The sequence below is a fragment of the Leucoraja erinacea genome, unplaced genomic scaffold (genome assembly GCF_028641065.1).
Source record: "Leucoraja erinacea ecotype New England unplaced genomic scaffold, Leri_hhj_1 Leri_304S, whole genome shotgun sequence".
Classification (NCBI taxonomy): Eukaryota; Metazoa; Chordata; class Chondrichthyes; order Rajiformes; family Rajidae; genus Leucoraja; species Leucoraja erinaceus.
The window spans coordinates 79,274-151,362 of NW_026576205.1; the positions used below are offsets into that span (position 1 = coordinate 79,274).

Below are 72,089 nucleotides of genomic sequence, written 5' to 3' on the forward strand. Positions count from 1 at the left end.
AACCCATCATTTATGATAACCAAAATAGCTCAATAATCAGCTAACCAGATATACATAAATGTGTCCGTTACATTTCCCAACCACCAGTAACACAAGATGATGATGTTCCTTCCCAGAATCTTCTCAAATGTCCTGAGTTTCCATGGGCATAACTTCACAAGTTCTGTCTGTGGAGTCGTCACGTAACGAGTTTTCATGGGCGTGAATTTCCTCTATCTGTGTTGCTGCCCAGTCTTCCATCACCTTCCACAGTCGAACCTAAAACCTAACAATTCTGAAAAACTTGGGACAAAGTAAGTTACCATCATGCACTCATGCTTTCCCATGCATTCTCTATAGTCCTGCAATACTATCCCTGTTTGAACCTATTATATTTCCATTTTACTAGATCCTTATTCCTATTCTGTTCCCTAATATACTCTTTATTATTCTAGGATCAACACTAATTAGCCTTCTTCATGCTCACATGATGTTCAGATTGAGATTGAGATTCAATCTTTATTGTCATTGTGCAGTGTACAGTACAGAGACAACAAAATGCAGTTAGCATCTCACCCAGAAGAGCAAACATAGAACAATGGAACGGTAATATATATATATATATATGTACATACAGTAGCAGTAGTGCAATTTTTCTGGGGGAAGGAGTGTCCGGGGAGGGGGTGACTGGCAATCACCAAGGTGCAGAGTTAAGTTGTGTAACAGCCGCAGGGAAGGAGCTGTTCCTGAACCTGCTGGTCCGGCAATGGAGAGACCTGTAGCGCCTCCCAGATGGTAGGAGGGCTGGGGTGAGAGCAGTCCTTGATGAAGCAATGCGCCCTTTGCAGACATCGCTTGCTCTGGACAGACTCACCACCCTCTGCAGCGCTTTCTGGTCGGAGACAGAGCAGTTGCCATACCATACTGTGATTCAGTTGATAAGAATGTTCTCGATGGTGCAGTGGTAGAAGTTCACCAGAATCTGAGGAGACAGATGGACCTTCTTCAGTCTCCTCAGGAAGAAGAGACGCTGGCGAGCCTTCTTGACCAGTGTTGAGGTATTGTGGGTCCAAGAGAGGTCATCAGAGATGTTGTCCCCAGAAACCTGAAGCTGGAAACACGTTTCACCTCCGTCCCGTTAATATGGATGGGGGTGTGCATGCCACCCCTAGACCTTCTGTAATCCACAATGAGCTCCTTGGTCTTCTTGGAGTTAAGGGCCAGGTTGTTGTCAGCGGACCATGCTGCTAGGAGCTGGACCTCCTCCCTATAGGCTGACTCATCATTGTCGCTGATGAGGCCAATCACCGTTGTATCATCTGCATACTTGATGATGGTGGAGAATAGGGAAGATTCAAACAAGAGGACATGACTTCAGAATTAAGGGACAGAAGTTTAGGGGTAATATGAGGGGGAACTTCTTAACGCAGAGAGTGGTGGCGGTGTGGAATGAGCTCCCAGTGGAAGTGGTGGAGGCAGGTTCATTGGTATCATTTAAAAATAAATTGGATAGGCATATGGATGAGAAGGGAATGGAGGGTTATGGTATGAGTGCAGGCAGGTGGGACTAAGGGGAAAAACATTTGTTCGGTATGGACTTGTAGGGCCGAGATGGCCTGTTTCCGTGCTGTAATTGTTATATGGTTATATGGTTATATGGTTATACCATGTACAGGCGTGGTTGTCTGACCGAACAGATTGGATAATGGCGTTAAATGCTGAGCTATAGTCGATGAACAGCATTCCCCCCTAGGTGTCTCTGTTGTCGAGGTGGGAGAGGGCGGAGTTATAACATGTATATCTGTTGACGGGTAATCATATAAATTTCAGCTGGGTTCAGTGCAGATTTCCCTACAAAGCAAACCATAATAAATGTTCCAATTTAACCAAATTCAGTCTCAGCCTTCAATTCACTATTTCAAATTTCAGTGTCCGTCTCACCCTTTTCTTTCCACAGCATGGTAGCCGATAATACAATTCCATTCAATTCCTGTGGAATTCCCAGCTGTTCAAATTCAAACATTCAATTTCCTTTGCTGTTAATTTTATCCTAAATCCTATCAAGACTGCAAATCCAGGGACAATTTCTTTCCACCTTGATAATAGAAGCCACTTTACAATCAAGGGTTAAACAATTCAAATCCATCGGTTAAATATGCATCGGCTCTGCTATTCTCAATACCCATTCAAGTTTCTCCCAACAATTTACTAAGTCTCTCCTCCAGTACCTCTTCTTATTTATGTATGTGCCCTCACTATGTTAATTCGTTACTATGTTGATTCTCTACAATTTTGGTTCTTTTACTATATTGACTCTTCACTATGTTGGCTTCGTTCTCTGTCTATGGGTTTTCGCTTGTACTAGTTCTTAACTACTGAATAATTTCTTAGTCCGGTCTCTTAAAGGGAAGTCCTGCTGCTCACAGTTCCTCATCCAATCCCAACTCCAATTTCAATTTCAATTCCCATTCTAATTTTCAATTTTAAATCCAATTTTAATCCCAATTTTGATTCCACCTCATATTCCCTAAATAATTCCTTATTACCAGATCTTCCCAAGTTCCATCCTTCTTGATATCCTTTGAACAATCCTTCCCATCTTTGTCTGCCTTTCTGGGGATGACATAATAACAATGTCAGTTAATAATCAAACTCCAATTATTCCTAAGCCAGATTCCACAAGTCGGTTCCAAATCTCAATTTTTTCAAGTCCCTCCAAATCATCACCATACCATTTTGAGACGGAATCAAAATTTATTTAAAAAAGTCTAATAACCATAAATTAGATGCAAATTAGGTATTTTAGGAATGTTTTTATTTGAAGTCAGCCCTTAAAGTGGGGCTTGTCCCGGAAGTCGTTATAGGTTGTAGGTGTTGTTTCTTTCAAAGATGAATAAGTTGTCCTTGACTATCCTTCATTTTCTTTCTCCAATAGCCAGGTGATATTAAAGTTGGGCTCTAGGGTAGGTCTTCTTCTTCTTTTCTGATGGTAGTTTCAGTTCCCAGGGAGTAGGGATACTGAGGAGCAGCTTGCTCTGTCTGCTGGCCTTCCCGAATCTCTTAAAGGGGCAGGACAGTACCAGTTCCTCCTGCTGGTCACCGGTTTCTGGGGAGCTACATTACCTTTTGTTGTCTTCTTCCTGTTCTGTGCATTCTTTTACCTCACTCCCCAGATAGTGTCACGTTGATATCCTGCAGAGACAAACACAATAACACAATAATATAATAACTTATTTCCCCACTCCCGTTCCTCCTGCACAGTAAGTTTGTTTCTTTCTCTCCCTAGTGCCATTTCCATTCCTTAGTTGCCATTCCTTCTCATGCTAGATACTATGTTTCCCTGTCATAGAAACATAGAAAATAGATGCAGGAGGAGGCCATTTGGCCCTACGAGCCAGCACCACCATTCATTGTGATCATGGCTGATCGTCTTCAATCAATAACCCGTGCCTGCCTTCTCCCCATATGCCTTGATTCCTCTAGAGCTCTATCTAACTCTCTCTTAAATCCATCCAGTGACTTGGCCTCCACTGCCCTCTGTGGCAGGGAATTCCACAATTTAACAACTCTCTGGGTGAAAAAGTTTTTTCTCACCTCAGTCATAAATGCCTACCCCTTTATTCTTAGACTGTGGCCCCTGGTTCTGGACTCGCCCAACATTGGGAACATTTTTCCTGCATCTAGCCTGTCCAGTCCTTTTATAATTTTATATGTTTCTATAAGATCCCCCTCATCCTTCTAAACTCCAATGAATACAAGCCTAGTCTTTTCAATCTGTCCTCATATGACAGTCCCGCCATCCCAGGGTTCAATCTCGTGAACCTACGCTGCACTGCCTCAATCACAAGGATGTCCTTCGTCAAATTAGGAGACCAAAACTGTACACAATACTCCAGATGTGGTTTTACCTGAGTCCTATACAACTGCAGAAGAACCTCTACTCCTATACTGAAATCCTCTTGATATGAAGGCCAATGTTATGAGAGGTTCTTCTGCAGTTGTATCGAGTCTGGTAAGACCACATCTGGAGTATTACGCACAGTTTTTGTCTCTTAATTTGAGGAAGGTCATCCTTGAGATTGAGGCAAAATAGTGAGAACATGTTTCCTTCAGTCTTGGATGCAAATACAACACACAGCAAAAATAGCAAATTGTATGCATTCACAATACATATTGGTATTGTATCCACTGTAAATTTACTCACTGATCTGGGGATCTTTAAGAAAAGCAAAGGGTTACTAAGACCTGATGAAATTACTGTTATTGCTCTGTATTCTGGTCATTTATTATCACCCATAATCAGCACCAACTTAAGAACTCTGTTTAAATCAATCCATCTGTCTATTTAAATCTAATGGGGCCAGTTTAATTAATTTGTCTAATGCATAGAAGTAATTTAAAATCTGTAAAAGCAAAGATTCCGAATGATAGCATTTTTATTAAATTTTTAATCTCATTTTCCAAATCATAAACAGCTTCAATGAAATAATGATATTTTCAACGAGTAAAGAGGGCAGGAATGGAATTCGTCTCATTTAACCCTATCAGCACAATCTACTCCATTGTTGACATATTAGATACATTCAGTGTTCCTTGTGGTGATATACTAACCATTTTATGCTTTAAAACTTATGACTGAGTCATACTTTCACACAGTATTCTGAAAATGAATCCAAAACAACAGCAGAAAACTAAAATTTATCTCTATCAATTCTAATATATGTACTTGCATTGAGTGATTTATGTGAGTCGGGTCAACAATATGTTGATAATAATCAAATGGAAACTTGTTGGTACCTGACATCTGTAAATGCCCTTCAAGAACCATGTCTGATTTTGAGTATTTTGCTTGTCACGGCAGCTTGAACTATGCTTAACCTAAGTGGAACTTACTGGGGACTTGATAGACACTCACAGATGGCAGCTGCATCATATCAGGCAAGTAAGAAGGTCACAGCTACTCCTGCTGATACTAAAAGTGTCCTGTGACTGTACACTTTGAATGCTCCGTTTTACAATGCAACAAATTCAAATAAAAGAGGTCAGATCTTGTATGTCCTTACTCCTGACTTATAGGATATGAACTGTTCCAACTGAGGGGCATATTATTCCTGAATTTTGGTGAAGAAAAAAAACATTCACTGCAAAAAAGTTTAAAACTGCGTGAAAAATTCCGCACCAGATAAGAGAAGCTCCCATTGAAGTTTGTTTAAAAACTTCTCCACGTGATTTGATCATCAAAGAGTAAAGATTTCCATGGATGATGCATCTGTCTAATCTATCTTCAGTGTATCAAACATGTATATTTTATAACATTCAATGTGGACAATATTTTTTGTTAACTGGAGCATTCTGAAAAGTATGGTAGCAGATGATTTATAATCACTTAGAGCTAATAAATTCAATATATTTACTACTCACCTCCAGGGATTGGAAGTTGTTGTGTATTTGGTGCTTGGAACGGACTTTAAATAATACTACTTTATTTCAGGTTGCCACCTAGAGTCTCCCCTGCACATGCGTACCATTGCGCAAGACATCCAATATGTTAATTATATTTCATACATATCACTCCTCACCCTTTAACTTGGAGGCAGGTAACTCAATTTCACCTTCACGGTATATGCTCTTTACCTAAAATATAATTGATTGATACACTGTTGCAACATTGTATTATTAAATCATCTTACAATACCTGCTCATAACTGTAATAATCATATCTAAACTTAGCACTTATATTTTTTTAATCCCACCCATCTTCCTGAAACCAAATACATTACCCCTTGCTTTATGTGTTATCATTTTTCGTTCCATTCTGTGTAACTTGCAAACTATTTCTAATCGCTCTAACCATATAACCATATAACAATTACAGCACGGAAACAGGCCATCTCGACCCTTCTAGTCTGTGCCGAACACGTATTCTCCCCTAGTCCCATATACCTGCGCTCAGACCATAACCCTCCATTCCTTTCCCGTCCATATAACTATCCAATTTATTTTTAAATGATAAAAACAAACCTGCCTCCACCACCTTCACTGGAAGCTCATTCAACACAGCCACCACTCTCTGAGTAAAGAAGTTCCCCCTCATGTTACCCCTAAACTTCTGTCCCTTAATTCTCATGTCATGTCCCCTTGTTTGAATCTCCCCTACTCTCAGTGGGAAAAGCTTTTCCACGTCAACTCTGTCGATCCCTCTCATCATTTTAAAGACCTCTATCAAGCTCTGCCTGTATCTCTGCCTCTTCCTTATAAAATGTCCTAATCTTAATTTGAAGATTTCTTCCTGTTCCTGACATTCTGCTAAAGTTAACATTTCAAATTCTGCTTCATATATTCGCTTTGTTTTCCTCTGTTTCTGTTCATTATTTGTAGGTGACATCTGACACATGACTGCAGGTTTTCATTTTGCTAGCAGCTTCCTCTGTCGCTCAATTTCCTGGCGCTGCGTAATTATATTCTCTTGTTGTTTAATAAGATTCTGAAATGCATATCCATCTGTCCATTGCTCAGTGAAGGAGGCTCCATGCCGGACTGTAGTGAAGTGTCCTAGTCGCAATCGGTCCTGCATACTTTTGTCTCGACCGGCAAGCCTCTCTTGTTTTGACTTTTCTATTAGCAGCTTTTTACTAATTGTCACACATATAATTAACCGTTCTTTATATTGTTTAAGCATTTTCTGTTGTTCATCTATTTGTCTTCTTACGTCACATCTCTGGTTCTTCATCAAGAAGTAGGATCTTTGCAATAAAACTATGGCTTTGAGTTGTGCTCCGAATAGTTTTCTTGCTTCATAAGCAAGGTAGTGAGACTGCACTACAATTGCTGTATATTTCAGTATGAGGAAGTCTTTCCTATACTCAATTATGCTTAACCCACTGCCTAACCACCATACCCTTGCAGGCAGCCTGTATGGTAATGGTTGCATACCTCATTGACTGATATAGCACAAACTGGGAGTGCCCTATTTTGCATGCTTTGTACCATCTCTGGATTGAAATCTGCTTGTCGCATAATCTCGATCGGTACCCACAAATTGAAGCTTGCAAAGTGACTATAGCCGCCTTTTGAATCAAGAAATGTTTTCTTGGAATGCACATCATTAGGAATGAATTAATATGGCATGCTGCCTTGAATTTTCCAACCAATTCTCTGGCTTTGACCCCGCGGTAGACGGCCTGAATACAAACCACTGCTGTTCTCAAACTATTATAATGGCTCATGTGGGCATCTCTTATCAGGCAAGCCCGGTATCATTGCTGTACAAGAGTGGCGGATCAGCGTAGTTTCTTGAAATACAGTTGTTTATGCATTTGATAATGAGTCTGTATGATCTTGGCAGATTTGTGCATGCATCGCAAATGCTTTCGAACAACCATTCCTCGGTAGGCAGCCTGAAGCAGCAAAACACTGCTGTGTACCTTCACGTAAGTTTTGCGATCAGTTTCCATTTGAAGTTGTGCCCTATAATGGGTTTGTACTATTATAGCGGTTAATCACATTGCCCTGTATGGACGGTGTACACTGTGCATTCTAAATGCTGCTTGTATTACCGTTGCTGCCTTCTGTTTGTCCCGGAACTCCCTCCATATCCTCATACCCCTGAAGGCAGCTTGAATAGATAGGGTTGCCCTCTGGATAGCAATGTCCATTTGCATTTGACTTTGGTCCAGTACATGTGCCCTGTACTGTTATTGGTCAGCTCTAACAGCATCACACTAGCTTTTGGTGTGACCTGTTCCTCAGCACCTGAAGCACCTACTATCTCTGAATTTACACCTCGCCGGCTCATGGCTGCCGCCACATCTCCAGCGCTTCTTGGAGTTGAATCTTGTTTCTGGATGACATTTAGCGACTCCATGCCTTCTTTAGTTCAGGCTCCTTGTCTCTGAATGCCCTTGGAGGTTTTGGCAAGAAATTAGCAATTAATGCCTCCTTAAACTCCTCGTACGTTTTATCCTTGGGCTTTGCTGGCTGCAGCAACGCACGTAAGGTGTGATAACCCTGGCTTCTACAGCCGACAATGAACCAATCTCTTCTTCTCCTCCGCAGTGATATCATTGAAAGTGAACCAAGCCTCTAAGACTTTGGTCCATTCCTCAAAATTATACCCCAAATCTAACTGGGGCACATTTCCTACAATTGAAGTAGCCATGCTACACTGTTGCTATTCAGGTGCACTAAGTTCTGTTCTCTCACTGCGTTCTTCACACAGAGAGTGGTGAATCTCTGGAACTCTCTGCCACAGAGGGTAGTTGAGACCAGTTCATTGGCTATATTTAAGAGGGATTTAGATGTGGCCCTTGTGGCTAAGGGGATCAGGGGGTATGGAGAGAAGGCAGGTACGGGATACTGAGTTGGATGATCAGCCATGATCATATTGAATGGCGGTGCAGGCTCGAAGGGCCGAATGGCCTACTCCTGCACCTAATTTCTATGTTTCTATGTTCTCTGCACTGCCCTCTTACACACTAAGAAGGGATCCAAGTGATGTCAAGTCAAGTCAATTTTATTTCTATAGCACATTTAAAAAACAACTCTCGTTGACCAAAGTGCTTTACATTGGTGGAGGTACTAAAGTTATACAACAGTGGTTCAGTGGCGCAGTCACCCCTGAGCTTATGCCAAGACCGCGGGATATTCAGTAACCCCAAGTCGGCCGATCTGAGGGACCTGGAGGTGGTGTGGTGAGTAAGCAGATTTTTGATGTAGGTGGGGGCAAGCCCGTTAAGGGCTTTGTAAACATAAAGCAGGATCTTGAAATTTATTCGGAACCGTACAGGGAGCCAGTGGAGAGAGGCCAGAATTGGGGGGACGTGGTCCCTTTTTCGGGTGCCCGTCAGGAGTCTCGCTGCGGCATTTTGATCCAGTTGCAGGCAGGACAGGGATGATTGGCTGATGCCAGTGTAGAGGGAGTTGCAGTAATCTAGGCGGGAGGAGATAAATGTGTGGATGATCTTTTCGAGGTCATCAAACTGGAGGAATTGGTTTTTTTTTGGCTTTATCCAGCCCATGGACTATTACTTGTTTGGCCTATTACTTGTTCTAACCATCTGCCCATCAAAAGCCCTCTGCCTACTGTATGTTGACCTGTTACCTGCCACATTTTGTCCTGCTTCCCCCTTTTTCCAGCTTTCCTCCCTCCCCTATAATCAGTCTGAAGAATTGATTATGAAGGCGCATGGTATGCTTACTTCCATTAGTCGATGCATTTATTATGATGCAGCTTTAAAGGACCCTGCATTTGTAGTATAAGCAAGTTTGGTATTCCGAAAAATGCAAGGAATCATGGGATTTGTCAAAACATTCACCATAAAGAAAAAGGGAGCAAAGAGCTGTCTGAAGAAACTGTATAAATTCCTATCTTTGTTCATTACTAGACTAAATGGGACCCGTTGGGAGGTCTGGTCCCCCAACGCAATATCCCACCACTCATGCATACCCCCAACTGCGTAGTCGCGGCAGACACGTTCCTGTTGTGATGACCCGGATCCCCCCTCCTTCCTCACCCCCCCCCCCACCCCCCAACACCGCCCCTTGCTCCCCCCCCCCCCCCCGCCCTCCCACGTACTCCACTCATCCCCCTCAAACTGCTCCCCCCCACCCATCCACTCTTTGCGGCTCTACGGCGGCGCAGCCGTTCCCTCCCATTGGGTTCCCATTGTGACGTAGATCACACAGGTATTACTGCGCAAGCTGATGAGCACGGCAAGTGGGAAAGGGATTTATTACAGCTTAAAATGCAAATAACTCTTAAAATATAACAACAATTTATATATTATAAATGAGATTTATTCAGTCCGCTCTTTCTTGTTGCATCTCTTGTTGCGTTCTGCAGCCAGGGAGAGGTACGGGTTCAGGCGGGGACTGTCGGTGGTTGTTGGGGAGGGGGAGAGCGCTGCCTTGGCCTGTAGGATGCCTTTTCTTGGGCTTGTACACGTATATATGCAGCTGGGAATGGCTTCAGGCGGGGGCTGGCGGGATGCGTTCTTTAGCCAGGGGAGGGGGAACGACCTCAGACAGGGGCCGGCGGGGAGCATCCTGCAGCTGGGGGAAAGGGAAGGCTCTAGGCGGGGCTTGTGAAGGAAGATTTGTATATGAGACACAGATGGAGACAAGTACAATATATGGCAGATCTTTTCAGGACAATGTGGACACAAGAATATTTGCCTCTAATGCAAGAACGACAACAATGGTTGAAAATAAGAAGAAATGTTATTCCAGGTGATATCGTTTTGGTCGTTGATTCTACTGCACCACGAGGTTCTTGGTTGATGGGAAGGATATTGGAGGTCATACCAGACATTAAAGGTTTGGTGCGCACAGTACGACTTCAGACTAGGAACAATGTCTTGGTAACACCGATAACCAAGAAGGCGAAGGTGAAGATGGAAGAAGTCTGAATGCTAACATATAATGAATATTACTTTTGTTTTTTAATATATAGAAACATAGAAACATAGAAAATAGCTGCAGGAGTAGGCAATTCGCCCTTCGAGCCTGCATCACCATTCAATATTCAACTAATCTCTTATGTAGGACCTTGGCAGGATATTTCAAGTGTCATTAGAAACGGGAATAGTGCCGGGGGATTGGCGTACTGCGCATGTTGTTCCACAGTTTAAAAAGGGTTCTAAGAGTAAACCTAGCAATTATAGACCTGTTAGTTTGACGTCAGTGGTGGGCAAATTAATGGAAAGGATACTTAGAGATATTATATATAAGCATCTGGATAAACAGGGTCTGATTAGGAACAGTCAACATGGATTTGTGCCTGGAAGGTCATGTTTGACTAATCTTCTTTAATTTTTTGAAGATGTTGCTCGGGAAATTGATGAGGGTAAAACAGTGGATGTTGTGTATATGGACTTCAGTAAGGCCTTTGATAAGGTTCCTCATGGAAGGTTGGTTAAGAAGGTTCAATGGTTGGGTATTAATGGTGGAGTAGCAAGATGGATTCAACAGTGGCTGAATGGGAGATGCCAGAGAGTAATGGTGGATGGTTGTTTGTCAGGTTGGAGGCCAGTGACGAGTGGGGTGCCACAGGGATCTGTGTTGGGTCCACTGTTGTTTGTCATGTACATCAATGATCTGGATGATGGTGTGGTAAATTGGATTAGTAAGTATGCAGATGATACTAAGATAGGTGGGGTTGTGGGTAATGAAGTAGAGTTTCAAAGTCTACAGAGAGATTTATGCCAGTTGGAAGAGTGGGCTGAAAGATGGCAGATGGAGTTTAACGCTGATAAGTGTGAGGTGCTACATCTTGGCAGGACAAATCAAAATAGGACGTACATGGTAAATGGTAGGGAATTGAAGAATGTAGGTGAACAGAGGGATCTGGGAATAACTGTGCATAGTTCCCTGAAAGTAGAATCTCATGTAGATAGGGTGGTAAAGAAAGCTTTTGGTGTGCTGGCCTTTATAAATCAGAGCATTGAGTATAGAAGTTGGGATGTAATGTTAAAATTGTACAGGGCATTGGTGAGGCCAATTCTGGAGTATGGTGTACAATTTTGGTCGCCTAATTATAGGAAGGATGTCAACAAAATAGAGACAGTACAGAGGAGATTTACTAGAATGTTGCCTGGGTTTCAACAACTAAGTTACAGAGAAAGGTTGAACAAGTTAGGGCTTTATTCTTTGGAGCGCAGAAGGTTAAGGGGGGACTTGATAGAGGTTTTTTTAAATGATGAGAGGGATAGACAGAGTTGACGTGGAAAAGCTTTTCCCACTGAGAGTAGGGAAGATTCAAACAAGGGGACATGACTTGAGAATTAAGGGACTGAAGTTTAGGGGTAACATGAGGGGGAACTTCTTTACTCAGAGAGTGGTGGCTGTCTGGAATGAGCTTCCAGTGAAGGTGGTGGAGGCAGGTTCGTTTTTATCATTTAAAAATAAATTGGATAGGTATATGGACGGGACGGAATGGAAGGTTATGGTCTGAGCGCAGGTATATGGGACTAGGGGAGATTATGTGTTCGGCACAGACTAGAAGGGTCGAGATGGCCTGTTTCCGTGCTATAATTGTTATATGGTTATATATGGTTATATGGTTATATGGTTATTGTCGAAAGCATTCTGAAAGTCCAGATACACCACATCCACTGGTTCTCCCCTATCCAAGCTATTAGTTACATCCTCGAAAAATTCTATAAGATTCGTCAGACATGATTTACCTTTCATTAATCCATGCTGACTTTGTCTAATGATTTCACCACTTTCCAAATGTGCTGCTATTCCATCTTTAATAACTGATTCTAGCAGTTTCCCCACTACCGATGTTAGACTAACTGGTATGTAATTCCCCGTTTTATCTCTCCCTCCCTTTTTAAAAAGTGGGGTTACATTAGCTATTCTCCAATCCTCAGGAACTACTCCAGAATCTAAAGAGTTTTGAAAAATTATCACTAATGCATCCACTATTTCTGGGGCTACTTCCTTAGGTACTCTGGGATGCAGCCTATCTGGCCCAGGGGATTTATCGTCCTTTAATCCATTCAATTTTCCCCTACACCACTTCCCGGCTAACCTGGATTTCACTCAGCTCTTCCATCTCATTTGACCCCCGGTCCCCTGCTATTACCGGCAGATTATTTATGTCTTCCTTAGTGAAGACAGAACCAAAGTAGGTATTCAATTGGTCTGCCATGTCCTTGTTCCCCATGATCAATTCACCCGTTTCTGATTGCAAGGGACCTACATTTATTTTAACTAATCTTTTTTTTTTCACATATCTACAAAAACATTTGCAGTCAGTTTTTATGTTCCCTGCCAGTTTACTATGTTCCCTTTCCTAATTAAGCCCTTTGTCCTCCTATGCTGTACTCTGAATTTCTCCCAGTCCTCTGGTTGGCTGCTTTTTCTGGCTAATTTGTATGCTTCATCTTTTGTTTTGATACTATCCCTGATTTCCCTTGTTATCCACGGATGCACTACCTTCCCTGATTTATTCTTTTGCCAAACTAACATGAACAATTTTTGTAGTTCATCCATGCAGTCTTTAAATGCCTTCCATTGCATATCCACTGTCAACACTTTAAGAATCAATTGCCAGTCTATCTTGGCCAATTCACATCTCATACCCTCAAAGTTACCTTTCTTTAATTCAGGACCCTTGTTTCTGAATTAATTATATCACTCTCCATTCTAATGAAGAACTCAACCATATTATGGTCACTCTTGCCCAAGGGGCCACGCACAACAAGACTGCAAACTAACCCTTCCTCATTACTCAATACCCAGTCTAGAATAGCCTGCTCTCTCGTTGGTTCCTCTACATGTTGGTTTAGAAAATTATCCCGCAAGAAATCCTCTTCCTCAGCACCCCTACCAATTTGATTCACCCAATCTATATATAGATTGAAGTCACCCATTATAACATTTTACCTTTGTTGCACATATTTCTAATTTCCTGTTTGATACCACCCCCAACTCCACTACTATTGTTAGGTGGCCTGTACACAACTCCCACTAGCATTTTCTGCCCCTTAGTGTTTCGCAGCTCTACCCATATCGATTCCACATCCTCCAAGCTAATGTCCTTCCTTTCTATTGCGTTAATCTCCTCTCTAACCTGCAATGCTACCCCACCTCCTTTTCCTTTCGGTCTATCCCTCCTGAATATTGAATATCCCTGGATGTTCAGCTCCCAGCCTTGGTCACCCTGGAGCCATGTCTCCGTGATCCCAACTATATCATATTCATTAATAACTATCTGCACCTTCAACTCATCACCTTATTACGAATGTTCCTTGCATTGAGACACAAAGCCTTCAGGCTTGTTTTTACAACACCCTTACTCCTTATACAATTATGTTGAGAAGTGGCCTTTTTTGATTTTTGCCCTGGATTTGTCTGCCTGCCACTTTTACTTTTCACCTTGCTACCTATTGCTTCTAGCCTCATTTTACACCACTCTGTCTCTCTGCTCACACATTTAAGAAACCCTTTCCCTTTAACTCCATCCTCAATGTTTAGCTTTTAGAGCTCTTTTTTTTAAATGTTTATTAGTAATTGCTTCGTTATATACGGAGAACAATTAGGGGCCCATGTAGAAGCCATTAAGCTTAAGTCAGTATAGTCATTGGCAGTCACTCGAAACGAGTATGACTGTCCTCTCCTCTTGGTTGTCTACTTGTCTACTATATGGTCGTCTACTTGAGGGTCTGCAGACGTCTGTAGGGGCCGCGATCCGCGATCCACACACCATGGTGCAATGTGGGCAGTGGAGGCTGGCGGTGGTTGATAGTTGTCGAGCCCCCTTCCTCTCTCTCCTTGCGTGGTGTCGCTTTGTCTCTGCGACACGGCGTAGTTCCGTTTCGTGAAGTGCAGCTCCTTCCTGCATGGATTTCCTCCAGGAGTTCCTGTCCCAGTGCAATGTGCTCCCAGTTGCTCGATGTGGTGTTGAATTTCTTAAGACTGTTCTTGATGTTGTCCTTGAAGCGTTTCTTTGAACTGCAGGGGGCCAACATCGTCGCAGGGAGATTCGCTAGTGATATTCGGGCGGGTTTTAATGAGGGATTACAGATCCCAGTCATTTGCAAACCTGAATCCCTGTCCTGCGCTAACTCCTGAACCCCATATTCACTGATCCATCATCCTGTCCCTGCCCTCGCCAGCTCGTGGCTCCAGGAGTAATCCTGTCATCGCTACACTCTTGGTTCTGCTCTTTAACCTGTTGCCTAACACCCTGTACTCACGCCGCATGATGGTCTCAGATAGTTTCCTACCTACGATGTATGTGCCAACCGGCATAACTACTCGCTGCACGTGTCAGATTAGTCGCCAACATAGGGAGCTGCTGCCTCGACGGACGACAGCGCGGCCGCAACTTTATCAATGACCCAAACAAGTGAGATGAACGGATATTTCACAGCACTCGTCACCTGCTCCCTGAACTTGGACTGGGTCGCCGCGTAAATAAATGTGTTGGTGCAGCAGCTGAAATTACTCAGTAAATACCCGACTTCGTGAATGATAATTTCAGGATCATTCCGAACAATTCCTCTCCCGGTCATCTGATAATAGACGAATTCTGCGACAGTTGTCATCCACAGGAGGATGAAGCTGCCGGAGAGGGTGAAGAGTAGAACCACAGACCTCCTCCTGCTCTCCATCTCCAGATCACTGCGGTTCTCCCCCTTGCCTTGACCCCTCAACCTCTTGCGGACCCGACTGACCACTAAGATGTGCCGGACTGTCACAATGTTGAGCAGCAGGATTACAGCGAAAGGGATCAAGGGCGTTACAACCTTATCCAACCAGTCAAATGCCACCCAGCCGGGGTCAGTGTAGTAACTGTCTATCAGTACACAGAGCCACGGGACGTTGTCGATTAGCCACCTTGGTTGATACGCGAAATAGTAAGGAACATTTTTCAGACAGAGCAGAACGCCGGTTGTTGCCAGAACCGCGGCCGCTGTTTTCCCGGTGCAATATTTCGTTTTCAGCTTCTGGCAACAAATGGCGACAAACCGATCAAAGGTAAAAGTGACGGTGAACCAGACAGAATAATGGGTAGCTGTATAACTTAGGGCATAGATAATCCTGCACACAGGGGTGGTGTCCATGAAATTCAATGGAAAGAAATGATAATTCATCCGATACAAAATGACCACGACGGTGATGGTCAGTAAATCCGCCGCTGCCATGGCCACCAAGTAACGAGTGGTGCACACGGACAGGCCACACTTTCCCCTGGACAGGATCACCACCGCCACTAAGTTAACTGAGGATAAAAGAAGGGAGCCGTCACCGTCCGCACATTACTGAACTACCGTATCACAGGTTTGAATACGGCTTCAATAGGGATTCAACTCAAATAAATAATGTTGGAGTCGGTAGTGGGTGCAAATTTACTAATGCAGCCCCTTCCTGCTTCAGTAACGACGTACAGGAGAATGGGTTTGGGAACCGATGGGAAGGAATGAGAGCTATTCGCTCACAGAATTAATATGAGCAGCCCCGGTTAATCAGCATCTGATCAGGGGCCATGCCAGGTTCAGTGTGGGGATTAATGAATAACCGGCAGTATTTACTCCGCTAAATAACTAATTACCACGGTGAATTGTCAGATAGCATGCCCAGTACACCAGAGCCATTACCTCGCGTAATCGGTTGAAACGATTGAACAACAGACAGGGAGGGGAAGCCAGCTGTGACGGGCTACATGTTGATACATGTCCATGTAATCAGCTGTCCTGAACGTTGGTGCAACTCTGGACAAGGTCCCCGCGTGAGAAACCAAAACACTGCTAGATTCTTTAGTTATATTCATAAATCATCTCATCATAAAGGCGTCTTTTCTTTTGTTGACAAAAGATGAGAGAAATGTAAAGTTAATTCAGGACGATTACTTGACAGGATTTTTGCCACCGATTTGTAACGCGGTCATGAACTCCTTCCTCCCGGTTAACACAGAGAGTTAGGGACCTTGAATTGTTCTGCTCACTTACCAGGAACTCCAATGGCGGCAATGATCACGTACAGGATTTTCTCGACATTGTAATATTTTTCCAGCATTTTATTTGCCGAACAATGCGCCACCTTCCCCGCAGGTAAACTCTCGGAAGAAAATTGTGAGTTAGGACTTTACCCGAGACTTTAAACAAATTCCCATCTCCACGGGGACAATGTGGTTAAAATAATGATGTTATAATATTTTATAATTGCGTTATCCTTGTGAAATCCCCGTTGTGTTAATTTAGGCAATTGATTGGGAAATTCTCACATTGGGAATTGTGGCGTTAATGAGAGATGGGAGCAACATACTTCCCGCAAAGGGAATTGTGTTTCAAACTCCAGGCACAACTTTCCAACTCGTGTTATAGAGTGATACGGTGTGGAAACAGGCCCTACGGCCCAAATTGCCCACATCGGCTAACAATGTCCCATTAGCCAACAGCGTTGTTCCTCTGATTCACAAATACAGTTGCCATGGTCTCTGTGTTCTGGCTGCCCGGGTTGAAGACAGCTTATACGGCCACTGTCCACAGGTTGAAGAATTAGTTCAACCGTTGGCCTGAGGCTAAAATGTCCCGCCAGTCTGCTTCGCCATCCAATATGCTCAAGAAGGAACTGCAGACGCTGGAGAATCGAAGGTAGACAAAATTGCTGGAGAAACTCAGCGGGTGCGGCAGCATCTATGGAGAGAAGGAAATAGGCCTATCCTTTCGCTCCATAGATGCTGCCGCACCCGCTGAGTTTCTCCAGCAATTTTGGGGTCTGTAAGGCTGTAACCTCGACCCCATACTTCCACCAACCCCGGTAATCTTTCAATCATTTCTTGGCCGGAATTTACATTTTCCTTGGGACAATAAATCCTCTGCCCTCATTACATTTGAACTCCCGCATTGCAGAGAGTCGTTATACGCTCTACAAGACAGGTTCCTTCACATTCAACCGTGTCGTTGACTCTCGTCCCGCCAGTGATCCGCTTGTAAATCCACGCGAGCTCAAGAAGGAACTGCAGACGCTGGAGAATCGAAGGTAGACAAAATTGCTGGAGAAACTCAGTGGGTGCGGCAGCATCTATGGAGAGAAGGAAATAGGCCTATCCCTTCGCTCCATAGATGCTGCCGCACCCGCTGAGTTTCTCCAGCAATTTTGTCTACCTTCGCCATCCAATATGATCATTTGGCTGTAACCTCGACCCCATACTTCCACCAACCCCGGTAATCTTTCAATCATTTCTTGGCCGGAATTTACATTTTCCTTGGGACAATAAATCCTCTGCCCTCATTACACTTGAACATCTGCATTGCAGAGAGTCGTGGCGCTCTACAAGAAGGGTCCTTCACATTCACCGTGTCGTTGACTCTCGGTCTACACTGATCCGCTTGTAAACTCCACGCGAGCAAAGACAGTCTGCTCAATCTCACGTCACGTACACTGGTATCAGGAGTTCGGCGATTGAACTACTTCCCAAAACACTGGTATCCTTCCTCAAAGACAAAATAGATAATGCCCGTGCTATTCCAGCCGTTGTTTTACAAATGCAGCATGTATGAATTCTATAGATTTGGATTCCTTTCGCCTCCTATCTTAAAACCACACTACATTTCTTCATGGTGTTAATCAGCATGGAAACAGGTGCTCGGACCAACTCCCCCACGCCAATCAAAATCCCCATCTACACTAGCCCCACCACCCCACGACTGCCCTAAATCCCTCCAAACCTTTCCCATCCGTGGTCCTGTCCAAACGTGTTTTAAATGTCTGCCTCAAGTCCCCCTCTATCAGCTCGTTCCATTCCCCACCAACTTCTCGCTGCGTGAAGTTGCTGTTCTCGTACTTGCATGGCTGCAGGAGGGTGGGGTCCGGGAACTAAAGCCCCTGTCGCCTCATGGTCACGGCATGATGTGGGGTGACGCCTGTGTTGTCGTGAGCTGTCTCCACAAGTGTCGTCACTTTTTTCTTGGCGCGGCTGGATTTTGAAATGTTCAAAACCTTGCAGCGACAGTGGGCTTGACGTTGCTTGACGTTGCCTGTCGTAGGTTGTCATAGGTTATGGCCAGGATGCTACCAGGTGACGTACAATGTCGAAGGGTCATGACCTCGGCGAATTCCTTTTGCGACAACTATAGAAGTTATATAGAATGTATATAGAAGAAACACGTTACTTCTTAAATATAACCAATATGCTTACAACAGTAAAGATGTCAGTTATTTTTTGTGTGCTCAGCAGTCAAAGCGCAAAAACATGTTATTGCTTAGTTTATATTTTGCTTTGGACTAGAACCATATATAATATAACCATATAACAATTACAGCACGGAAACAGGCCATCTCGACCCTTCTAGTCCGTGCCGAACACGTATTCTTCCCTAGTCCCATATACCTGCGTTCAGACCATAACCCTCCATTCCTTTCCCGTCCATATAACTATCCAATTTATTTTTAAATGATAAAAACAAACCTGCGTCCACCACCTTCACTGGAAGCTCATTCCACACAGCTACCACTCTCTGAGTAAAGAAGTTCTGGGGAATCATCGGTTGAGTCAAGTGTCCCTGTGGTAGGATTCGGGATGGATGGCATGGTAGTGCCTTTGCATACCGTGAGTCTCGAGTCCGAGTTGGTTTCAGGCCGGGTAACTGTTGGGTTACGGCCGTGTTTTCCCGTTGGGGGAGTTTCTGTGATTTTGGGGAATGACTTGGCAGGAGGTAGAGTTTTAGTTACTCCTGAGGTGACGGCTGTTCCGATGGTGCAGAGTCCTGATAGATTGGCTATGCAGCATCCGAGGGTCTTTGCAGCTTGTGCTGTCACGAGGGCTATGGCTAAGAGCCAGGTGAAGTTTGAGGATGTAGTGGACCTGAGTGAGAGCATTTTTGGGGATCAGGATGATGGATCCTGTGTTGTGAAGGGTGTTTCTACATCTCAAGATGGGGTAGTGTCTGGAAATGTGCCGGGGTCGCTGTCACGTGACCGGCTGGTTGAGGAGCAAAAGAGTGATCCAGGTTTATCTGATCTGTTCGACTGCGCGGTGCCTGAGGGGGATTTGGATTCCACAGCAAAGGGGTATTTTCCAAGGGATGGCTTACTGATGCGAAAGTGGTCTCCCTTGGCTATATCTGGGCATGATGATTGGAGCGTGGTTGATCAGATTGTGATACCTCGTCGGTATAGGGACGAGATACTCTGTTTGGCTCATGATGGTCCTCTGGGTGGACATTTGGGGGTCAATAAGACGTATGACCGTATCTTACGGAATTTTTTTTGGCCAGGGTTGAAAAAGACGTGAAACGGCACTGCAGGTGTTGTCACATTTGCCAGGTGGCAGGAAAGCCGAACCAATCGATTGTTCCTGCGCCTTTATATCCAATCCCTGTGGTTGGTGAGCCGTTTGAGCGTATTCTAGTTGATTGTGTGGGTCAAGGGTGGGCAACAAGTTTTTATTGACAATTATGTGTGCGTCTACCCGCTTTCCGGAGGTGGTCCCTTTGCGTAGAATTACTGCCCCTACCATTGTTAAGTCTCTCACTAAGTTTTTTTCGTTGTTCGGTTTGTCCAAGGTTGTGCAGAGTGACCAAGGTTCCAACTTCATGTCGAAGGTTTTTGGTCAGGTAATGAAGTTGTTAGATATTAAGCATTGTTACTCCAGTGCGTATCACCCTGAGAGCCAGGGAGCTCTCGGGAGGTTTCACCAGACTTTGAAATCTATGTTGAGGACTTTCTGCCTGGAGTTTGAAAAAGACTGTGATGAGGGGGTTCATCTAGTTATGTTTGCGGTGCGTGAGGTCGTGCAGGAGTCTTTAGGGTTCAGTCCTGCTGACCTGGTGTTCGTGCATACTGTACGTGGTCCGTTGAGGGTCCTGAAGGAGAAATGGTTGCAGGAGGATACAAAGCATAGTATTTTAGACCACGCCTGTACCTTTCGGTCTACTGAGGAGGGCATGCGAACTGGCAATGGGTAATCTTGCTTCTGCTCAGTCGAGGATGAAGGACTGGTTCGACAGGAAGGCTTCTCGTAGGAATTTTTCTCCAGTTGACAAGGTCCTGGTGTTGTTGCCTATTCCTGGTTCCAGTTATTGGTACCCCTGATCGGAGGCGCAAGACTCAGCTCTGTCATGTCAACATGATGAAGCAGTACCATGAGCAGGAGCCTGTGGAGGTTGATGGGGAGGAGCTTCAAACTGGTAAGTTCTCTTTTAATCTTACTATTTTACTTCGGAGTCACGTGAATGATTCCGTGAAGATTTCAAAGCTCTGTGATTTCATGCCATGAGAAATGAGTCTCCACAACCACAGCTGCTTCATTGACAGATGAGGTAAACATTCATAATGAATATATAATAGTAACTCTTCTCATTCGAGAGTAACTAACCACTGAACCCAAGTAGAGTTGGCAAATATCCCTGGTCTGGCCATAGGTTATTATGAAATTTTCAGAAGTTCGTTCGCCCATCCTGCAGTCACCAGGATGTGGTCCAGCGGAACGTTCATAACCCTTGCTGCTGATGTTGTAGCAGCCCTGGTGGAGTGAGACTTGAAAATATATCAGTATCTACTCCTGTATGAGCCAAGCCCTGGTTCAATCATCTGGGGATGGTCCAACCCAATACCCTTTTAAAAGTTTTTTGTAATTATCAGCATTGCTAGTTCTGAGCCTCTAAGCTCTTCGTGATCTTAACGTATTGTTATATATGTGTGACCATAACCAAAGGTTCATGAGGTATGCCATGAAACTAGTTAGAGATTTCATGTCTACTCTGCTTAAACAAACATTAAAACACATTATTTGCAGATGTAACCATCCGATCCAGTCACAATATGTAGTGACTGAACCCGTTGGCTGAGACCAGTGCCATGAGGATAACTACCTTATGAGAGCCGAGCCAACAAAGGATGTTGCTGGAGCTCCCTGGTGCAAATGGTGTTAATATCACATCAATATCCCATACTGCCCTGTGCTTGTCCTGGGAGAACTTGTGTGAAAAATATCCTTTATAACTCGATATTAGAGGGTGAAATCCACCAGTGGGTCCCTATTGCTGCAGTAAATTCAGATTCAGATTCAGATTCAGATTCAATTTTAATTGTCATTGTCAGTGTACAGTACAGAGACAACGAAATGCAAATAAGATGGGAAAGCACATGGTCCTGTAACATTTTTTTGTCAAAGACCCATTTGAAACGAACTCCAAGCTGTCAGTTATCTGTGCCATATTAGATGTAACTTAAGTATTTAAACAAACACTTCCCATTTCCTGAAGAGGAAATGTAATGCTTTTCTTTCTTGGTGCTATCCCTGCATTTGCAGCGAGCACATACATGAATTGGTCTGACAATCCAAGTCGCAGGAACGGTCCACTCAGAATCTAGGTCAATAATTGATTTATCATGCAGTGGCTGGTTTCCCGATCCACAGGCTAAACCAGCAAGTTTTATGTTAAGAATAATCGTAAAAGGGTGTATTATTATTCTCGACAAAGTGAGAAGCATAGCTGCATAGGTCAGTCGGACAGAACGACAACCTAGAGCGGGATCTTGCTGACTTATTGCAAGACCCGACTGATGAGGCAAAATGAAGGGAGACAATCATAACTTCTTTCTCCTTGTAGCGAGAGTGTATTTTTTGCCAATATTATGACTAATATTTTGCAACCGGTAAATGAGCCTGGAAACAAACATATCAATTCGGTATTCCATCGAGCCATAATTTCATTAAATGCTTTGTGATCCAACACTCATTTTGTGTTGTCATTGATTATACGTGATGATATTCCAACATATATTAGGTAAATTATTACAGGATATTCTGTCTTGATTGCACTCATGAGCCTAACATATGCCACCACCACAGTGTATCTACTTGACGTTGAACATGCAGATTATGCATATTCACTCAGTACCCTTTAACCTATAGAGTGCACTTTGTGTTTATAGGTAGTTTATAACAAGAACTGGATAATTGTTAAATGATGCAAGTCTCCTCCGCCTCTGAACTAGATGGCATTCATAATTTTCCACCTTAGAGCCCCATCAGTTATAATATAACTGAAATTTTACTGACCAGATTACTGGAACAATGCTGAATACTGTTTGTCTACCGTAATGACCTTGGTAGCTTCATTTGAGATTACCACTCTGCACAGCTGAATTACAGCCACTATATTGTCCAATTATACTTAATGAATTGAAGGCTGTTTTATCACAACAGGATTGTTCGAGGCTCCTATTTATTCCAATCTTTTACCTCAGGGCAGAGTCACAGGCTAATTAATAGTTAAGAGTAATCCCAATAATGAATAAATTTAATTGGTGTAACCTTCATTTTCTTGAACATAGTTTGAGGCTGAACAGTTGTTTTTAACCAGTGTTCGAATTCCTCCAGGCTTAAATGTTTTTGAGCTCTGAGCAGTCTAAGCATTAGTTTTAGTAAAGTGGTAAATAACCTGGAAACTGAAGGTAACCCATTTTGCAATGTTTATTATTGCCTTACCAGATAATTTTCAAAATACCTCCGATGATCTCTGTAAATGGGAGCATTTTAAGGAAATCAGATGCGAAGTAAACAACATTCTGCATCTTTTCCACAATGGACAGGTCGCGCCTGTGAATTCCATACCTGCTCGAGTTACAATTCTGGCCCGTTTTCCGAGCTAGTCCCGAAAGCAATTCCTGTCCATAATACTGAGCCTGCCTTGTAGGACAACTCTGGACATAATTGATTTATCATGCAGAGGCTGGTTTCCCGATCCACAGGCTAAACCAGCAAGTTTTATGTTAAGAATAATCGTAAAAGGGTGTATTATTATTCTCGACAAAGCGAGAAGCATAGCTGCATAGGTCAGTTGGACAGAACGACAACCTAGAGCGGGATCTTGCTGACTTATTGCAAGACCCGACTGATGAGGCAAAATGAAGGGAGACAATCATAACTTCTTTCTCCTTGTAGCGAGAGTGTATTTTTTGCCAATATTACGATTCATATTTTGCAACCGGTAAATGAGCCTGGAAACAAACATATCAATTCAGTATTCCATCGAGCCATAATTTCATTAAATGCTTTGTGATACAACAACCATTTTGTGTTGTCATTGATTATACGTGATGATATTCCAACGTATATTAGGTAAATTATTACAGGATATTCTGTCTTGATTGGTAGGGAATTGAAGAATGCAGGTGAACAGAGGGATCTGGGAATAACTGTGCACAGTTCCCTGAAAGTGGAATCTCATGTAGATAGGGTGGTAAAGAAAGCTTTTGGTGTGCTGGCCTTTATAAATCAGAGCATTGAGTATAGAAGTTGGGATGTAATGTTAAAATTGTACAAGGCATTGGTGAGGCCAATTCTGGAGTATGATGTACAATTTTGGTCGCCTAATTATAGGAAGGATGTCAACAAAATAGAGAGCGTACAGAGGAGATTTACTAGAATGTTGCCTGGGTTTCAGCAACTAAGTTACAGAGAAAGGTTGAACAAGTTAGAGCTTTATTCTTAGTAGCGCAGAAGGTTAAGGGGGGACTTGATAAAGGTCTTTAAAATGATGAGAGGGATAGACAGAGTTGACATGGATAAGCTTTTCCCACTGAGAGTAGGGAAGATTCAAACAAGGGGACATGACAAGAATTAAGGGACAGAAGTTTAGGGGTAACATGAGGGGGAACTTCTTTACTCAGAGAGTGGTGGCTGTGTGGAATGAGCTTCCAGTGAAGGTGGTGGAGGCAGGTTCGTTTTTATCATTTAAAAATAAATTGGATAGTTATATGGACGGGAAATGAATGGAGGGTTATGGTCTGAGCGCAGGTATATGGGACTAGGGGAGAATACGTGTTCGGCACGGACTAGAAGGGTTGAGATGGCCTGTTTCCTTGCTGTAATTGTTATATGGTTATATGGTTAATTCTGGGCTTGCCTGTAAAGACAAATATGGCCCAATTTCTGTGCTTGGAACCTTAGTATTGTGCAGCTTTTCATGGTTAGATGCCAACCATTGGTGTGTTGTAAGGCCACTAGGATCCCTTCCATCCTTATCAAGGGAAATGCTATTTTCATACAACACATGTTATTATTATTATTGGTACAAACAAGTGTAAATATTACTGCTTGTAGCTGGTCCCATATTTTCCCTGAGCCCGACTTGGGTCTCGGATTTAAAGACCTGTGTCCAACTTTCATACTGCCACCAACTTCAGTGAACTGCTTACTGTTAACGATGGCGTGGGGGTGTTGTTGCCGCAACAATGAAGCTTTGCTCGTTGTTGGTACCTCTTTTTTTTGATTGGCCCGACAGCTTTGCTTCCTTATCCAGTTTTACCTGTCGAATAGGTCTTACCCTCAAGAGAAGATTCAGCGGCTTGTTTTAATGTCACCCCTGAGCGTTGTTTATTCTTGGTATTTATAGCATGTGGGGAACTCTAGCCCCTTCCGGGTATTCTCCACCTTCGTTTGTGAGGACTCCCTTGTAACCATACACATTTATTCCAAAACATTCCACAGACATATTTTTAGAATTTTGAAGTTGGTTACACTCACCACTCGTATTCTCTTTCACAGAGAGAGGATTTTTGGGCAGCCATGAGCAGGTGCTGGAACCAGTCTCGTGAGGAGACCTTCGAATATAAAGCTCCTTTTGCTGGAGCATATCCTGCTGGAGCTGTGCTCAACAGCCTTTCTTGGTTTATGCCTTAGGTTATTCTTTCCATTACCTCCAACCTCAGGGTCAGAACAAAACTGCCCTGGTAGGCTCAACCTCCTCCTTGTGGGAGACATTATGCAGCCCGTCTACAGGTGCTGCTGCCATGAGCTCGCAAGAGGACCCATGGATATAAAGCTCCTGTTTCTGGAGCTGATATTTCTCCATACAGCCCTTACCTGAAGCTGCTGCCACGGCCCATGCGGTGACCTCTTGGTTATAAGCTCCTGCTGGAGCCTGTCATGATGGAGCATCCTTTCTGACATGTGCTCCATCTTACCAGACGTCCACATTGGGAGGTGAATCCTCCTGGTCCGATTCTCAGGCTTGCTGTTAAGTGGACCCCCCCCAGGATTGGCGGTCTGGACTGGGTCCTCCGACAGCCCAAGGCCGGTTTCCCCGCTGCTCGACCGGGCTGACCTACTATAGCCATCAGGAAACCTCTGTAAGAGGTGGTTCCTGCAGGAAAATACAACCTGGTAAGTATTGAAACTTACTTATTCAAACAGGAAATTAGAAATGCGTGCGACAAAGGCAAAACAGTTATAATGGGTGACTTCAATCTACATATAGATTGGGTGAATCAAATTGGCAGGGGTGCTGAGGAAGAGGATTTCTTGGAATGTATGCAGGATCTAAATCAACATGTAGAGGAACCAATGAGCAGGCTATTTTAGACTGGGTATTGAGTAATGAGGAAGGGTTAGTTAGCAATCTTGTTGTACGTGCCCCCTTGGGCAAGAGTGACCATAATATGGCTGAGTTCTTCATTAGGATGGAGAGTGACATTGTTAATTCAGAAACAATGGTTCTGAACTTAAAGAAAGGTAACTTTGAGGGTATGAGACGTGAATTGGCCAAGATTGACTGGCAATTAATTCTAAAAGGGTTGACGGTGGATATGCAATGGAAGACATTTAAAGGCTGCATGGATGAACTACAAAAATTGTTCATACCAGTTTGGCAAAAGAATAAATCAGGGAAGGTAGTACATCCATGGATAACAAGGGAAATCAGGGATAGTATCAAAGCGAAGGATGATGCGTACAAATTAGCCAGAAAAAGCAGCATACCGGAGGACTGGGAGAAATTCAAAGACCAGCAGAGGAGGACAAAGGGCTTAATTAGGAAAGGGAAAATAGATTATGAAAGAAAACTGGCAGGGAACATAAAAACTGACTGCAAAAGTTTTTATAGATATGTGAAAAGAAAGAGATTAGTTAAAACAAATGTAGGTCCCTTGCAGTCAGAAACAGGTGAGTTGATCATGGGGAACAAGGATATGGCGGACCAATTGAATAACTACTTTGGTTTCATCTTCACTAAGGAAGACATAAATAATTTGCCGGAAATAGCAGGGGACCGCGGGTCAAAGGAGTTGGAGGAATTGAGTGAAATCCAGGTTAGCCGGGAAGTGGTGTTGGGTAAATTGAATGGATTAAAGGCCGATAAATCCCCAGGGCAAGATAGGCTGCATCTCAGAGTACTTAAGGAAGTAGCTCCAGAAATAGTGGATGCATTAGTAATAATCTTTCAAAACTCTTTAGATTCTGGAGTAGTTCCTGAAGATTGGCGGGTAGAAAACGTAACCCCACTTTTTAAGAAGGGAGGGAGAGAGAAAATGGGGAATTACAGACCAGTTAGTCTAACATCGGTAGTGGGGAAACTGCTAGAGTCAGTTATTAAAGATGGGATAGCAGCACATTTAAAAAGTGCTGAAATCATTGGACAAAGTCAGCATGGATTTACGAAAGGTAAATCATGTGGATAGGGGAGAACCAGTGGATGTGGTGTATCTGGACTTCCAGAAGGCTTTCGACAAGGTCCCACATAAGAGATTAGTATACAAACTTAAAGCACAAGGCATTGGGGGTTCAGTATTGATGTGGATAGAGAACTGGCTGGCAAACAGGAAGCAAAGAGTAGGAGTAAACGGGTCCTTTTCACAATGGCAGGCAGTGACTAGTGGGGTACCGCAAGGCTCAGTGCTGGGACCCCAGCTATTTACAATATATATTAATGATCTGGATGAGGGAATTGAAGGCAATATCTCCAGGTTTGCGGATGACACTAAGCTGGGGGGCAGTGTTAGCTGTGAGGAGGCTGCTAGGAGACTTCAAGGTGACTTGGATAGGCTGGGTGAGTGGGCAAATGTTTGGCAGATGCAGTATAATGTGGATAAATGTGAGGTTATCCATTTTGGTGGCAAAAACGGGAAAGCAGACTATTATCTAAATGGTGGCCGATTGGGAAAGAGGGAGATGCAGCGAGACCTGGGTGTCATGGTACACCAGTCATTGAAGGTAAGCATGCAGGTGCAGCAGGCAGCAAAGAAATCGAATGGTATGTTAGCTTTCATTGCAAAAGGATTTGAGTATAAAAGCAGGGAGGTTCTACTGCAGTTGTACAGGGTCTTGGTGAGACCACACCTGGAGTATTGCGTACAGTTTTGGTCTCCAAATCTGCGGAAGGACATTATTGCCATAGAGGGAGTGCAGAGAAGGTTCACCAGACTGATTCCTGGGATGTCAGGACTGTTTTATGAAGAAAGACTAGATAGACTTGGTTTATACTCTCTAGAATTTAGGAGATTGAGAGGGGATCTTATAGAAACTTACAAAATTCTTAAGGGGTTGGACAGGCTAGATGCAGGAAGATTGTTCCCGATGTTAGGGAAGTCCAGGACAAGGGGTCACAGCTTAAGGATAAGGGGGAAATCCTTTAAAACCGAGATGAGAAGAACTTTTTTCACACAGAGAGTGGTGAATCTCTGGAACTCTCTGCCACAGAGGGTAGTTGAGGCCAGTTCATTGGCTATGTTTAAGAGGGAGTTAGATGTGGCCCTTGTGGCTAAGGGGATCAGGGGGTATGGAGAGAAGGCAGGTACGGGATACTGAGTTGGATGATCAGCCATGATCATATTGAATGGCGGTGCAGGCTCGAAGGGCCGAATGGTCTATTCCTGCACCTAATTTCTATGTTTCTATGTTTACCTGCAGGTTTAACATACCGCTGGCAGGAATGAGTTGCATGCCAGACCGGTGCCGCACCAGTGCAGATGACATAATGGCACGCATGCGGACTGGCGGGGCTTCTTCACGTAATCACTCACGTGACTCCGAAGTAAAATGGAATGTTGGCCTTCATAACAAGAGGATTTCAGTATGTATAGGGCTCTGGTGAGACCCCATCTGGAGTATTATGTCCAGTTTTGTCTCCTAATTTGAGGAAGGACATACTTGTGATTGAGGCAGTGCAGCGTAGCTTCATGAGATTGATCCCTGGGATGGCAGGACTGTCATATGAGGAAAGATTGAAAAGACTAGGGCTGTATTCACTGGAGTTTAGAAGGATGAGGGGATATCTTATAGAAACATATAAAATTATAAAAGGAGTGGACAAGCTAGATGCAGGAAAAATGTTCCTAATGCTGGGCGAGTCCAGAACCAGGGGACACAGTCTTAGAATAAAGGGGAGATGAATTAAGACTGAGGTAAGAAAAAACTTTTTCACCCAGAGAGTTGTGAATTTGTGGAATTCCCTGCCACAGAGGGCAGTAGGAGGCCAAATCACTGGATGGATTTAAGAGGGAGTTAGATAGAGCTCTAGGGGCTAGTGGAGTCAAGGGATATGGGGAAAAGGCAGGCACGGGTTATTGATTGGGGATGATCTGCAATGTAGGTATGTTTCAAAAATTACCTTCAGCGGCGCTGCAGTTCTGTCGCTGCCTGTGTGCGCGACATTGGCATTTTTGAGAGGGGGGCGGGTTTAAAACGCATTTTCTCTAGGCTAGAGAAATCGAGGTTGTTCAGCCTGCTTAGTTGCTGACGAAAAATCGCTGCGACATTCGTTCACTGCAGCTATTTTTAAAATAAATTGGGTTATTTAATTGTTATAGTAGATTAAAAATCATCCTCTAAAGCCGCGAACGTCGACAATGGGACGGATCTTATGTAGGGGACAAGGCAAGGTAGGTTGTTTATTTTTACATTAAAAAGTGCGTCTTAAGATCCCTTTATTCAAAATTTTAAGTTGCGAGTACGTGACTTGGGGGCCCATTCAAACCCGCAGTATCTTTCATGCCGCATATGGGCTTCAAATCCACCGCAATGGCAACGTTCCAAACCATTGCATTCCAGAAAAACCCACTCGCAAGCTGATTTAAATGACCATTAATTTACAGCAATTGAACACTAAATTCCTTCCATTTGGCCTATAAATTAATGTCAATGAGATTTAAAAATCATGTTTTATTGTGAATTCTTGTGTGAATGTTCTTTGGACACTTAGGCTTTTTCAAAATGTTAAACTTTTCTTAAAAAATGGATAGATGTTTTGATCTAGTAATTGAATTTTGGAATTAGCTACAATTTGGTAACTAACTAATTATATGCTTTAATTTCAGGTCATCCAAGTAAGATTGCTTAATATTTGTTTCAGAATGCTTCAATCTATAATAACTGAACATTTCTTTCAGTTCTCTTAATTTTTAATAAAGTTATGGCCATTTGACTGTCCTTGTTCACAACTTTTGTGTTAAGTCAATGGAAAATCAATAGGGAACAAGATGCTGTGTTCAAGAAGGAAACTGCAGATGCTGGAAAATCGAAGGTACACAAAAATGCTGGAGAAACTCAGCGGGTGCAGCAGCATCTCTGGAGCAAAGGAAATAAGCAACGTTTCAGGCTGAAACCCTTCTTTAGACAAGATGCTAATTTCCGAGTATGAAAGTGGCCATAACTTTTTTAAATACTGAAGATATGAAAGTGAATTGTGTCAAATTAAACTTCTTTTATGCTTTATCTGATGGGATAAATTGCAGACTTGATTTTTTTAATCTCAAAATTTTGTAACATTGCTAAGCCATGATCATAATGAATGGTTCAAATGGTCTCCTCCTGCACCTATTTTCTATGTTTCTATGTTTTGCCACCGTACTCACCGTTCTCCTCTGCTCCGACCGCCCCAAGTTTTGTTCCGATCGGTGAAATATTAGAAAAGTGTAAAAATCGTGAGATGAGCAGCCTGTCAGTCACCATGAAGGTAACGTCCCTTCCCACACCCGCTGTCCGGCGGGGAGAATAAAGCTGATGCGGACTGTGAGCGAGGAGCCCACACCACCCCCTGCCACATACACCCCCCTCCCCTACCTCCCCCCCCCCCCCCCCCCCAACTTCCCTCACCCACACTCCCCTCCCCCACGCCTCCCTCCCCCACACCACCCCCGCTACACTACCTCACACCCCTGCCCCCACCACCCCCACACAACCTCCTCTCCCCGCACACACACTGCCCCTCCCCGGGCAGGCCCTGACTGAAGCCGCCCCCTCCTCTGGATGCAGGACGCTCCCACCGTTGCGTTGCAGGACTCCCGTGTGACTGGGATCCACCGGGTCCCACTTGGGCTAGTTTTTATAATAAATCTAACCTAAGGCAGTAAATGTGTTTATTGTGTGTGAGGGAGAGCAGGGTGAGGGAGAGGAGAGTGAGAGTGGGTATCCCGCCAGAGATGCCGGCTGGTCTGGACATCGCCCGGTCCGCCTCGATCCACCCGATGTAGGCGGAGACTCGGGTATAATCCCCCACCTTGCGGGGCAATCCGCACCACGTCCCACAACTGGTGATTCCCATCAGGTAGAAGCGCTGGTCGCCCCAGCTGTAGCACTGCAGCGGCCCACCGCTGTCTCCCTGTGGGGCAGAGAGACGGGGGGGGGGGGGGGGGGGGGGGGGGAGGGAAGCAGTGAGGGGGAGAGAATGGAAAGAGTGGGGGAGGAGAGAGAGGGTGGAGAGAGAGGAGGGGAGCGAGAGGGGGAGAGAGAATGGGGAGAAAGAGGTAAGAGAGGAAGGGGGGAGCGCGCGCGAGAGAGAGAGAGAGGGGGTAAGGGAAGAGAAGAGGGTGGAGAGAGAGAGAGGAAGGGGAGAGGGGGGAGAGAGTGAGGGGGAGAGAGAGAAAGAGAGAGGGTGCAGAAAGAGAGAGGAGGGAGAGGTCAGTGTGTCTGATAGCGAGAGAGACACAGTCACAGTGTCACACAGCTGAAACAGGCCCATTGGCTCAACTTGCCCACACTGGCCAACCTATCCCAGCCACATTAGTCCCTTGCCCGCAGTTGGCCCAGATCCCTCCAAACCTGTCCTATCCCCGTGTATCCACCCTACCGGTCCTCACTGTCTTTCCCGGGAGGAGAGACCGGGGTAGGGTGGGGGTGGGAGAGGTCAGTCTGTGTCCTGTACCTCCCCCATCCCATCCCCTCCCCTCCCTCCTCCAACTGCTGTCTCCCAGTGGGGGGGGGGGGGGGGGCAGGGGTGGGGAAAGGGAGGGGGAGAGGGGGAGAGGTTGTGAGAGAGGGAGGGAGAGAGAGAGAGGGGAGTGTGGAGAGAAGGAGGGGGAGAGGGGAGGTTTTTTCGGGGAGGGGGTAGGATGAGGGAGGGAAAGGGACAAGAGGAGAGTTGAGAGGAGGGGAGGAGAAGCGAGGAGCTGTGGGTGAGGGAGGGGAAGGGAGAGGAGGAGAGTTGAGAGGAGGGGAGGAGAAACGAGGAGCTGTGGGTGAGGGAGGGGAGGGCTATACAGGCACCCGTCTACTGAGCCGTTCTCGTGCCCAGTACACACCATCTGAAGGGTGATGAGGGAGGGGAAGGGAAGGGAGGAGAGGGCGGGAGACGGGAGGTGATGGGAAGGGAGGGGAGGAGAGTGGAAGGGAGCATGAGGGAAGAGGATGAGAGGGGAGGTGAGTGGTTTTAGGGGGAGGGGAGGAGAAGGACGGGGAGGGGAGGTGGGCAGGGGTGGAGAGGGGACGGGGCAGGAGAGAAGACGGGAGGGGGAGGGAAACAGAGACATAGAAAAATAGTTGCTGGAGTGGGCCATTCTGGCCCTTCGAGCCAGCACAACCATTCAATATGATCATGGCTGATCATCTAAAATCAGCACTCACTTCCTGCTTTTTCCCCCCATATCCCTTGATTCCGTTAGCACTAAGAGCCAAATCTAACTCCCTCTTGAAAACATCCAGTGATTTGGCCTCCACTGCCTTCTGTGGCAGAGAATTCCACAGATTCGCAACTCTCTGGGTGAAAAAGTTTTTCCTCATCTCAGTCATAAATGGCCGACCCCTTATTCTTAAACTGTGACCCCTGGTTCTGGACTCCCCCAACATCGGGAACATTTTTCCTGCATCTAGCCTGTCGAATATGTTGAGTATAGGAGCAGGGAGGTTCTACTGCAGTTGTACAGGGTCTTGGTGAGACCACACCTGGAGTATTGCGTACAGTTTTGGTCTCCAAATCTGAGGAAGGACATTATTGCCATAGAGGGAGTGCAGAGACGGTTCACCAGACTGATTTCTGGGATGGTAGGACTGTCTTATGAAGAAGGATAGACTTGGTTTATACTCTCTAGAATTTAGGAGATTGAGAGGGGATCTTATAGAAACTTACAAAATTCTTAAGGGGTTGGACAGGCTAGATGCAGGAAGATTGTTCCCGATGTTGGGGAAGTCCAGGACAAGGGGTCACAGCTTAAGGATAATGGGGAAATCCTTTAAAACCGAGATGAAAAGAACTTTTTTCACACAGAGAGTGGTGAATCTCTGGAACTCTCTGCCACAGAGGGTAGTTGAGGCTAGTTCATTGGCTATATTTAAGAGGGAGTTAGATGTGGCCCTTGTGGCTAAGGGAATCAGGGGGTATGGAGAGAAGGCAGGTATGGGATACTGAGTTGGATGATCAGCCATGATCATATTGAATGGCGGTGCAGGCTCGAAGGGCCGAATGGCCTACTCCTGCACCTAATTTCTATGTTTCTATGAATCCTTTAAGAATTTTATATGTTTCTGTAAGATCTCCTCTCATCCTTCTAAATTCCAGTAAATACAAGCCTAGTCGACCCATTCTTTCATATGTCAGTCCCGCCATCCCGGGAATTAACCTAGTGAACCTACACTGCACTCGCTCAATTTGAATAATGTCCTTCCTCAAATTAGGAAATCTAAATTGCACACAATACTCCAGGTGTGGTCTCACCAGGGCCCTGTACAACTGCAATAGGAACTCCTTGCTTCTAAACTCAAATCCTCTCGCAATGAAGGCCAACATGCCATTCACTTTCTTCACTGCCTGCAGTAACTGCATGCTTACTTTCAGTAACTGATTTACAGGCACACCCAGGTCTCGTTGCACCTCCCCTTTTCCTAATCTGACACCATTCAGGTAATAGTCTGCCTTCCTGTTCTTTCCACCAAAGTGGATAACCTCACATGTATCCACATTATACTGCATCTGCCATGCATCTGCCCACTCACCCAACCTATCCAAGTCACCCTGCAGCCTCATAGCATCCTCGTCACAGCTCACTGCCACCCAGCTTTGTGTCAACCACAAGCTTGGAGATGTTACAATTAATTCCCTCATCTAAATCATTGTAAATAACTGGGGTCCCAGCACCGAGCCTTGCCACACGCCGCTAGTCTCTGCCTGACATTCTGAAAGGGACCCGTTAATTCCTACTCTTTGCTTCCTGTCTGCCAACCAGTTCTCTATCTGTGCCAATACCCTACCCCAATACCATGTGCTCTAATTTTTCAGACTAATCTCTTGTGTGGGACCTTGTCAAAGGCCCTCCTTTCTGAGGCAGGGGAGGGGTGTACAGGTACCTGGCACCCGTCCACAGAACCGTTCTCATAGCCGGCACACAACATGTGTGAGGTGATGATGCCGTTATACCAGTTGGGATGGTTACAGAGCCAATTGGGAATCAGCTGCAGCTCTGCTTCTTGTAGGTTCTCCGATCCGGGGCCTGGGGGGGGGGGGGGGGGGAGTGGGGTAGTGAGAGGAGAGAGTGGAGGAGAGAGAGAGAGGAGGGGGGAGAGAGGAGGGGGAGAGAGAGGAGGAGGGAGGAGGAGGGAGAGGAGGGTGAGAGGGTGGGGGAGGAAAGGAGGGGGGAGAGAGAGAGGGGGAGTGAGAGAGTGGGGGGAGTGAGAGGGGGGGGAGAGGGGGGGGGAGAGAGAGAGGGGAGAGGAGGGGGAAAGAGCAGAAAGAGAGGGTAGAGAGGAGAGGGTAGAGAGGGGGAGAAGTGAGAGAGAGGCGAGGGTGAGAAGGAGAGAGAGAGGGGGTAGAGAGGGAGAGGGAAAAGGGAGCATAGAGATAGAGAAAGATGGGAAGAGGGAGGGGGGGGAGAGGGGGTGGAAGTGAGGGAGTATGGATAAAGGGGTGGGGAGACCACAGATGGGGAAGTGAGCGGGTGACAGACACCAATCCCTCCATCAATCAATTTCCCCACCCACACATCCCCCTCTCTCCACCTCACTTTCGCTTCCCTAATCCCCCTCTCTCTCCCCTTCTTCCCCCTCCCTATCTCTCACCACCCCTCCCTCCCCCCTTCCATCTCCCGCTCTCTTTCATCCTCCCTCCCACTATTCTACACTCCCTCTTTCTGCATCAATCCCTCCCTCTTCCCCATCCCTCTTCCCTCATCCTTCTTCCCTCCCTCGCCCTCCATCCCCCCCCCCCCCCCCCCCCCCCCCCCCCCCCCCCTCCTTCTCTCCACTAAAGCTAAACTAAACTAAATGTGAAGCCAGTCTAGAGCCGTCTCACCGTCGGCTTGCCGGGCGCCCCAGCCACTGATGAAACAGGGTTGAGCGTCGTGCTGGGTGCCAGCGGGTGGCAGACACACGGGCTGGGTGCCGGCATCGTAGGGCAGGGCGCGGTGCAGTTGCAGCAGAGCTATGTCGTGCTCCATGGTGTCGGCGCGGAAGCCCGGGTGGAGGTGAAGCCGCCGTAGCCTCATCCACCGTGTGAGCGGCCCCGGGTGCGAGCGGCTGTGGAGGCCCGTCACCACTAGCCAGCGGCGCTGGTGTCTGCAGGGGAGGGGGGGGGAGATGGGGAGGCAGAGAGAGAGAGAGATGGGCCAGAGAGAGATAAGGGGGCCAGAGAGTGGGGGGGAAGACAGGGTGGCAGAGGGAGAGAGAAAGTTAATACAGGCAGGGTGAGGAAGAGGGGGTTAAGTTTAGTTTAGTTTTACATTAGAGAGAGAGTGGGTTAATGTAGGGGAGAGAGACCCGTCATTACCAGCCAGTGGTGTCTAGACGAGAGAGAGAAAGGGGAGGGGAGTTAATATACAGGAGAGAGGAGTTAATAAACGGGGGACAGAGAGAGGAGATGGATTGTGAAGCTGGATGATTGAAGCTAGAGGGTTGACGAGGGTGTGGGGGAGAGAGAGAGGTTAATAGAGTGGACAGACAGGAGTTTAGTTTCAGTTTAGTCTCATTTTAGTTTAGTTTGACTTTAGTGTTAGTTTTGTTGTACTGCAGAGAGGGTTAATATCGAGGGGAGAGTGGAGAGAGTGCCGTCACCAACAGCGAGCGGCAAGGGTGTCTAGACTGGGAGCGAGAGGGAGATGGGTGAATTTTTAAGCTAGAGACTTAAAGAGAAACAAATCATGAAGCTAGAGGATTGAAGTGGTGCAAAGTGTGAAACTAGAGGATTGAAGAAGTGCGAATTGTGAATCCAGTGGATTGATTTGCTAATGGTGAAGCCAGAGAAAGGCAGGAGAGCATTGGGCCATAATTGATCCATATGGGCCAAAATTGTTGCGGTATAAATTGTGAAGCCAGAGGATAGGAGCGAATCGTGAAGGTAGAGGGATGATGAAGTTTGAATTGTGAATCTAGACGCTTGAAGGGAAGTGAATCTTGAAGCTAGAGGAAGGAAGGCAGGTGGAAGGGGAGAAATGGGCCATGCGGGGCAGTGAGGGTGGGGAGAGAGGCAGGTGGAGACGGTTGGCTGAGGGGTACAGTTGCCTACCTTCCCTTGCGGACGACACAGTGGGCTGCAGTGAGCACCCAGCCATGGTCAATGACCACGCCGCCACACGTGTGGGCAGACATTCCTCCATGCTCCAGCTGCAGACTCACCTGCCAAGGCCAGGCCCCTGGCAACGCTTCCTGCCCACCCACCACCCGCGAGGGGAACGGTGGGCCGGCCATTGGCCGATGCCCACACCCTAGGGAGAGAGAGAGAGAGGACGTGGCGAGAGAACAGCTGCAAACATTCATCACTATCTTCAAACTTAATCAGAACACTCATAACTATCTTCAAAACTTAGTTTAGTTTAGAGATACAGTGCGGAAACAGGCCCTTTGGCCCATCAAGTCTGCACCGACCTGCGATTCCCACACGCTAACACTATCCTACACACACACTAGGGACACTTTTTTTTTACATTTCCACCAAACCAATTAACGTACAAACCTGTACGTCTTTGGAGTGTGGGAGGACACGGGAGATCCTGCAGAAAACCCATGCAGGACACAGTACATACAGCACTCGTAGTCAGGATTGAACCCGGATCTCTGGCGCTGAGAGGCAGTAGCGATGCTGCTGTGCCACCTAGATCCAAGATATCGGAGGACCACATTCACTCTGTTAAATCGAGTTTCTACAAATCTGGTTTTGTACATTAATTTTCTAACAGTAGGTTAGTCCAGTAATAAAAACATTAGATAGACATAAAATGCTGGATTATCTCAGCGGGTCAGGCAACATCTCTGGAGAGAAGGAATTGGTGATGTTTTGGGTCGAGACCCTTCTTGAGACTGAGAGCCAGGGGGAAGGAAAAGGAGAGATATAGAACAAATGAATGAAAGATATGCAAAAAAAATAACGATGATAAAGGAAACACAACAAGCTGGAGTAACTCAGCGGGACAGGCAGCATCTTTGGAGAGAAGGAATGAGTGACGATTTGGGTCGAGACCCTTCTTCAGAATGTTAGCTGTGGCCGAGGTGAAAATGAGTTACAGACAATAAGACTCAAAAAGATGACATGTGCCAAACAATTCCACAGATTCACCACCCTCTCACTAAAGAAATTTCTCCTCATCTCTTTCCTAAACGGACATCTTTTAATTCTGAGGCTATGACCTCTGGTCCTAGACTCACACACTAGTGGAAACATCCTCTCTACATCCATTCTATCCAAACCTTTCACTATTCTGTATCTTTCAATGAGGTCCTCCCTCATTCTTCTATACTCCGTGAGTACAGACCCAGTGCCGTCAAACGCTAAGCTCGCATTTGGAGTATTGTGTGCAATTTTGGACACCATATCTGAGGAAAGATGTGCTGGATCTGAATATGATGATATGTTAACCTATTAATTCCTGGGATCATTCCTGGAAATGTCCCCTGGACCCTTTCCAGAACCAGCACATCTTTCCTCAGATATGGTGTCCAAAATTGCACACAATACTCCAAATGCGAGCTTAGCATTTGGCCTCACTCTTAAAACTACAACTATTTCAAAACCTATTTGTAACTATCCTCAACTATTAACCCCCTCCCTCCCTCCCTCCCTCCCTGTCTATCACCCTCTCCCCTCCAGCCCCCACAACCCCTCTCCCGGTCTCAGTCACCCCCTCACCCCTCCGGCCCCATCTCCTTGGCACTTCCCCCCAGCCCCTGCACTGTGACCCCCCTCCCCATCTTTGTGACACCTTCCCTGTCTCCGTGACCCCCTCTCCACTCTGACCCCTTCACCCCGCTCCCCGTCTCTGTTCAATACCTTGGACATCTTGTCCACAGACCAAGACCCACGAGGTGACAGCAAGGAGCACAATCGTTCTCACTAAGTCCATAACCAGTTATCTCTACCCCCCCCCCCTCCCCCCTCCCCCTCCTCCTCTGCCCCTCCCGCCTCCCCTCCCTCTACCCCCCCCCTGAGTAGACACTGTGTGGGGGATGGGTTAATAATCTGACCCGTCCCAAAATGACCTGCCCTGTCTCACAAACAATCTTTGTTTGTGGGTGGCGATGAGATCACAGCTCCCTCCCCCACCCCCTTCAACTCTCTCCCACCCCCTCCCTTTACTCCCCCACCACCCCCAGTGAGGGAGGGGAGGGGAGCACCGCGGGAGGGAGGGGAGAGGAGGGAGCACCGTGAGAGGGGGTATCACAGAAGGGGAGGGGGAGAGGAGCGGAGGTAGAGGAGATCTCCCCACCCTCTCCTCTTAGCCTCCCAATGTTCCGGAGAAAACAATCCCAGTCTGTCCAACCTGTCCCTGCAGCTGAAACCCTCTAATCTAGGCAGTGCTTTGGTAAACATCCTCTGCACCCTCTCCAACGTCCTCCTGAAGCTGAAATCCTCATCCAAGCAGCATTCTAGTAAACACAAAATGCTGGAGTAACTCAGCGGGACAGGCAGTTACTCTGGAGAGAAGGAATGGATGATGTTTCAGGTCATGACCCGTCTTCAGACCAGTAGAAGGTTTGAAGAAAAGTCTTGACCCAAAGCATCACCCATTCCTCCTCTCCAGAGATGCTGTGAGTTACTCCAGCATTCCGTGCCTATCTTTGGTGTAAACCAGTATCTGCAGTTCCTTCTTGTAACGGGGAGACTACAACTGTACGCAACACACCAAATGCCGTCTGAAGTCCTATCAAGCTGCATCGTGACTTCCTGACTCTTGTACTCACTGCCCTGAGCGATGAAGGAACCAGAACCTACTCTGACCACATGTTGCTGTTGGGTTCCAAGTCCAGGAGCTGTGGACTTGGACCCCAAGATTCTTCTGGACGTCAATGTTAAAGGTTTGGCCATTTATTGACCCTTCATCAACTTCAGTCCCATGGCATGGAAAGAGGCCCTTCAGCCCAAGACCTCTATGCCGACCCATCCATGCTGATCCCGCATACATTTGGCCCATATTCCTCAGACCTTTTCCTATCCCTGTATCTGTTCAAATGTTGTGATAGTTCCTGCCTCAACTACTTCCTCCAGCCGCACGTTCCGTACACCCACCACACTCTGCGTAAAAACGTATTCTCTGGTTCCAATTAAATCTTTCCCTCCTCATCTTAAACCTGTGTCCTTTGGTTCTGGATTTCCCTACTCTCTCCCCCATCCTCTCTCGTTCTCCCACCCTCCTTACCCAACCCTTCCCCTTCCCACCTCTCACCCTCTCTCTTTCCACATCTCACTACACCTATCTCACTACCCCTACCTGCCCCCCTCTCCCCACTCTCTCTCCCCGCTCTCGCTTCCACTTTCTCCTCCCTCTTCTCCCCTCCTCTCTGTCTGCTTCTATCACCCCTCCCTCCCTCTTCCATTCTCTCCCCTCTTTCTCCCCCTCACTCCCACTCACCTTCTCCCTTTCTCTCCCCCTCTCGCACCACTTTGTCTGCTACTGCTTTGTCTGACTATCCCTCTCCCCCCTCTCTCATGTCCTCCTCCCTCCCCTTCCCTCTCTCCCCACCTTTCTCTCACCACACCTCTCTCTGCTCACCTATCCCGACTCTCTCATTCCCCTCTCTCCACCCTCTCTCCCTCCCCTCCCCCTCTCCCTATCCCCCCACCTCACCCTCTCACCCCTTCTCACACCCACCCCTTCCCTTCTCCCTTTCTCCCCCACTTGCGCTCTCACACTCTCTCCCTCTCTAACACCCCCCCTCCCCCTCTTTCTCTCCCTCTCTACCCCTTCTCTCCCACCCTCACAGCCCCCTCCCTTCTCCCCCCTCTAGACCACTCCCCCTTTCTCCTCTGCCCCCCCTTTTCCCCCCGTCTTTCCCCATTCCCCCTCCTCTCTCACCCTCCCCTCCTCTCTCCCCCCCTCTCTCTCTCTCCCCCTCTCTCTCTCTCTCTGCATATTTCTAAATCCTCTCTTCATTCCTCCCTCTCTCTCTCTCCCTCTCTGTATCTTTCTCCATCTCTCTCTCCCTCCCTCCCCATCTCCCCCCCCCTCTCCCCCTCCCCCTTTCTCTCTCCCTCTCCCCCTTTCCCCCCCCCCCCCTCCCTCTCCCCCCCCCTCTCCCCCTCTCTGCCTCTCCTCTCCCCCTCGCTCTCCTCTCTCTCCCCTCCCTCTCCCCATTTCTCCCCCTGGGTTCATCCTCCCCCTCTCACCCCTTCTCTCCTCTTACCCCCTCTCTCCTCCCTCTCGCCACCACTCCCCTCCTTGCTCCCCCTCCTCCTTCTATTCCCTATCCACTATCCTCTCACTCCCCATTCTCTTCCCCTCTCTCCACCTCCCCTCTTCCTCTGCACTCTGACACCTCTCTCACCCTTTCCTCCCTCACTCCCTCTCCCCCTCTTGAACTATATCCCCTCACTCTCCCCATCTCTCCCCCTCTCTTTCTCCACCCACTCCCTCCTGCCCCCACCTCGTCAATGAAAGTAAGCATGCAGGTACAGCAGGCAGTGAAGAAACCTAATGGCATGTTGGCCTTTTTTATCTTGTACATTTGAGCTCCGCTCAGGCAGTGGGCCTGAATTTTGTTGTATGCACCACTGCAATGACAATAAAGTAATAAATATAATGAGGAGTTGAGTATAAGAACAAAGAGGTCCTTCTGCAGTTGTACAGGGCCCTGGTGAGACCACACCTGGAGTATTATGTGCAGTTTTGGTCTCCAAAGGATCAGAGGGGATCTTATTGAAACATATAAGATTATTAAGGGATTGGACATGCTAGAGGCAGGAAACATGTTCCTAATGTTGAGGGAGTCCAGAACTAGGGGGTCACAGTTTAAGAATAAGGGGTAAGCCATTTAGAACAGAGACGATGAACCAGTTTTTCACCCCCAGAGAGTTGTGAATTTGTGGAATTCTTTGCCTCAGAAGGCAGTGGAGGCCAATTCACTGGATGCTTTCAAGAGAGAGTTAGATACTGTTCTTAAAGATAAGGGATATGGGGAGAAGGCAGGAACGGGGTACTGATTGTGGATGATCAGCCATGATCACATTTAATGGTGGTGCTGGCTCGAAGGGCCGAATGGCCCTCCTGCACCTTTTGTCTATTGTCTCCCTCTCTCCCCTTCCCACTCTCCTCACCACTCTCTCCTCTCCCCCCCCCTTCCTCCCCCTCTCTCAAACCCTCTCTATCACACTCCACCTTCCTCTCCCTTCCTCTCTCCCACCTTTGCACTCCACCTCTCACCACCATCTCTCTCTCTCTACCACTCTCTCTATCTATCCTTTATTTCTCCTTTATCTCCCCCTCTCCCCGCACTTTCTCACCACTTTCCCCCCTTTCCCTGCTCACTACACCCCTCTCTCCCCCTTTATTATTCCCCCCCCTCTCTCGCCTCTCTCTCATCCACTCCAGCCTCTCAGTCCACCCATCTCTCCACCTTCTCCTCCCCTCCCCGTCACAACACTCTCTCCCCCTCTCCCCATGCTATTCCCCTTCTGTCTGCTTCTGACTACCCTCCTCCTCCCCTTCTCCCCCCTCTCTCTCCCCCCTCTCCCTCCCCTCCCTCTCTCCCCCTCTCCCCTCCCCTCTCTCTCCCTCCTCTCTCCCCTCTCACACTCCATCCCTCATCTCTCTCCACACTAGAACACCCTCCTCCTCTCTCCTCCCTGTCCACTTCCCCCCCTCCCACCCCTTGCTCTACCCTCTCTCTCTCCCCTCTCCCCACTAGCCTCCCTCTACCCCCCACTGCGCCACCCTCGCTTCCCCTAACTTCCCCTCTCTCCCCCCCCTCTCTCCCCCCCTCTCTCTCCCTATCTCCCCCTCTCTTTCCCCTTCCCCTCTCCCTCCTCTCTCCTCCTCTCCCTCTCTTCCCTCTCCAACTCTCTCCCATCTCTCCCTCTCTCCCTCTCTCTCCTCTACCCTCTCTCCCACCCTGAATACTCTTGTATCCCATCTAAACGCCCCCTTCTCTCCCACTTCTCTCCCCACGCTCTCCCCCTTCTCCCTCTCCCCTCTCTCCTCTCCTCTCTCCTATCTTCTCCCTTTCTCTTCCCTCCCCTTCTCTTTACCCATTTATTTCCTTCTTTCCTCCTCCTTCTCGCCACTTCCTCTCCTCCCCCTCTCTCCTCACTCTTTGCGCCTTCTCTCTCCCCATATCCCCTCTGCCCCCTCCCTCTCCCCACCCTCTCTCCCATCTGCCCCCTTTGTCTCACCTCTCTTACCCCTCCCCTCCCTCCCCCTCCCGTCTCCCCCTCTCCTCCCCCCTTCTCCTCTCCCTTCTCTTCCCCCTTCTTTTCCTCTCCTTGCCCCTCCCCTCCTCCCCTCTCCATCTGTCCTCCCCCCACTCTCCCCTCCCCATCTGCTGTCCGAATTCTCTCCCCCCTTCCCTCTCCCTCATCCCCTATCTCCCCTTCTGCTTCTCCCACTCTCCCCACCTCTCCACTGTCTCTCTGCCCCTATCTCTCCCCCACTCTCCCCCACTCTCTCCCACTCTCTCCCACTCTCTCCCACTCTCTCCCACATTCTCCCCTCTCCACCCTCTATCCACCCTTATCTGTAACCTCTCCTTCCCTTCCCCCTCCCCACCCCCTCACTCTCCCACCCCTCCTCCTCTCTCCCATTCTCCCCCCCTCAATCTCTGTAGATGAAGCCTACCTTTACTATATCTAGCACCACACATATTATGCATGCTGCACATTCCATCTGGAGTCCAGTCCGGATCTTCATCCCTACCCCGGACTATTGATAACGGCACCATCTCGCGATCAGACTGGATGCTGACTACGGAGACGATAGCATGTCATGTTTCCTCCACTTGTGTTACAATAACTTGGGTCTCATCGCACAACATGGTGTCAGAACATTTGGAACCCTTACTCGCCTAGTTTGGTTCCAGTTTGGTTCCAGTTTGTTTTTTTCATTCTGTTTGTTATTTCGCTGTGGCTGCTTCGTTTTGTAAGCCTGAACCGCTTGTGTTTGATGGCGACCTCGCAGAGCGTTGGCGCATCTTCGAAGAGGATTTCACCGTGTATATCCGTACAGCGCATCATGCTGCGGCCGGCATTCGTGCATCTATTCTCATTTCGCTGGTACAGAAGCCATTCGACGTGCACGTCGATTCCACTACGCTCCAGCTCAGATCAATCCCGTGGGTATTCAGGTCGCCCCTGCGGAATCTATAGACGATCCTGTCTGCCTACTGAACAAGTTCAGACAACTGTGTGAGTTACGCACCAATCTCGTAATAGAGTGCCACAGATATTTTGCGCGCAGCCAGTGGTAAAGTGAGCCAGTCAAAGCCTATATCAGTTCTTTAAAGCACATCGCTAGCCGATGCGAATTCGAAAACCTGAATGATAGTCTCATTTGTGACAGACTGGTATAGGGTGATTTCACAAAAGGTCACTGGAGCGTAGATCCGCACCCACGTGATCGAAAATTTGAAGTGGAGTACATGCTATACTTCTGGTACATGTTAGTGAATGGGAAAACACGCACTTTCACACCTGTTAAAAACATAGAAAACGGCCAGTTTTTGAGCTGCAATTTACTGTGCCAGTCAGGGTGACCGTGAGGCACAGCTACCTAGATTTACAGTCCAAAAAAAAGATAGAAACTAAGGTAAATTCAAGAGGGAGCTGAAGGTGCAAATCCAGCGGAAGTGATCAGCGGACATTTGTCGTGGAGATTTAAAGATCCAAAATATCGGGAATTATCGCATTTGTTCGCTGCATTTCATCAAAAGTAAGGCATTATTGACTTTTTTATCTTTATTCATTTGTTATATGAAAAGTTTTAAAAGTGAAAAATCCACGCTCCAGTGACCTTTTGTGAAATCACCCTATATGTTATTCTCAATGACAAGGTGCGAGATGAACTTTGAAAAGGGCTGAGAATCGCTGTCGCAGTGCAGAGTTGACGCACTCTCATAGTAAATCTCTGAGACCGAGTCCTCATTCTGCTTATGATGTAAATGTTGCTGGCACGTTTTACGTTCAGCGCCAGCCTTCAGAAGTGCCCAGCAGATCCAATGCTGGATTAATCAATAAATGTGGGAACTGTGGAGGTTCCCATATTGGCATTCCTGAACAATGCCCTGCTTTTGGAAAATTTTGCCATTACAGTAAATGCAGAAATCACTACATCTGCTGCTGTCGCTTGCGTGGGAACAGAGTTGAGCCAACGCAATCTGTGCACCTGCTACAGCCAGAACCTTCCCACATAACTCCAAGAGCAATCCCTCTGCCTAACGAGGATGTGCTGCCTGTTATCGATGGGCTGAGTATCAACATACATTCCTTGTCGGAGTTATCTTGTAAACACTGAGATTCCATTCTCACCCTCCTTATTAACGGAGTGAATTTTATTGCTAAACTTGACACAGGAGCTCGTTACAATGTCCTTTCCTTATCTGAGCTCGACAGGATTCAGAATGCAAAGTCATTAAACAAACTACTGCAACGTAACTCCCTTTAGGGGGAGAAGCGGTGCACCCCGTTTGAAGAGTCGAGCTACGGTGCCATCTAGCATAATGTGTGTACAATCTGAGCCTCATTATTGTCCGAGACAAAGTGACTTCTCTGCTAGTCACCTTCAGTACAGCGGTTTACCAACTATCTCTCGCACGTTGCTCCACTCAACAGTTTCTCTCACAATACAGAGAACACTTTGACGACAAGCTCTGCAAGCTTCCCATCAAGTGCACAATCATGACTGACCCAGAGGTCATGCCAGTTGTCTGCCCTGTCCACTGGGTTCCCCATGCCATACGGGATTGCGTACAAAAAGAACTCAACAGGATGGAGACTCTAGGTGTGATTGATTCTGTTGCTGATCCATCAGACTGGGTCACAACCATGGTCGTAGCAACCAAAAAGAGGAAGGAAGAAATATGGATTTGTATCAATCCTAAAGATTTAAACACTGCCATTAAACGACCACACTATCCCAGGCGCATGGTGGAAGAAGTTGCAGTGCAGCTGGGCAAAGCAACAGTATTAGAAACATAGAAAATAGTTGCAGGAGGAGGCCATTCGGCCCTTCGAGCCTGCATTGAGATCATGGCTGATTGTCCCCAATCAATAACCCGTGCCTGCCTTCTCCCCATATCCCTTGACTCCACTAGCCCCTAGAGCTCTATCTAACTCTCTCTTAAATCCATCCAGTCATTTTGCCTCCTCTGCCCTCTGTGGCAAAGAATTCCACAAATACACAACTCTCTGTGTGAAAACGTTTTTTCTCACCTCAGCCTTAAATGGCCTCTTCCTTATTCTAAGACTGTGGTCTCTGGTTCTGGACTCGCCCAACATTGGGAACATTTTTCCTGCTTCTAGCTTGTCCATCCTTTTATAATTTTATATGTTTCTAAAAGATCATCCCTTCATTCTTCTAAACTCCAGTGAATACAAGCCTAGTCTTTTCAACCTTTCCTCACATGACAGTCCCGCCATCCCAGGGATGAATCTCATAAACCTACGGTGCACTGCCTCAATAACAAGGATGTCCTTCCTCAAATTGGGAGACCAAAACTGTACACAATACTCCAGATGTGGTCTTACCAGAACCCTTTACAACTGCAGAAGAACCTCTCTATTCCTATACTGAAATCCTCTTGTTATGAAGGCCAACATTCCATTAGCTTTCTTCACTGCCTGCTGTACCTGCACGCCAACTTTCAATGACCGGTGTACAAGGACACAATGGTTTCACAGTACCCCCCCGTTATCTAACCTAACCCCAGTGAGATAATAATCTGCCCCATTATTTTTGTCTCCAAAGTGGATAACCTCACATATATCTATATTATACTGCATCTGCCACGCATCTGCCCACCCACTCACCTATCCAGGTCACCGCGCAACCTCCTAACATCCTCTTCACACTGATCCTTGCGGCACTCCACTCGCCACTGCCTGCCATTCTGAAAAGGACCCGTTCACTCCGACTCTTTGCTTATGGTCCGTCAACCAATATTCTATCCATGTCAACACCCTACTCCCAATACCATGTGCTCCAACTTTAGTCACCAGTCTCCCAGGCTTTCTGAAAGTCTAGATACATCCACTGGCACCCTTCATCCATTTTACTTGTCACATCCTCAAAAAGTTCCAGAAGATTAGTCAAGCATGATTTTCCTTTCATAAATCCATGTTGACTTGGACAAATCCTTTTACTGCTATCCAAATGCCCCTTTATTACCTCTTTAATAATAGACTCCAGCATCTTTCCCACCACCAAAGTCAGGCTAACTGGTCTGTAATTCCCTGTTTTCTCTCTAGCACCTTTCTTGATAAGTGGGATAACATTAGCTATCCTCCAATCCACAGGAACTGATCTTGAATCTATTGAACATTGGAAAATTATCACCAATGTGTCCACTATTTCTAGACCCACCTCCCTGAGGACCCTGGGATGCAGTCCATCAGGCCCTGGGGATTTATCATCCTTCAGTCCCATTAGCCTACCCAATACTATTTCCCGCCTAATGGACATGTCTTTCAGTTCCTCGACCCCCTTTGATTCTCTGCCCTCCATTACTTCTGGGAGATTGTTTGTGTCTTCCTTAGTGAAGACAGATCTGAAGTACCTTTTCATCTCTTCTGCCATTTCCTTGTTCCCCATAATAATTTCACCCATGTCTGCCTTCAATTGACCCACATTTGACTTTGCTATTCTTCACTTAACATATCTAAAGAAGCTTTTACTGTCCTACAGACATAGAAACATAGAAAATAGGTGCAGGAGGAAGCCATTTGGCCCTTCTAGCCAGCACCGCCATTCATTGTGATCATGGCTGATCAGTCCCAATCAATAACCTGTGCCTGCCTTCACCCCATATCCCTTGATTCCTCTAGCCCCTCGAGCTCTATCTCTCTCTTAAATCCATCCAGTGATTTGGCCTCCACTGCCCTCTATGGCAGAGAATTCCACAAATTCACAACTCTCTGCGTGAAATTTTTTTTTTCTCACCTCAGTCATAAATGGCCTCCCCTTTATTCTAAAGAGCCTGTCCCACCAGCATGCAGCGAACACGACCAAGAGGCGTATGGAGTTGTGCGGGGTTGGTCCCGACATCATACTCACCAATCAGCTGGGCAGGAGGCGGGCCGACTGAATTTGGATGTCACACGGCGTCAGGCAGTTACGTCATCATGCAACAGCACATCGGTCGGTGACGTCATCGCGCAACGCCACGTGCTAGGCGTATGCCGTCAAGACGCTACGTATGCCCGTCGAGGCGCTGCGTACAGCCTCAATGTGGTTGCAGGCTGACAGGCCGTTACCGCGCGGGATTTTTGGACAGTGTCAGTTTTTCTGAGCCCCGCGCGACTCCATATGGCTCCGGCGATCGAAGTGGGACCGGCCCCGCGAGGCTGTACGGCTCAAGCGACCACGTTAGGTCACGCTCGCCACATGCAGTCGCATGCTGGTGTGACAGGCCCTTAAGACTGTGGCCCCTGGTTCTTGTTGTAGCCCAACATTGGGAACAATTTTCCTGCATCTAGCTTGTCCAGTCCTTTTATAATTTTATATGTTTCTCTAAGATCCCCCCTTATCCTTCTAAACTCCAGTGAATACAAGCCTAGTCTTTTCAATTTTTCCTCATATGACAGTCCCGCCATCCCAGGGATCAATCTTGTGAACCTACGCTGCACTGCCTCAATAACAAGGATGTCCTTCCTCAAATTAGGCGTAATAGACAGCACATCCTGCCTGTTAATGAACCAGCACCACCTCCGTTTTATCCGGAGCCCACAAGCATACATCCATCCCCATCCAACAGCCCTGGCCAGATCATACCACCGTTGCCTGCCACCCCTGCTCCGATCATCTCACCTACGACCACGCCACCTCGACCCCTGCCAAGTTCTCCAGTTTCACCGCTGGTGATGCTGCTTCATTCTCCTGCTCCTGTTCTACCACCTATCTCATCTCCGGTGAAGGTAGTCACTACCCCAAGCTGTCTATATCCCATTCCACTTACACCATCAGGCTGGTTTATTCCCAGAAAAATAGTTTAAATGGCGGCGCCTTGCTTGGCTGCAGCTGCACTGGCTCCCGATTGCAATAGAATTTTAACAGTAAATAACTTACTTAGTGTGGAGAGTTTGCTGGTCACTGTTCAGTGTGATGGGATACAGGTGGTGTGTGACTGTCAGTTTATGTTGGAGCTGCGTACATCCAGCAATTCAGCAGTCGTGGATCCGGCCACTCTGGATACTATAGGGAGACTCGGACTGCTGTGTCGGCTGGAGCCAGCGGCCTACGAAGCAGCGGAGTCTCCTACCAACACTGGCCACACTCAGAGGAGACGGTGTGACAGGAAACAGAAGCACGGCACTCGCTGGGGGCTAACGGCAAAACTAAAGGTTAACCCCTGCAGAACTTCCATCCATTCTGCTCGCTAACGTCAGCTCCTTGGAGAGTAAGTTGGACTACTTGAGGCTGGATCTGGTAACCAAACAGGAGGTGAGAGATTGCTGTGCCCTGATCCTAACAGAGACGTGATTAAACTCCTCTGTTCCCAACGTGGAAGGGCTAACAACATCCCGGTTGGACAGGAGCTGCTCAGGCCATATATCTGTGATGCTAATTCCTGCATACAGACCCCTGCTTACCAGAGAAAACCCTACTGTGAAGCAGGTTAGGGTCTAGCCAGAGGGAGCTATGGCAGCATTACAGGACTGCTTTGAGTGCACGGACTGGGACATGTTCAGGAAGGCTGCAACTGACAATCAACACGCCAACCTGGAGGAGTATGCTGCGTCTGTGTCTGCTTACATAGAGGATGTCTGTGTCACTGTGACCATCACTATACGGGCCAACCAGAAACCCTGGATGACCCCTGAGGTACGTGGAATGCTGAGAGCACGAACTGCCGCGTTTAAATCCGGTGACTTGGTGGCACTCAGATCCGCAAGAGCCAACATGAACCGAGTCATCAGGCTGGCAAAGCGTGCCCATGGTCAGAAAATCCAGAGCTTTCATGTCCCCATGAACACCAGGCGCATGTGGCAGGGAATCCAAACCATCACGGACTATAAGGCTGCTCCACCACCCTGTGGAGACAACATAAACCTCCTCAATGAACTCAATAAATATGTTGGACGGTTCGAGGAATTCAACAACACACCTGCGAGGAAAGGTATTCCTCACTGTGATGAACAGGCACTCAGTCTTGATACAGTGGATGTTCGGAGGACCCTGAAGGAGTGAACACATGGAAGGCGGCAAGCCCTGATAACATACCAGGTCCGAGTGCTCAGGGAATGTGCTGATCAGCTGGCACATGTCCTTACTGACATCTTCAACACCTCGCTGAACCAGGCTGTTGTCCCATCGTGTTTCAAGACTGCCATCATCATACCAGTGCCAAAACAATCCGCAACAACATGTGTCAACGATTACCGCCCTGTAGCACTCACTCCCATAATGATGAAGTTCTTCGAGAGGCTGGTCAGGGACCATATTACCTCCAGACTCCCCTCCACACTTGACCCGTCCCAGTTTGCTTACAGGCCAAACCGCTCCACAGAGGACGCTATATCCTCCGTACTCCACCTGAGCCTTGAACATCTGGATGAGAAGAACACACATGTGTGAATGCTGTTCGTGGACTTCAGTTCAGCATTCAATACAATCATCCCTCAGCACTTGGTAAGCAAACTGGGTCCATTGGGCCTCAGCACCCCCTTGTGTAACTGGCTACTGGACTTTCTCACTGACAGACCCCAGTCAGTGCGGGTTGGAAACAACACCTCCAACATCATCTCTCTGAGCACCGGTTCCCCTCAGGGCTGTGTCCTAAGTCCACTGCTGTTTACCCTAATGACCCACGACGGTTGTGCCAGGTTTAGTACAAACCACATCATGAAGTACGCAGATGACACAACAATGGTGGCCCTTAACGGGATGACAATGAACTGGGTTACAGGGAGGAGATGAAACAACTGGTGGACTGGTGCAACATGAACAATCTGATCCAGAATGTTGACAAAACAAAGGAGGTCATTGTTGACTTCAGGAGATACCGGCACAGTCACACACCAGTACACATTAATGACATCGATGTGGAGTTGGTCAGTAGCACTAAGTTCCTGGGGGTGCAGATCACGAACAGTCTGACCTGGTCACAAATCATCACTTCACTAGTTAAGAGAGCGCAGCAGCGTTTGCACTTTCTGCGCCGGATGAGAAGAGTTCATCTCCCCCATTCCACCCTCACCACTTTCTACAGGGGCACAAGAGAGAGTATTTTGACCAGCTGCATCTCTGCCTGGTTTGGGGACTGCAAACCTCCGACGGGAACTCCGTGCAGAGAGTGGTGAGGATGGCTGAAAAAATCATCGGGACTTATCTTCCTTCAATCCGGGACATTGTGTGCAAACGTTGCTTGTCCAAGGCCAACAGCATTATAAAAGACCCCACACATCTCCATCATGGACTGTTCACTCTGCTGCCCTCGGGCAAAAGGTATCACAGTATAAGGAGCAGAACGGCCAGGTTTTGCAACATCTTCTTCCCCCGAGCCATCAGACTTGAATTCCATATAATGTGCCACCACTATTTATCCTTTTATCTATTTTATCTTTTTATCTATTATATCCTTTTGTTATTTTATGTTGCACAGTGAGTCAGACGCAACAACATTTTGTTCAGACATGCATTTGTTAGTGTATTTTTGAATGACAATAAAGTCTTTGATTGATTGATTGATTTCCCTTACACCCCCAAGCAGGCTGCTTCCCTTTCCCCTTTCTCCCACAAGCTGGTTTCCTCCTATTTCCTTTACTCCCCCAAGCTGTCTCCTTCCCATTCTCCACAAAATCCCAAGCTGGTTAATTCCCATTCCCCTTACTACACCAGTGGCTGATCTGCACCAGCAGAGCACGAGGGAAGAGACAGTCCAACATTAGAATGGTAAATCAGACGCATGGCTTCTGGATACAAGACTGCACAACATGGTTCTTTCACAGGAAGGAAATGTTGACGGTTGTGTCTGTAAATTCCTCCATTGGCGCTCACCATGTATGAGCGCTACTCCTTGGCAGGGCTGTAGATGTAACCCAAATGGCCATAGCCCTTGTCGGTCTGCAGGCGAACAACTTGTCCACTAGAGGGAGGTTTAAGTGGTTTGCTGGACTTGTCGAAAGATTGTTTCTGTGCATCACTTTTCAGTTGGAGGTGTTTCTGGACAACAGGAGGTGAATGGACCAGTGGCTGCAGCAGCTGCTGGGGCACGGGCAGGGCAGCACGGAGACTTCCGGAACATCAGGCATTGGGCTGGAGACCCCAGTATTGGATCACGGGCGATGTTCCTTTTGTTGAGCAGGTCTAAGTACACGTCAGATTTAGCAAGGTGTGAGCACTCCAATAATTGTTTGGCACTATGGACCGTCCGTTCTGCAAGTCCGTTTGACTGTGGAAATTCGGGACTGCTGGTGACATGGCGAAAATCCCATCATTGAGCAATGTTTTTGAAACACTGGCTGGTGAACTGACTGCCGTTATCTGACAGGAGGTGTGCAGGTGTGTATGGAGAAGTGGCGTAACAGCTTTTGAATGACTGTATCGGATGTAATGTTTTGGAGTAGGTCAATCTTGAACCAGCTCAAATACGAGTCAAGAGAACCAAATAATGTTTTCACATCACTCGAATATGTCAGTAGCAACTGTGGGCAACAGCAGAGTAGGAACAGGGTGTGAGAGCAAGAGTTGTTTCTGCTGGCGTGAGTTAGTTCCTGCAGGGGGGGAAGATATATTGCTGAGGTTGGGAATGAATTTCCACAACTAGTTGATCATCTCAGGAATCTCTGTAAACACGTAACGTCAGTCTGAGGCCATCACTGATGAATACGTGTTCGACATAGTTGACCTCTGTGGCACAAAATTTGCATTTTAGAGGGTTGAGCTTGAGATGGATGTCTTTAGCACAGTCCAGTACTTTTTTCAAATTGGCGTCATGTTCAGCCGTGTTGCGTCCGGCAACGAGAATATCATCGACAATGATGGCGCATGGGTACCCCGCAAATAATTGTTCCATTGAGTGTTGGACAACCTCACAACAGAGTTGATGCCAAAGGGCATCTGCTGAAATATATAGCGGCCAAAGGGGGTGTCGAATGTGACAAGTCAGGATCCAACGGGATCTGCCAGAATGAACGTTTTAGATCTAGAACAGAAAACACAGGTGCACTGCCTATCTGAGCAGCAACTTCCTCTACTGTACGCATCGGGTAGTGTGGGCGTCTGATTGCTGTGTTTAGGTCTCTTGGGTTGATGCAGATTCGGATTTCTTCCTTGTTCTTCTTTGTTGCAACCACCATGGTGGAAAGCCAGTCAGACGGGTCAGTGACCGTAGCAATGACACCCAGGGACACCATCTGCTGGAGCTCATTGTAGACTCTGTCGTGCATAGCATGTGGAATGCGGTGTGGTGCTCAGACTACAGGTAAGACATTTGGATCAGTGGTGATGTTGCATTTAATGGATAACTTTCCATGCTTATCGTCAAATAGTACTTTGTATTGTGAAAGTATCTGCTGAGTGGAGCCCTCAGTGGGTGAAATTTGATGGACAGCAGGCCCAAAGGTACCCAACCAGTCCTAGATCCTGGCATGCATTAATGCCAAGCAGAGTTACAAAATTTGCACGGACAATGAAAAACGTCAGGTTGTGAGCTCGTGACTCCAGGCGGCAATTCAGTTCATTTTCTCCAAGTGGGAGCAGTTCCCCTCCCACGTAGGATTGCAAAGTGGCCGAAATGTTTGCAATATGTTCGGTATTACGAATTTGTTTAAATTCAAATAAAGACATGACATTGCACATGGCACCATTGCAACCTTTGGTGACGAGCAGAGAAACTTCAGGGTCAAGTTGCTTGTTAGTGGAAGCAATCAGCGAGTTGATGTTAGGACTGTTATATTCATGCTCTGGGAGCCGAACAGGAGAAGGCGCTTCCAGCTCCTGGTACTCGTTATCAGTAGGTTCATGTTTTAAAAGGTGCACAGATTGCCTTGGGGATGAACAAGCTATGCGTGAATGACAGCATTTCATGAAGTGGTTAATCTTCTTACAGTAGTGGCAAATTTTACTGTAAGCAGGGCAGAATTTGCGACCTGGAGTGTGGAAGCCATCACAGTGAGAGCACTGTTCGATTGATCTGTGAGGCTGTTGAGGTGATGTGTGGGGTTGTGAATGCCGGTTATGATAGGAAGTGTTGGTAGCATTGACACTGGATGGGGAATGTGGCCCAGAGCCCAAAGTCTTTGTGTGAGAAACAGTTATTCATCAATCCTGCAAGTATGCTCAGCTAGGGCCAAGGTCAGTTCAGTATCACAGAGCAGTTCATCTCATACCTTATCACTAAGCAGACCTCATACCAGTTTGTTGTGGATGAGATCCTCAAACAGATCCCGAAAACGGCAGCATGCAGCCATGCATTTCAGATCACTAATTTTCAACAGGTTTTCCTTGCCGATGAGTTGTGAGCAAAAAACGTAGGACGTTCCAGTATGGAATTTGCATGAAGTTTGCTGTCTGAACTTAGCGAGTAGGATTGTGGCGTTATCAATAGTTTCAGCAGGTAATGCTGTGGTTGTTATGAGAGATTTCAATGTGCAGGTAGATTGGGAAAATCAGGTTTGTACTGGACCCCAAGAACAGGACTTTGTAGTGTGCCGTTGTGATGGATTCTTAGAACAGCTTGTATTGGAGCCTACCAGGGAGAAGGCAATTCTGGATTTAGTGTTATGTAATGAACCGGATTTGATAAAGGACCTTAAGGTTAATGAGCCATTAGGAGGCAGTGACCATAAAATGGTCAGGTTTCATCTACAATTGGAGAGGGAGAAGGGTAGATCGGAGGTGTCAGTGTTGCAGTTGAATAAAGGGGACTATGGGGCCATGAGGGAGGAGCTGGCCAAAGTTGACTGGAAAGATGCACTAGCAGGGATGACAGTGGAACAAAAATGGCAGGTGTTTCTAGGAATAGTACGGAAGGTGCAGGATCAGTTCATTCCAAAGAAGAAAAAAGATTCCAAGGGGAGAAAGGAATGACCATGGCTGACAAGGTTTGTCAGGGACAGTATAAAAATTAAAGCGAAGAAGTACAACGTAGCAAAGATGAGCGGGAAGCAAAAGCATCGGGTAATGTTTAAAGAGCAAAAGATGATAACCAAAAAGACAATACGGGAAAAAAATAGTTAAGAACAAAGTTGGATCCTTGAAGACCAAAAAAGGTGAGTATATGGGGAACAAGGAAATGGCAGATGAATTGAACAGGTACTTAATCTGTTTTCACTAAGGAGGACACAAACAATCTTCCTGATATAGTAGTGGCCAGAGGATCTAGGGGTAATGGAGGAACTGAAGGAAATCCGCATGGCAGAAAATGGTGTTGGATAGACTGATAGGACTGAAGGCTGATAAATCCCCAGGGCCTGATGGTCTGTATCCCAGGGTAATTAAGGAAGTGGCTCCAGAAATCGTGGATGCATTGGTGATAATTTTCCAATATGCATTGGTGATAATGTTCTATAGACTCGGGATCAGTGGTAGGGAAGATGCTGGAGTTAATAAAAAAAAGATGAGATAGCCGAACATTTCGATAGCAGTAACAGGATCGTTCAAAGTCAGCATGGATTTACAAAGGGGAAATCATGCTTGACTAATCTTCTTGAATTTTTTGAAGATGTAACTAGGACAATGGACGAGGGAGAGCCAGTGAATGTAGTGTACCTGGATTTTCAGAAAGCATTTGATAAGGTCCCACATAGGAGATTAGTGGGGAACATTAGGTCACATGGTATTGGGCGTAGAGTGCTGACATGGATAGAGAAGTGATTAGCAGACAGGAAACAAAGAGTAGGGATTAACAGGTCACTTTCAGAATGGCAGGCAGTGACTAGTGGGGTACCGCAAGGCTTGATGCTGGGACTGCAGCTATTTACAATATACATCAATGATTTGGATGAAGGGATTCAAAGTAACATTAATAAATTGCACAAAGCTGGGTGCCTGTGTGCACTGTGAGGAGGATGCTGTGAGAATGCAGGGTGACTTGGACAGGTTGGGGGAGTGGGCAGATGCATGGCAGATGAAGTTTAATGCGGCTAAATGGGAGGTTATCCACTTTGGTAGCAAAAACAGGAAGGCAGATTACTATCTAAATTGCGTCAAGTTGGGAAAAGGGGAAGTACAATGGGATCTGGGGGTCCTTGTACGTCAGTCTATGAAAGTAAGCATGCAGATACAGCAGGTAGTGAAGTAAGCGAATGGCATGTTGGCCTTTATAACAAGAATCGAATATAGGAGCAAAGAGGTCCTTCTGCAGTTGTACAGAGCCCTAGTGAGACATCACGAGTATTGTGTAGAGTTTTGGTCCCCTAATTTGAGGAAGGACATTCTTGTGCGGAGTACAGCGTAGGTTTAGAAACATAGAAACATAGAAGCATAGAAAATAGGTGCAGGAGTAGGCCATTTGGCCCTTCGGGCCTGCACCGCCATTCAATATGATCATGGCTGATCATCCAACTCACTATCCTGTACCTGCCTTCTCTCCATACCCCCTGATCCCTTTAGCCACAAGGGCCACATCTAACTGCCTCTTAAATATAGCCAATGAACTGGCCTCAACTACCTTCTGTGGCAGAGAATTCCAGAGAATTCCAGATACGTAAGAATGCTGTTCATCGATTACAGCTCAGCATTCAACACCCATTATACCATCAAAACTGATCACCAAACTCGGTAACCTGGGCATCGACCCCTCCCTCTGCAACTGGATACTGGACTTTCTAACCAACAGACCCCAGTCTGTGAGGTTAGACAAGCACACCTCTTCAACCCTCACCCTGAACACCGGCGTTCCACAGGGCTGTGTGCTGAGCCCCCTCCTCTACTCCCTCTTCACCTATGACTGCACACCTGTACATGGTACTAACACCATCATCAAGTATGCAGATGATACAACGGTGATTGGCCTCATCAGCAACAATGATGAGCTGGCCTACAGGGAGGAGGTCCAGCACTTAGCTACATGGTGCGCTGACAACAACCTGGCCCTTAACTCCAAGAAGACCAAGGAGCTCATTGTAGACTTCAGGAAGTCCAGAGGCAGCACGCACACCCCCATCCACATTAACGGGACGGAGGTGGAACGTGTTTCTAGCTTCAGGTTCCTGGGAGTCAACATCTCCGATGACCTCTCTTGGACCCACAATACCTCTACTCTGATCAAGAAGGCTCATCAGCGTCTCTTCTTCCTGAGGAGACTGAAGAAGGTCCATCTGTCTCCTCAGATCCTGGTGAACTTCTACCGCTGCACCATCGAGAGCATCCTTGCCAACTGCATCACAGTATGGTATGGCAACTGCTCTGTCTCCGACCGGAAGGCATTGCAGAGGGTGGTGAAAATTGCCCAATGCATCACCGGTTCCTCGCTCCCCTCCATTGAGTCTGTCGAAAGCAAGCGCTGTCTGCGGAGGGCGCTCAGCATCGCCAAGGACTGCTCTCACCCCAACCATGGACTGTTTACCCTCCTACCATCCGGGAGGCGCTACAGGTCTCTCCGTTGCCGAACCAGCAGGTCGAAGAACAGCTTCTTCCCGGCGGCTGTCACTCTACTCAACAACGTACCTCGGTGACTGCCAATCACCACCCCCTCCAGGACACTTATTATTATTTATTCAAATCATTTGCTATGTCGCTCTTCCAGGGAGATGCTAAATGCATTTCGTTGTCTCTGTACTGTACACTGACAATGACAATTAAATTGAATCTGAGATTCACCACTCTATGTGTGAAAAATGTTTTCCTCATCTTGGTCCTAAAAGATTTCCCCCTTATTCTTAAACTGTGACCCCTTATTCTGGACTTCCCCAACATTGAGAACAATCTTCCTGCATCTAGCCTGTCCAACCCCTTAAGATTTTGTAAGTTTCTATAAGATCCCCCCCAATCTTCTAAATTCTAGCGAGTACAAGCCGAGTCTAGAGGCAGGAAACATGTTCCCGATGTTGGGGGAGTCCAGAACCAGGGGCCACAGTTTAAGAATAAGGAGTAAGCCATTTAGAACGGAGATGAGGAAACACATTTTTTTACAGAGAGTCGTGAGTCTGTGGAATTCTCTGCCTCAGAGGGCGGTGGAGGCGGGTTCTCTGGATGCTTTCAAGAGAGCGCTAGATAGGGCTCCTAATAATAGCGGAGTCACGGGATATGGGGAGAAGGCAGGAACGGGGTACTGATTGGGGATGATTAGCCATGATCACATTGAATGGCGGTGCTGGTTCGAAGGGCCGAATGGCCTACTACTGCACCTATTGTCTATTGTCTATTGTACCACAATCTGGTTGGTGTGATCCAGAACTGCAGGCGCATAGTCGAAACGCTCAGCGAGCTTCATTGCGACATTGATTAGTATAGAGGCACACACATCTGGTGCAGCGTTGCGATGAGCAGCACGAATGTAATATCATGCTCAATAATGCGCCAACTTTCAGCGATGTCCGAGTCAAAGATCAGAGTGTCTGGATGGTGAAGTGAGCTGGCCATGGCAGCAATAGTGAACAGACGAAAACAAAACTTAGCGGATTATTAAAAAACAGATATGGTTAAACACGGAGTGAGTTACCACCCACTTCTGACAACATGTAAATGACCCAGTCATTCTCACAAACATGGTACAACAGAATTTATTAAAAGACACTTACAGTAAACTATAGAATATTTTAGAACGGTTTGGTGCGTACTCTGGTTATAAACTTAACTACCAAAAAAGTGAACTATTACCGATTAACTCATCGGCTAAGCAGCTCCCTCGCTCTTTAACCTCATTTAAATGGGCAGAGGACGGATTTCGCTACCTCGGCGTATTTATCACAACACCTATATTTGATATGTTCCGCACAAACTTCCTGCCTCTGGTTGAGAAAGCTGAAAGAGACTTTTACCGCTGGTCAGTTTTACCATTATCCCTCGCGGCCCGGATAAATCTGGTCAAGATGGTCGTCCTACCGAAATTCCTGTACCTTTTCCAGCACGCCCCTATACTTATCACTAAATCTTTTTCTGATAAATTAGAAAGGAGAATATCTAAATTTTTATGAGGTAGCAAACCGGCCAGAATTCGAAAGACGAATTACTACAGTCTCCTAAGAGTGACGGCGGTTTGGCACTTCCTGACTTTAGGCGATACTACTGGGCTGCTAACTTGCAAAAAATGCATTTGGCTTTAGGATCACTGTCAACGGCTGGTGATATGTCTTGAGTACAAACCTTCTACCATACAATATTTGTGAAATCTCCTAACGCCAAAAATCAATGCAAGAGCCTCTTGCTCTATTTGTGCATAATGTCTCTCACTGGCACTGAGTGTTCTAGATTCAAATGCTATAGGCCTCTCCTTTCCATTTTCTAGCACATGAGAGATCACAGCACCAACACCATATAATAAAGCATCACATACTAACTTCATTGGCTTATTGACATCGTAACGAACAAGCATTGTACTCTCTGCCAACTGAGCTTTACATGACTTGAAAGCTTGATCACATTCACGTGTCCACTTCCATGGTACATCTTTTCTCAGGAGCTCGTTCAAGGGATGTAAACAGGTGGACAAATTTGGCACGAACTTCCCATAATAGTTCGCTAATCCTAAAAAGGATCGGATCTCAGATATGTTTCTGGGAGTGGGCACGTTCTTGATCACATCAACTTTACCCTTGGTGGGGTGTAGACCATCCTTGTCCATCTTGTGACCCAAGTTACCGAGTTCTAAAAGAACACACACTTCTGTGCCTTCACTCTTACTATACAATACAATACAATACTGTTTATTGTAATTTGAACCTCAAATGAAGTTCAAACGAAATTTGATTTCTGCGGTCATATAAGAAGAAAAGAACCAAGACACACAATTAACACAATTTACACAAACATCCATCACAGTGAATCTCCTCCTCACTGTGATGGAAGGCAAAGTCTTGTCTCTCTCCTGCTCTCCATTCTTCTCCCGATGTCAAAGCCCCCGGCGGGCGAAGGTAAGTCCCACAGCCATTAAGGCCGTGCCGGGCGATGCAAGGCCACGCTCCGGGTCGTGATGTTGGAGCCCTTGGTGGGCGTTAGCAAGTCCCGCGGCCATTAGAGCCGCACCAGGTCATTTTCAACCCTGAAATTCGGGCTGGAGAAGTTGCCGTTGCGGGGTTGAAAATGGCCTGGAGCGGGGCTTCACATCACCCTGCGCAACTTACATTGTGTATTTCAAGACGTTTGAGTACCTCTTCCAACCTTTCATCATGTGTCTGCCTGTCAGGGGCTGAGATGAGGATGTCATCCAAGTAACACAACACACCTTCAATTCCCTCTAGAATTTGTGTCATCACCCCTTGAAAAATCCCTGGTGCTGATGATATGCCAAATGGGAGCCTATTGTACTGAAACAATTCTAAATGCGTGTTAATAGTCAACTTGGATTTAGATTTGTCATCTACACCTAACTGCAAGTGGGCATTCGTCAAGTCCATTGTGAGGGTGCTAAACAAATCCTCTGCCGTTGGTAGGGTATCTGGTACGCTACCTTCAAATACCTGGTTTACGGTTACCTTATACTCCCCACAAAGTCTAACATTACGGTCAGGTTTAGGTACAACTACAATGGGTGTTGCCCATTCACTACTTTCTACATTACTGATAATGTTCTCAGTTTCAAGTCTTTTCAGTTCTTTCTCATCCTTGTCCTTAAGTGCATACGGTATGGCCCGGGGTTTGCAATGCACTGGTGTCGCATCCTGCTTCACGAGTACTTTTGCCATGTACCCCTTGATTGGCTCTCCTTGGTCGCTGAACACCTTCGGATGTTGCTTGATTATGTCCTCCGGACACTTGAATTCTTCGCGAATGAGGAATATCTCGTTCCAGTTGAGCTTCAAGATCTGCAACCAATTCCGACCAAGCAACGCAGGTTAATCTCCCCTTATAACTATGAGAGGCAACCCCTCCTGTTGCTCCTGATGCCTAACTGGTACATGTATGCTTCCTAACACTGGAATCTTCTCTACAGAGTAACCACGTGGCTCGATTCCCTTTGCTTCCAAAGGAATTTGACTCAGCTTCTCCCGATACACAGATTCTGGAATCACGCTCATAGATGCTCCTGTGTCGACTTTCATGCTAAGATGAGCTCCATTCAACTGGACTTGCACGGACACATTCTTTGTCTTCCGGTTCACTAGCTCATTGCTGCAGATGGTGTATACTGCATGTCGAGAGGCTCTTCCTCTGCTTGCAGTTGATCCACAGAATGAAGATGCTTACTTGTTGTTGAACCTTTGCTCTGCTTAGCCTTGCGACAAGCCTTCACTAGATGTCCCATCTTGTGACACGAGTAACACCCAGCCTTGAAGAATGGACAAGACTGTGCTAGCTGTGAGCCCAAACAGTGATAGCAAGACTTTGCAGTAGTCTTGTTACCCTTCCATGGATAACAATTCTCTGACGTCTTTGTCGACCTATGTGTCTTTGATTTGCTGGATTGCAGTTTGTTCAACTCTTCCGCTAGTTGTCTAGAAGTTGTCCTGGCTTCTCTACAACCCATCTCTGCCATATCCATTGACAAAGCAGTTTTACAAGCTATTTCAAAGGTCAGGTCATACACCTTCATCATCAGCTTACTTTGGATCTGCTCACTTCTCAGTCCACACAAAAAACAGTCTCTTAATGCCTGGTCTTGGAAATTTCCCAAATTACAATGAATTGCTAACCTCTTAAGTGCCATAATAAAATGACTAATGTCCTCCGCTGGAAGTTGGCATCTCGTTCCAAATCGATAGCTTTCAGCTATTTCTAAGTGCTTTGGGTCATAATGTTCAGTTAACTTCTTAAGAATATCCTTCAGGAGCGTGTCCTTTGGTTTGGCTGGAGCTAACAAATTCTTTATTGTATCATGAACATCGGGACACATTTCAGTGAGAAAAATTGCTCTTTTCCTACCTTGAGTTGCTTCATTCAAATGTCTTGATTCCGCATCAGAAGCTTCTAGTTCAGTAATGTTATTTGCAGCAAAAAACATCTTTAAACATTTGATGTACGCACTGAACGTTTCCCAGCTTTGCTGGAACTCATTCCTGACAGTCTCACAGAATTCAAACTTTGTGACCAGATTTTCAGCTTTCTGTGACACAGAAAAGTATACAACCTCCTCTGTGCCTTTGTAGAATTCCTTATTACACGATCAATTAAATGTGGGGAATCCACGACCCCATCCTTGTCGCCATTTTGTGATATCTTTAGTTGACTCACTGGTGACCGGAACTCAACTGCACAGTGTACTGTGGTTTATTCAATCATTTACAATCCTCCGACCAAAGGTGGCGCTATTACACTTCCCATCCCTTACTCCCACAAACATGCTTCGACCCATTCCCCTTACTCGTGTGAGCTGGCTGCCTCCCATTCTTTACTCCTCCAAGCAGGCTATCTCCCATTACCCTTACTCCTCCAAGCTGGCAACCTCCCTTTCATCATTCCCATCCATGCTCCCATCCCTCACTACCCAAAGTTGGCTAATTCCCATTCCGCTTAATTTCCCAAGCTGGCTGCTTCCCAATCCTCTTGCTCCCCCAAGCTGGTCACATCCCAACTCTTACTACCCCAAGCTGACATCCTCCCATCACATACTCCCCCAAACTGGCTGCCTCCCATTCCCCTTACTCCCCCAGGATGGCTAACTCTCACTCCCGTTATTCCCCAATTGGATGCCCACAAATCCACATACTCCACAATTCCACAAGCTGACTGCCTCTCATTCCACTTACACTCATTCCACTTACTCCCCTAAACTGGTTTCCACCAATTCCCCTTAATCCCCCAAGCTGGCGTCCTCCCATCCATTTATCTCCCAAGATGGCTACATCCCATTCCCCTTATTCTTCCAAGCTGGAAACCTCCAATTCCCTTTACTCCTCCAAGATGTCCATAGACAATAGACAATAGGCAATAAGTGCAGCAGTGGGCCATTCGGATCTTTGAGCCAGCGCGCCGTTCAATGGCTAATCATCCACAATTAGTACCCCGTTCCTGCCTTCTCCCATTTTCCTTGAGTCCGCTATTATTAGGAGCTCTCGCTAACTGTCTTGAAAGCATCCAGAGAAACGGCCTCCACTGCCTTCTGAGGCAGAGAATTCTATTCCCCATTCCCCTTATCTCCCAAGTTGGCTACCTCCCATTCCACTTACTCCCTCACCAAAGCTGTCTACCTCCCATCCCCATTACACCCCCAAGATGGACTCTTCCCATCCCTTTCTCCCCCAAGCTGGCAACCTCCCTTCCCTTACTCCCCCAAGCTGGATGCCTCCCATCCCCCTTTCTCCCTTTAGCTAGCTGCACCCCATCTTGTACTGCCCCAATTGGTGGTGGGGAAGATGCTGGAGCCAATCATGAAAGGTTAAATAGCGGCACATATGGATAGCAGTAACAGGATCGGTCCGAGTCAGCATGGATTTACGAAGGGGAAATCATGCTTGACTTCTCTACTGGAATTTTTTGGGGATGTAACTAGGAAAATGGACAAGGGAGAGCCAGTGGATATAGTGCACCTGGACTTGATAAGGTCCCACATAGAAAATTAGTGGGTCAAATTAAGGCACATGGTATTGGAGGTAGAGTATTGACATGGATAGAAAATTATTTGGCAGACAAGAACAAAGAGTAGGGATTAACGGGTCCCTTTCAGAGTGGCAGGAAGTGACGTGGGTGACCATAATTCTCACAGCTATTTACAATGTACATCAATGATTTGGATGAAGGGAATCAAAGTAACATCAGGAAATTTGCAGATGACACAAAGCTGGGTGGCAGTGTGAACTGTGAAGAGGATGCTGTGAGAATGCAAGGTGATTTGGACAGGTTGGTTGAGTGGGCAGATGCATGGCAAATGCAGTTTAATGTGGATGAATGCGAGGTTATCCACTGAGGTAGCAAAAACAGAAAGGCAGATTATTATCTAAATGGTGTCAAGTTGGGAAAAGGGGAAGTACAACGGGATCTGGGGGTCCCTGTTCATCAGTCAATGAAAGTAAGCATGCAGCTACAGCAGACAGTGAAGAGAGCGAATGGCATGTTGGCCTTCATAACAAGAGGAATTGAGTATAGTAGCAAAGAGGTCCTTCTGCATTGTACAGGGCCCTAGTGAGACCGCACCTAGAATATTGTGTGCAGTTTTGATCTCCAAATTTGAGGAAAGACTTTCTTGCTATTGAGGGAGTGCAGCGTAGGTTTACAAGGTTAATTCCCGGGATGGCGGGACTGTTATACGCTGAGAGAATGAAGCGGCTGGGCTTCTACACTCTGGAGTTTAGAAAGATGAGAGGGTATCTTATTGAAACATGTAAGATTATTAAGGGTTTGGACACGCTAGAGGCAGGAAACATGTTCCCGATGTTGGGGGAGTCCAGAAACAGGGGCCACAGTTTGAGAATAAGGCGTAAGTCAGTTAGAGCCAGGAAACACTTTTCCTCACAGAGAGTGGTGAGTCTGTGGAATTCTCTGCCTTAGGTGGAGGCCGGTTCTCTGGATACTTTCAAGAGAGAGCTGCATAGAGCACTTAAAGATAGTGGAGTCATGGGATATGGGGAGAAAGCAGGAACAGTGTAATGATTGTGGATGATCAGCCATGATCAGATTGAATGGCGTTGCTGGCTCGAAAAGCCGAATGGCTTACTCCTGCACCTATTGTCTATTGTCTATTGTCTATTGTCAAGTTGGCCACCTCCCATCTCTAACTCCCACAATGTGGCTTCTTCTCATCCCTAACTCACCAAGCTGGTTTCCACCCAATCCCCTTACCCCATTCCCCCCCTCCTCCTACCCCCAAGCTGGCAACCTCCCTGATGTTACTCTTCCCAGCTGGCTACCCCCTAATCCCCTTATTCCCCCAAGTTGGATGCCTCCCAATTCCCTTTACATCCTCAAGGTGGCTACCTCCCATTACCTTCACCCCCCCCCCCCAAGCTGACTACCTTCCATTCCCATTTCTACCCCAAACTAGCTGCCTCCCATTCCCCCTACTCTCCCATATATTAATTATTTTTTAAAGTGTCTGTGGCTGAAGATAAACGAGTTGATCGTTGCTAGCGGATTCCCTCAAGTTTTTCTTTTGTGGATTTGTATCAAGTGGCATCGTTTGAGGATTCACATTTGGAATTTATTTTGGAGTTGGGTTCAGCTGGGGGTCCATGGAAGTTGGAAGAATTCTGCTCACTGGGAATAAAGACCAGAGGCAGCGCAGTGCGGACACTTCCCGTCTCTCGAGCGTGCACGCTGACACTAACCCACACCAATTCACACGTACTCATATCACTGAACTGACTCAGGGAGCAAGGATATTCTTTAAAAAAACAGTCATTTTTTTCGACTGGTTTCTCGATTCACACCCAAAAGGACCAGTGGCCTTCAAGATGCATGGTAGTGTACGTAAATGTATTGTGGTAGTCCAAATATAATTGTTACTGTTGGTGTAAATATCTATGGAACTAATTTGGGATTATTATTTTGTAAAATCAACCGAAAGTTCCAATCACACGGGGTTTCATTTTATATTCAGGAAAGTCCAAATGCGGCGAAGGACAATTAAAAATGATCCCCACCCTCCCGTCTCCCCCGGTCAGTGATGTGATGGACGTGGTTGTCTGGACCAATCGCTGAAAGTCCCGCCCCCCAGCGACGTCATGTCCATTATTTGACTTTTAGGCGGTGCGTCCTTTCGGTTATTTGGCTTCCACTTCTTCGCTTTGGCTTCTCATCCTTCGACGCCCCGTCTGGGTACCTTGTCAGCCACGGTCGCCCCTAACTCCATTTGGAATCTTTCTTCCTCTTCTACTGCAGTTGTACAGGACCTTGGTGAGACCACACCTGGAGTATTGCATACAGTTTTGGTCTCCTAATCTGAGGAAAGACATTCTTGCCATAGAGGGAGTACAGAGAAGGTTCACCAGACTGATTCCTGGGATGTCAGGACTTTCATATGAAGAAAGACTGGATAGAATCGGCTTGTACTCGCTGGATTTTAGAAGATTGAGGGGGGGTCTTATAGAAACTTACAAAATTCTTAAGGGGTTCGACAGGCTAGATGCAGGAAGATTGCTCCCGATGTTGGGGAAGTCCAGAACAAGGGGTCACAGTTTAAGGATAAGGGGGAAGTCCTTTAGGGCCGAGATGAGACAAAATAATTCACACAGAGAGTGGTGAATCTGTGGAATTCTCTGCCACAGAGGGTGGTTGAGGCCAGTTCATTGGCTATATTTAAGAGGGAGTTAGATGTGGCCCTTGTGGCTAAAGGGATCAGGGGGTATGGAGAGAAGGCAGGTACAGCATACTGAGTTGGATGATCAGCCATGATCATATTGAATGGCGGTGCAGTCTCGAAAGACCGAATGGCCTATTCCTGCACCTATTTTCTATGTTTCTATGTTTCTATGTCTCTATGTTTGGAATGAACTGATCGTGCACCTTATTACCATATAACAATTACAGCATGGAAACAGGCCATCTCGGCCCTACAAGTGCCGAACACTTATTTCCCCCTAATCCCATCTACCTGCACTCAGACCATAACGCTCCATTCCTTTCCCATCCATATACCTATCCAATTTACTTTTAAATGATAAAATCGAACCTGCCTCCACCACTTCCACTGGAAGCTCATTCCACACAGCTACCACTCTCTGAGTAAAGAAGTTCCCCACCATGTTACCCCTAAACTTCTGTATTATTCCCAATAATTCCCATTGTTGTTCCACTGTCATCCCTGCTAGTGTTTCTTTCCAGTCAACTTTGACCAGCTCCTCCCTCATGGCTCCATAGTCCCCTTTATTCAACTGTAACACTGACACCTCTGATCTACCCTTCTCCTTCTCTAATTGTAGATTAAACCTGACCATATTATGGTCACTACCTCCTAATGGCTCCTTAACATCAAGTTTGTTTATCAAATCCTATTCATTACATAACCCTAAATCCAGAATTGCCTTCTCCCTGGTAGGCTCCAATACAAGCTCCTCTATGAATCCTTCACGGAGGCAATCTCCAAACTCCCTTTCTTGGGGACCAGTACCAACCTGATTTTCCAAGTCTATCTGCATGTTGAAATTCCCCATTACAACCGTAGCATTACCTTTATGACATGCCAATTTTAACTCCTGAATCAACTTGCACCCTATGTCCAGGCTACTGTTTGGGGGTCTGCAGATACAGTGGCTTGCAAAAGTATTCATACCCCTTGAACTTTTCCACATTTTAGATAGTAAATATAGTCCACGTGTGTAATCGAATCTCAGTATAAATACAGCTGTTCTGTGAAGGTCTCAGAGGTTTGTTAGAGAACATTAGTGAACAAACAGCATCATGAAGCCCAAGGAACACACCAGACAGGTCAGGGGTAAAGTTGTGGAGAGGTTTAAAGCAGGGTTAGGTTATAAAAAAAATCTCAAGCTTTGAACATCTCACGGAGCACTGTTCAATCCATCATCCGAAAATGGAAAGAGTATGGCACAACTGCAAACCTACCAAGACATGGCCGTCCACCTAAACTGACAGGCCGGGCAAGGAGAGCATTGATCAGAGAAGCAGCCATGGCCCATGGTAACTCTGGAGGAGCTGCAGAGATCCACAGCTCAGGTGGGAGAATCTGTCCACAGGACAACTATTAGTCGTGCACTCCACAAATCGGGCCTTTATGGAAGAGTGGCAAGAAGAAAGCCATAGTTGAAAAAGAGCCATAAGAAGTCCCGTTTGCAGTTTGCCACAAGCCATGTGGGGGACACAGCAAACATGTGGAGGAAGGTGCTCTGGTCCGATGAGACCAAAATTGAAGTTTTTGGCCTAAATGCAAAACGCTATGTGTGGCGGAAAACTAACACTGCACATCACCCTGAACACACCATCCCCACTGTGAAACATGGTGGTGGCAGCATCATGCTGTGGGGATGCTTTTCTTCAGCAGGGACAGGGAAGCTGGTCAGAGTTGATGGGAAGATGGATGGAGCCAAATTCAGGGCAATCTTGGAAGAAAACCTGTTAGAGTCTGCAAAAGACTTGAGACTGGGGCGGAGGTTCACCTTCCAGCAGGACAACGACCCTAAACATACAGCCAGAGCTACATTGGAATGGTTTAGATCAAAGCATATTCATGTGTTAGAATGGCCCAGTCAAAGTCCATACCTAAATCCAATTGAGAATCTCTGGCAAGACTTGAAAATTGCTGTTCACAGACGCTCTCCATCCAATCTGGATGAGTTTGAGCTATTTTGCAAAGAAGAATGGGCAAAAATGTCAGTCTCTAGATGTGCAAAGCTGGTAGAGACATACCCCCAAAAGACTTGCAGCTGTAATTGCAGCGAAAGGTGGTTCTACAAAGTATTGAGTTTTTTATTTGTAAAAAAAATTGAAAACCATGTATCATTTTCCTTCCACTTCACAATTATGCATCACTTTGTGTTGGTCTATCACATAAAATCCCAATAAAAAACATTTACGTTTGTGGTTAGTTCAAGGGGTATGAAAACTTTTGCAAGCCACTGGAAGTCCCATTAGGGTCTTTTTTAGCCTTACAATTCCTTAGTTCCATCCATACTGACTCTGTATCTCCTGTTTCAATGTAACCCTTTGCAAGGGACTGAATTTCATTCCTCCCCAACAGAGCTACCCCACCCCCTCTGCCCACCTGTCTGTCTTTTCGATAGGATGTATACCCTTGGATATTCAGTTCCCAGCCCTGCTTGCCGCCATGTCTCTGTAATTCCCACAACATTAAACTTGCCAATTTCTAACTGAGCCTCAAGCTCGTCCAGTTTATTTCTTATCCTTTGCGCATTCACATACAACACTTTGGCCTCCGTATTCACGTCCCCCCTCGCACCACTCACAATTGGCCTTGACCTTACTCTTTTATCCATTCTCGAAATGTCCTCCCCATTAATTCGAGAATCTTTTGTAATTTTTCCTGTACTCAATTCCCCTTTAACTCCATCTTTATACTCGCAATTTGTCAATCCCTTCCCCCCACTATTTAGTTTAAACCCACATGTGTAACCCTAGCAAACCTGCCTGCCAGAATGTTTTTCCCCCCAGTTAAGGTGTAACCCGTCCCTTTTGTACAGATCACCGCTACTTCAGAAGGGATCCCAGAGGTCTATAAATCTAAATCCTTGCTCCCTGCTCCAGCCCCTCAGCCATACATTCAGATCCCCTATCTCCCTGTTCTGCCCTCACCAGCACGTGGCACTGGAAGCAATCCAGAGGTAACCACCGTAGAAGTCCTGCTTTTCAGTCTTTTCCCAACTCTCTGAACTCATGTTGGAGAACCTCCTTCCTCTTTGTTCCAATGTTGTTTGTGTTCACCTTCTCTCTCGAGGATGTTCTGAATTTTGTTTGTGGCATCTTGAACTCTGGCATCAGGGAGGCAACAGACCATCCTCGAGTCTCACCTGCTGCCACAGAATCTCCAGTCTGCACCTCGGACAATGGAGTCACCCACTGTAAAGGAGTGATGTCTAACACACTGTGACCTTTACTGAGTCCTTTATTATAGCACATGGCACACACGTCCCAGCACTGACTGCATCTAGACTTCAGGCGTGCTGGAACCAACAGGGAGGAACAAAGGGAGGATCTCACAGTTATATTGATATGGGTAGGCGTGGTTAGTGGTATTGAGGTAGCTACGTTATAGGCTGCATGCATAAACCATCTACATCCTTCCCCTTAGGAAATTAAGAAATCAAAGATACAACAGTAGCAGGGAGATTATACAAAACCTGCAAATCTAAACGAAATCACCGTAACGGTCAGGTGGTCTGACAACCCGACCCGAGCGAGTGCGCATTGCACCCTCACCCTCCCCACCAGAAAGAAGAGGAGGAGGAGCAGGAACAGCTGGAATGGAGAACGCAGGCGGAGACGCAGCCTGGAATGCGGAAGGGGAGCCGACCGCCACAGGAGAGCCCGGGGAAGGGGACTGTGCAGGAGAGATCGGAGCAGGCGGAGAGAGAGAAGCACGGGAAGGGGAGGATCGGACAGGGGTTAAGGAACCCGGAGGAGCATGGTGAGGGGATCGCGGCGAGGCAGATGGGGGCATGCGAGTGGAGGGGTAGTTAGTGGGAGCAGGCTCGAAATGCAACCGAGGAGCATGCGGGGCCGCAGGGGATGGCTTAGGCTCGTTGACAGCCAGCAGGTGCTGGCGGCTGCGGCGATAGATAGTCCCTTCAAAGTCCACCAAGTAGGACCGTGGCGAATTGTCCACCCCGACCACGGTTGCGATTCGGGAGAAACCGGTGGAAGTCTGCAAGCGAACGACCTGGCCAGGCAGTAGTGGTGAGAGGGGGCGGCAGGACTTGTCGTGGGAGCGGCGCTGAACTTCATGCCGTTGAGCAATCCGTTGTTGGACAGCAACAGGCTGAAGGACCTTGGGCACTAGGGTTTGTTGTGCGATCGGCATTGGAAGGCGAAGAACTCGTGACATCAGACATTGAGCAGGGGATCTCATGGTACTGTCCCTGGAAATGTTACGGAGGTTTAACAAGCCCTGGTAGAAATCACTGTTGGAGAGACGAGACTGTTCGAGCAAGGTCTTGGCGCTGCGGACAGCACGCTCGGCCAGGCCATTGCTCTGCGGGTATTCTGGGCTGCTGGTGAAATGAGTGAAGTTCCACTTCACGGCAAAAGCCTTGAACTCAGCGCTGGTGAACTGACGGCTGTTGTCGGTCTGCAAACGGACCGGGGACCCAAAGGTGGCAAAGTGTCGGCGCAACTTGTTGATGACCATCTCAGAGGTGATGGCAGGGAGAAGGTCCACTTCGAACCAGTTCGAGTAGGAATCCACCAACACTAGGTATTGCTTACCACGCCAATCAAAAATGTCTGCGGCCAGCGATGACCAGGGCATGTCAGGGGCCGGCTGTTGTAGAAGTGGCTGGCGCTGCTGGTGAGGGGCAAGGGAGTTGCAATCAGGGCAGGAGGCTACACGGGCCTTAATGTACATTGTCATGCCAGGCCAATAGTACTGTTCTTGGGCATGTGAGACCGTGGCATCGGCTCCTGGGTGCCCCATGTGGGCAGCGGTGTAGTACGAGGCATACAGGGAGGCAGGGACGACCACCTAGTGACCCTTGATGATGATCCCGTCCCGGAGCACCAGTTCATCGCAAACCAGAAAGAAAGGAAGTACACCCGCAGGCAACGAGGTACGTTTGTTGGGCCACCCGTGCCTGATGACGGCAGCAAGCTGTTGCAGATCGGGGTCATTGGCAGTGTGCTCAACCAGGCACTGCAGTTGTTTGGAGGGAACAAAATTGACGTTGAGAACCTGCAAGTCCTCCTGTTCGTAGGGATGTCTGTCGCAGGAGGACCGGGGGGCTCTGGACAGGGCGTCAGCCACGTGCATCTCAGTGCCCTTCTTGTACACGATCTTGAAGTCGAACCGCTGTAGTTGCAGCATCATCCGCTACAGTCTGGCCGGGGCGATGTGGATTGGTTTGTTGAGGATAGTCACTAAAGGTTGATGATCCGTCTCGACGGTGAACCTGGCACCGAAAAGGAAGTCCTTAAATTTGGAGCAGGCAAACACAACCGCCAGAAGCTCCTTCTCTATTTGAGCATAGCGCTGTTCGGTGTCCGTCATAGTCCGAGAGGCATAGGATATGGGCTGCAGCGAGCCATCACCATAGAGCTACAGGCAGGCAGCACCGAGTCCAAAATGGGAAGCATCGCACGTCACTACGATTGGACGCTGTAGATCGAAGAACCGAAGAGTCGGTGTGCTGATCAGCTTCGTTTTGAGGAGATCGAAAGCCTGCTGGTGTTGGGGGAACCAGCACCAGGCGATGTCCTTCTTTGTCAGTTGCCTCAGAAGCGCGCTCAGATCGCTGAGGTTCGGGATAAACTTGCCCAGGTAATTGACCATACCCAGGAACCGCTGCAGGCTGGTAACATCAGTCAGGGCAGGCAGCTCGGAGATAGCGTTTGTCTTTTGCGGATCGGGTTTCAGCCCGCGGGACGTGAAAATGTGGCCAACATATGGCACCTCAGCTACACGAAACCTGCATTTAGACGGGTTCAGCTTCAGGTTGATCTGGCGAGCGCGGTCAAGAATCCGTCGGAGGTTGCGATCATGGTCAGCAGCATCTCTCCCATAAACAAGAATGTCGTGCACAATAATGGCACATGGCAGACCGGCAAACAGTTGCTCCATGGAGCGCTGAAACACCTCGCTAGCAGAGTTGATGCCGAATGGCATTCGTAAAAACTTGAACCTTCCGAAGGGTGTACTAAAAGTTGTCAAGTCTGATGAGCGTTTGTCCAGAGGTATTTGCCAGAACGAACTTCTGGCATCGAGGACCGAAAATACTGTGGCCTGGCCGACCTGGGCAGCAACATCTTCTACGGTCCGCATAGGGTAGTGGGGACGTTTTATAGCCATATTTAAATCCTTGGGGTTGATGCACACCCGTATTTTGTTCTTACCCTTCTTCATGGTGGCGACCATGGTGGAAACCCACGCGGTGGGATCACTGACGGCTTCCAACACCCCCATTTTAACCATGTTGTTCAGCATGGTTTCCACCCTATCCTTCATAGCGAATGACACCCTGTATGCAACACGGATCACAGGCGTGACAGAGGGGTCAGTAGCAATCTTGTACACAAGAGGCAGCTACCCCAATTTGTCATCGAAGAGGTCAGGGTACTCGGAGAGTGGGTTCAGCATCACCCGCACTCCATGGACCGTGCGGTCGAAAGACACTAGACCAAGATCCTGGCAGGCTTGATTACTCAAAAGAGTTACACAGTCACAATCCAGAACGAAGAACGACATGTCATGGGATGCTTTCTGCAGCACACAGTGGAAGGTGGCCCTCCCCACAGGTGTTAGCTCTTCTCCCCCATAAGCACGTAGGATAGAGCGATCAGCAGTCAACAGCTCATTATTTCTTATCTTGTTGAACAGTGATGTTGACATAACATTCACTTTTGCACCAGTATCCAGCTTCGCAGAGAAGGACTTGTTGTTCACAGTAACGAGCACAGAAGGATTGGGGAGGCGAGATCGGCTATGGAGGAGAGTGTAAATACTGGTGTCTCCCATGGAAATGCTGAGCTCAGAGTCGGGGGCAGAGTCGGCAGAAGACTGAGAATCGAGGTCATTATCAACCTGCTGAAGGTTGTTTAGAAATTGTCTGGAAGGTTGGGGAACGTTCCTACGGGAGCGGCATACAGCTGCAAAATGGTTCATTTTA

At 46.9% G+C, this 72,089-nt stretch overlaps 1 protein-coding gene and 1 pseudogene across 1 annotated transcript; both read right to left on the minus strand.

Annotated features, from left to right (window-relative positions):
• Positions 1-22,937: 22,937 nt before the first annotated feature.
• LOC129693463 (transmembrane protease serine 12-like) lies at positions 22,938-37,762 on the minus strand. Its single transcript, XM_055630276.1, has 7 exons — positions 37,680-37,762; positions 35,922-36,120; positions 34,713-34,975; positions 33,773-33,915; positions 30,556-30,815; positions 25,307-25,586; positions 22,938-22,958 (listed from the first exon to the last, which is right to left on the minus strand). Exons 1-7 carry the CDS (start codon positions 37,750-37,752, stop codon positions 22,938-22,940), a joined length of 1,239 nt encoding a protein of 412 aa, XP_055486251.1. The 5' UTR covers positions 37,753-37,762.
• On the minus strand, positions 24,354-24,494 carry LOC129693464 (U6atac minor spliceosomal RNA; annotated as a pseudogene).
• Positions 37,763-72,089: the final 34,327 nt, after the last annotated feature.

Bases quoted from the DNA above. Each gene is read 5' to 3' on its own strand.
- LOC129693463 (XM_055630276.1), bottom strand. From the start codon at position 37,752: ATGGACTTAGTGAGAACGATTGTGCTCCTTGCTGTCACCTCGTGGGTC. The intron at 33,916-34,712 runs GTGAGACGGCTC...CCCCCCCCCCAG, and splicing joins GGGCGCCCGGCAAGCCGACG to GCCCCGGATCGGAGAACCTA. The intron at 25,587-30,555 runs GTTAGATTTATT...ATTTTCCTGCAG, and splicing joins AAACACATTTACTGCCTTAG to GAACCACCTCTTACAGAGGT.